The 69,214-nt window shown below is 51.3% G+C and overlaps 2 protein-coding genes and 1 long non-coding RNA gene across 3 annotated transcripts; all 3 read left to right on the top strand.

Moving 5' to 3' along the window:
• Nucleotides 1-14,869: 14,869 nt before the first annotated feature.
• Nucleotides 14,870-25,904, top strand: LOC137467634 (hydrocephalus-inducing protein homolog). Its single transcript, XM_068179096.1, has 8 exons — nt 14,870-15,518; nt 16,937-17,136; nt 17,244-17,362; nt 18,679-18,883; nt 21,745-21,937; nt 23,017-23,116; nt 24,290-24,408; nt 25,620-25,904. The coding sequence occupies exons 1-8, from the start codon at nt 15,369-15,371 to the stop codon at nt 25,845-25,847; spliced, it is 1,314 nt and encodes a 437-aa protein (XP_068035197.1). The 5' UTR covers nt 14,870-15,368; the 3' UTR covers nt 25,848-25,904.
• Nucleotides 25,905-27,474: 1,570 nt separating this feature from the next.
• Nucleotides 27,475-46,993, top strand: LOC137467639 (uncharacterized). Its single transcript, XM_068179100.1, has 19 exons — nt 27,475-27,482; nt 27,751-27,872; nt 29,274-29,487; nt 31,053-31,212; nt 32,364-32,687; nt 33,545-33,673; nt 37,640-37,817; nt 38,324-38,544; nt 39,264-39,397; nt 40,340-40,476; nt 41,118-41,239; nt 41,327-41,505; nt 43,311-43,470; nt 43,575-43,747; nt 43,904-44,099; nt 44,775-44,874; nt 45,416-45,515; nt 46,001-46,169; nt 46,456-46,993. The coding sequence occupies exons 1-19, from the start codon at nt 27,475-27,477 to the stop codon at nt 46,696-46,698; spliced, it is 3,069 nt and encodes a 1,022-aa protein (XP_068035201.1). The 3' UTR covers nt 46,699-46,993.
• A 10,343-nt stretch (nt 46,994-57,336) lies between these two features.
• LOC137467646 (uncharacterized) lies at nt 57,337-58,635 on the top strand. Its single transcript, XR_010995579.1, has 3 exons — nt 57,337-57,640; nt 57,791-57,911; nt 58,510-58,635. It is a non-coding gene; the product is annotated as an uncharacterized lncRNA (long non-coding RNA).
• Nucleotides 58,636-69,214: the final 10,579 nt, after the last annotated feature.

Genomic DNA, 69,214 nt, shown 5'->3' with positions numbered 1-69,214 from the left:
GTTTATGGGGAATTGTTGGGGTTTTTGGGGAGAATTATTGGGTTTGGAGGCAGTTGGGGGATTTTGGGGAGTTTGGATTTTGAGGGGTTTTCTTGGTGCTTTGAGGGGGAAGTTGTTTTCCTGGGGGTATTTGGGGGTTAATTGAAATTTTTTGTGTTTTCTTTAGAATTTTGGAAGGTTTTACTGGGATTTTGTGGGGATTTTGTGGGATCCTCTGGAATTATTTCTGGGTTTTATTGGGATTTTTAGGGGATTTGGAGGCAATTTATTGGAATTGTGGGGGCATTTAGTGGGATTCTTTGGGGATTTGGGTTTTTCAGTTATTTTAGTGGGGATTTGGGGGGGCTTGTGGGTTTTTTTGGGTGTTGCCAAGATTTCTTTGGGTCTCGTGAGGATTTTGTGGGGCTTGTTGTGGTTTTGGAGACATTTTTGGGGGGATTTGTGGGGTTTAATTGGGATTTTGTGAGCTTTTTTTGGGATTCGAGGGTATTCTAATGGGAATTTGTGAAATTTAATTGCGATTTCATGGGGTTTATTGGGACTTTCAGGGGTTTAAACCAGATGTTGGTGCCTCTCAGCCCTTCCCCACACCCTGGGACAACTCCAAAGCCCCCCAAAATTCCACTAAAACCCCCCAAAATCCCCCAAAAATCCCAATTAAAAACTCCTAAACACCAAAGAATCCCACAAAATCCCAGTGGAACCCACCAAAATTAAAAAAAAAAAAACACCTCCCAAAAATTTCAATAAACCCCCCAAAAAATAACCACCCCAAAACCCTAAAAAATCCCCAAAATCCAAAATCCTCAAATCCCACAAAACCCCCATAACCCCACAAACCCAGTAATTCTCTCCAAAATCCAATAATTCCCCCTAATCTCCCAACAAAATCCCCCAAAGCCCATAAATGCCGCCAAAATCCCCCCAAAATCCCCCCAGAGCGCCCCAGACTCACCGGGGGCAGTCCTGGATCAGGGGGCACCGGCCGGTGGAACAGGAGCCACTTCAGGAGGCCCGCGGTGCTTTTTGGGGAGGGGGCACCATGGGAGACCCCCCAAAAACGGGGGAGGGGAACCCCTGTGGTACCCCCTCCCCCGAATGCCCTCTCCCCCGGTTCAGGAATAGCCAAACTCAAGAAAATGTAAACCAGGCTTGACTTTCCAGAAATTATTTTTGGCCGGGTTTAGCTGCATCCTCCAGGCTCAGGATCACCGGTGTATTTGCAGGTTTTGCTCTGCATCATCAGCCTGCCCAGACTCTGCTCGGTGTTTCACAAATGGAGAAGACAATGGATAATGTGCCAAGCTTCCTTGCAAACAGCAACACCTGCATCAGCATGACAGAAAAGAAAAAAAAAAAAAAAAGAAAATATTCACCAGTTAGAACAGAGCCAGTGTCCCACCATCTTCCCCTCCACTGTTATTATAGAGGCAAACCTGGGCCTAAAGCTTCCACCTCTCAGTTCCTGATGCTGTTTGACTTCAGCCTTGACTCCCCCTGATCTACCTGACTGCCGTCCAAGTGGGGCTGGGGATGCTCAGCCTGGAAACAGGAGACACTGGGGAGGCCTCAGTGCAGCTCTGCAGGACTGGAAGGGTCCCACAGGAAAGACAGGGACAGTGTTCAGCCGGGCCCGTGGCAACAGGACAAGGGGGGATGGCTTTCAACTGCAGGAGGCTGATTGAAGTTGGATCTGAGGGAGCTGCTCTTTTACACGGAGGCTGCTGAGGCACTGGCCCAGGCTGTGGATGCCCCATCCTTGGCAACAGGGCTGTGAGCAGCATGGGCTGGGGAAGATTGCTCAGCTCGGAACAAGATGCTCTTTAGATCCACTGTGATGTCACAGATGTGATGTTCCAGCAGGAACTTCCAGCGTCCAGCAAAGAGCACAACACAACCACTGGCCCTTGTGTCAGCCCACCCTGTGCCAGCCCTCGTGCCAGCTCACCCTTCACCATGCTCCCTGTCACTCTTCTCGTCACCTGCGCCCTGATACTCCCATCAGTCCTGAAAGCTCTCTGTTGCCTGGATTTTGTCATCCGTCCCTGCAGGATGCTCACATTTGTCCTGAGGAAGGTACAGTGCCATTCCATGGAGGTGGACACCCCCCAGCTGCCCGGCTGGGCTGGAGTTCTGTGGGGATGGGGTGGGACAGGGACCCCACTCTGAGGTGTTGCTACCTCTGCAGGATGTCACCGAGAGAGAGGACGAGATGGAGGTGGACATGCAGGCTGAAAGAGAGGAGGACATGGAAGTGGATGGAGAAGAGAGTGGAGACAATGCGATGGAGGTGGACATGGAGATTGATACAGAGGAGGAGATGGAAGTGGATGGAGAAGAGAGTGGAGAGGAAGAGATGGAGGTGGACATGCAAATGGATACAGAGGAGGAGATGGAAGTGGATGGAGAAGAGACTGGAGAGGAAGAGATGGAGGTGGACATGCAGATTGATACAGAGGAGATGGAAGTGGATGGAGAAGAGACTGGAGAGGAAGAGATGGAGGTGGACATGCAGATGGATACAGAGGAGGAGATGGAAGTGGATGGAGAAGAGACTGGAGAGGAAGAGATGGAGGTGGACATGCAGATGGATACAGAGGAGGAGATGGAAGTGGATGGAGAAGAGACTGGTGAAGAAGAGATGGAGGTAGATGTGGAAGAGGAGATGGACGTGGAAATGGAAGAGTACCTTGAGGACATGGACATTGATGAGAAAGATGAGGAAGAGGCCATGATCTTGGGATGAAGAGCAATACCAGCAGCAGGACAGGCATGTGGTCCCCACAGGCAGAGCGGGTCCCCTGCTGCCAGGCTGGGACTGGGCTGGGTGGTCCCTGCTCAGGGATGTGGGACCCGGTGCATTGGGTTCTGGTGGCCATCCCCAGCCTGTGCTGCGCTTGCTGGGCCAGCCTGGGGGCACATGGAAGAGCCCTCTCTGCCTGATTGGAGTGACTGTGCCTCTTGCTTTTCCTCAAGGACCGATGGAGATCCCGGACAGAGATGCCACCCTTTTGTACATACGTTGTAGAGTTTGTTGTTGTCTTTAGGCTATAGGTTTTAGGGCTTCTTTTTGTCTTCTGTAAATACGTTTCATAGACTTTTGTTAGATATGTTCTTAGGTATATACGTTCCATAGATAGTTGTTGTTACAAATATTCTTACAATGTAAATGTGTTCTGTGTTTTCTTTGCTGTTTTTCTGAAAATAAACAAGCTTTATTTTTTACACCCCAGTTCTCTTTCCATTTGCTTCAGGCACAGGTAGCATTTTCAAAGGTTGTGGTTTCCGCTTGCTCCAGGTTCCCAGGGCTGGAGGTCGGTGGGGGAGCTGGCACAGCCACAACCATGTGCTGCTACCCAAACCAGGCTAAGCTGGACCACATGGTGTCGCTTAACGAGGTTTCTAGAGCAGCACACAAAAATTAGGTTCCTCCAGAACTGTTATTCCCTTTTCCTCTCGATGCCCTCGTGCTGCAGGTTGGGCACCAAAATCTGTCTTTGTTTCAAAAGACAGGTGTCTGCTAAGGAAGGCAGGAGCCTTCCTGGAAATGGAAAATGTAAACCCCACTCCCTCCAAATTATTATAATTTTGAAATTAAAAGGCTCTCAGGCAAAGATATGGGAATAGGAATAGCAGCTCTTTACTAGGAAAATTAAAAAGATAACTGCAATAATACAAACAAACAAAAAACCCAAACTACTGACAGAGTCAGAATAGAACCTGACACCCTGTGGGTCAGGGTGTTGGTAGCAGCACCCCCAAACCCAGCTGGGGGAGCGGAGGTTTGGGGGGAACAATGGGAAGGGGGTGGGAGAGGGGGCACAGGGGGAGGTGGGACCCCCTGAGGCTCCCCCAGGTCCCCCCAGGCCCCATCCCAACCCCCCCAGTTCCCTCCGCAGCCCCAGCTGAGGGGGGCTCAGCCCAGGAGCCGCCGTCGTTCGGGGCTCCCCACGGGAGAGCTCCCGGCTCAGAGAGGCCCCAGCAGAGGAGGGGATCTTGTCCCTCCTCGAGGGCCCTGAAGGGTCTTCAGGCCCCTCTGAAGAGGAGTTTTTCTCTTTTTAGGGATTTTTGGGGGGACCTCACCACTCCAAGGGTGTTTTTTCCTCCCCATTTTCGGGTGTTTGTGGGGCCACAGCCCCACAAGCCCCTTTTCAGGGGCGATCATGACGGCTTTAAGTGACATTTTTATGGGGGACTCACTCCAAGCCGCTGTAGGGGATGTTTTGCCCCCCAGGGTGGATTTTTGAGGTTTAAGGGCCCCCGCTCTGGTCGGGTCCCGCTCTAACTCCCCTTAAGAGGCCAACACCACTCCTGCTGATTCCGGCAGCAGAGCCCAGGGAGGGTTGGGAGTCCCGGGAGGATTTAGGGGTACCTGGGAGGGTTTGGGGGTCCCAGGAGGGTTTGGGAGTCCCGAGAGGATCTGGGGGTACCCAGGTGATGCCGATATGGCGATGGGGAGCCCGTGCTGGGTATAAATTTCATGATTAATTCCTGGGGGAGTTTTGTCTATCTCCAGGATTTTTGGGGTCCCGGTGGATTTTTAGGGGGTTCCCAGGGGGGTTTTCAGGATTCCCATAGGGGAGGATTGGGCGATCCCAGGGGGAACCCAAGGCTGGTTTGGGGTACCTGCCGGTGACAGAGATGGGGACCCCCTGCCAGGTATGAACCTTCTCAGGGGGATCTGGGGGGTGCTGGGAGGTCTTGTGGAAATTTTGATGTCCTGGGAGGGTTTGGGGGGTCTGTGTGGGGTTGTGCGGTCTTGGGGAGTTTTTGGAGGGCTCAGGGATGGTTTTGGGGTCTCGGGGAGGTCGGGGTGTCCCGGGGGGTTTGGGGGTTCCCGTGAGGGTTTGGGGGTTCCTGGGCGATGCCGGTGACAGAGCTGGGACCTCGTGCCGGGTATGAACCTTCTCACTGCGCACGGGCAGCGTCAGCGTGTTCAGGGAGATCCTGGGGGTCCCGGGGGTCACCCCAAAACCTAGGGGACCTCAAATGCTCAGGGACCCCCCAAACTCCCCTCACCGCTGGATCTGCTGCAGGCAGGGGGACACCAGCACCCGGCCCCCACCCCCCACCATCACAGGGGGCTGTGGAAGAAATCTGGGGGTGCACGGACAGGTCGAGGGGACCCCCAAAGTCCTGGGAAAGAGGGAACACAGGGGAACTCCCAGGAATTCCCACTGGGGGCTTAGGGGAGATCCAGGAGGAGTTTGGGCCAGCTTAATTGTGTCACTATCGTCAGCAAAGGGGACTCCAAGGGTCCCCGGTGTCCCCATTCCCAGCAAAAGGTGGGAAAACCCGGGCTGGCTGGGAATAGGGGTCCCGGGTGTCCTCGGTGTTGAGGAAAGGAGGGGCTGGGCGCTGGGAAAGGCAGGAATAGGGGTCCAGGGGGTTTCTGGGAGAAGGAAAAGGGGGCTCTGGGGGCTGGGAGAGGCGGGATGCCCGGGAAAGGGGTGCGGGGGTTGCCGGTGCCGGATAAGGGGGTGCGGGGTGGAACCCATGCCGGGAATGGGGGTGCGGGGGGATGGCGGCGCCCGGGAATGGGGGTTCAGGGGCCCCTCGGTGCTCCGGAATGGGCGACCAAAGAGTCCCGGTGCCGGGGGTCCCCCTCACCTCTCGCCGCCCCCCCGGGCCCCAGGAGCGCCCCCAGCCCCAGCGCCGGAGCCATCGCGCTGCTCCGCTGCGGCCCCGCCCCCAGAGCCGCCTCCGGCCCCGCCATTGGCGCCGCTCTTTGCTGCCCGCCAATGGCAGCCCGAGCCTCCAATGATGTCACCGGTCGCCGGGCAGATCCCGGCGGCGCAGGGCGGGAAAGGCCGGAGCGAAAGTGCCCGAGGGAGCGAGGGGACGGGGCAATTCCAGGGAATTCCCCGGGATCCCCTCCTGGCATCCCCCGGGAGCTCCTCGGCCACGCCCTGCGGGACCCCCGGGCCGGGCCGGGCTGGGCTCAGCTCCCGGGCCCTGCGCTCCAACCCTGCCTGGAACCCGCCGGCTTCGGCCAGAAGCGGGGCAAGGCCCGCGATCCGCGGATCCATTTTTGCCTGCGGCCGCGGCTCCCGCCCCGGCGGAGCAGGAGCGGGCGCTGGGACTGCGATCCCTGACTGGCCATCCCCTTCTCTCTCTCTCGCTCTTCTCTCCCTTTCCTTGGGGCGGTCACAGGTCCCAGAGCGGCTGCAGAGCCCCGTGCCCAGGCCGGGTTTCCCAGCAAAGGGAGGCCTGGGGGTGAGGTGCCCCGGGCTGGCCGGGAATGGGGGCCCGGGGGTCCCCGGAGTCAGGGAAACGGGGGATCCAGGGGCTGCCAGAGGAGGAGAGCCGGCAAAGGGGGTGCAGGGTGTGTCAAGGCAGGGTAAGGGGGTACAGGGGGTCCTGGAAATGGGGAAGGAGCTGCGGGGGGGATTCCAACGGGGTCCCAGGGGGGCTCTCCAAAGCCCCTCCCAGAGGGGAGCAGGAGCTGGGGCAGGACTCTGGGGAGAGAAAAGGAGGTGACCCCGGCATGGGGGGACATGGGGGAGTCACACGCACTCCCAGGGGGGACACGACCCCCGGACCCTCCTCCCCTTCTCCCGCAGGGGAGGCCGAGCCCCAGCCCAGCAGACGAAGCCCAACACGAAGCCCCCGAGCCCTGGCAGCACCTTGGGGGGCATCCGGCTGCAGCTCCGGGGGCGGGAGAGGCAGGATCTGGGAAGTGGCAGCAGCTGCCGGGAAGGGACAGGCATGGACTGGAACAGGCTGGGATGGACTGGGACACCGGGATACACCGGGACACACCGCACCCAGGACTGGGACCCACGGGTGTGGGAGGAGGTCTCAGAAGAGATCTACCGGGATTACCATGGGAAACTACTGTGGTGTAGGGGCATGGTAGTAAGATTCCCGCCGTTCCCTATGTCCATCATTTGGTGTACCCTCCCCAGTTAATGTCAGTTAAGCAATGGTACCATCCCAGGTTCTGGAAAGTTCTTTGTTCTAAGTTCTGTTATTGGTTCCCTCCTTGTAACCACTCCTTCCCTTATCTCCCATTGGTTCGTACTATCCCTATCCCTCCCACAAGATCTCACCCCATTGGAGGTATGTACCCCGACCCCACCTCCTCTCTCTCGGATATAATCCCTATCCCCTCCTTCGGCGGGGCTCCGAGGGCTCTGGTCACTCAGATTTTTTGTTGAGGCGCTCAGGGCAGCTCCCCTCTCAAGAGGTTGTCTCCCTTTGCTCCTTTTACCTTTTCCTGCCTTGACTAAACCTCTGAGAACTGCAGCGCTCCGTGTGCCGACCCGCCTATTTGGTGGATTCGAGCTTTAGTCATCTGGGGCTCCTGCGACCGGCGGGCTCCCCCGCGGGACTTAGGTCTGGGACGCCACACACGGGGAGCAGGATCAGAGCTCACTGGGACCCAGCAGGACCAGAACTGGGGCAACAGGGATCATAGTGGGACCAACTGGGAGTGACTGAGAGTGACTGGGATCATACTGGTGGAAACTGGAACCTCACTGGGCTGAGTGGATGTGACTGGGAGTACGCTGAGGTACTGTGAGTATGCTGAGGTCAACTGGGATCATACTTGGAGTGACTGGGTCTATGGTAGGGGCCACTGAGAGCAACTGGAATCATTCTGGGAGTGACCAGGATGATACTGGGATCATACTGAGGGTAACTGAAAGTGGCTGGGAATGACCTGGAGGGAACTGGGGGAACTGGTCGGTCTGGGGCTCAGGGTTGTTCTCCCCCAGGGCTGCCCTGGGTCCTGCTGCCACCCCCGGCCCACAGAGCCGAGGGACAGAGGACAGGGACAGGGCACAGCCGAGGGACAGGGGCGTCTCAGTGCCAGCCGGGCAAAGGGGTAAAAGGGCGTCTCGGTTCTCAGGAATGGGAGTGCAGGGGGGTCTCAGGGTCACAGAAATGGGGGGGGGGGCAGGGACGTGGAGAGGTAGAAGGGAGTTGTAGGGAGTTGCGGAAGAGGGGACAGGGGGAGCCACGCCACTCCGGCGCTTCCTGAACTCGCAGCAGCCTCCTGTCCCCTCCTGTCAGGAGTTGTGCAGAGCCAGAAGGTTCCCCCGAGCCTCCTTTTGTCCAGGCTGATCCCCTTTCCCAGCTCCCTCAGCCCCTCCTGGTGTTCCAGCCAGGGCAGAATACTAGTGCTACACCAAGAGCAATGTAGAGGCCTGACACGGGTGCCTTTATCACCTCATTTTAAGCTTTCATAAATACTTAACAGAAGAACTCTTCAGAAAGCACCAAAGTCAGCAGCTCAAGTGACAATCTCCTTGGAAAATCGCTGCGGCTCGGCCCCGCCCGGCCCGGCCCCGCCCAGCCCCGACAATCGGGTGCCGTGGGCGCCTGGTAACCGGGAACGCGGCAGCGGCGGCGGCGTCTGTGACGTGCGGGGCTGCTGCGCTGCTGCGCTGCTGCGCTGCGGCACAGCTCAGGCGCCGCAGACCGCGCTCCGCTCGGGTGTGCCAGCCTGGGCTCGTGCAGGCGGCTACACTCGCCATTCGCCAGGCGAATTGTTCGCAGAGCATTGCTCTCTGTGGAGGATTTCTGAACGCGCAGAGCATTGGTCTCTGCACAGGAGTCCTGAATTAGCAGAGCATTGGTCTCTGCAGGGATTCCTGAACACGCAGAGCATTAATCTCTGCTAGAGAGTCCTGAATTTCCTTTGAAGGTAAGGATTGACTAAAGTTGAATTTTTTTGTTTTGTCTCATCTGTGCTCTGAGAGGGAATGCCAAAGGGAAGTACAGGATGTGATAATGCCAGTCTTCTGCTGCAGCATTTCAATGGCATGCACAGCTGAGTGGATGAATGGCATATGGTCTACTGATTGTGCTTTTTTTCACTGAAGAAATGCAACATTTTCTAAATGTACTAATCTATACATTTTTTTTCCCTATAGTGATTGCTTAAACAGCTTAAAGGTGAATGAGTTCTGGTCAAGTTTCAGTGGGTTGTTATCATCTGGTTATTAAAATTATTAGGGAGATGCCTCTGAATTGAGGTGCAAACAAGACCATGTGCCAAAGTCAATAGTCTGGATTTTATGTAACAGTAAATGTGAGGAAGAGAGAGAGAAAGAAAGAGAAAAAGTGGGGGGGAGGGGGAGCGATGGGGGGTTGAGAAGAGGGAGGAGAAAGAGAGTGACAGAAACAGATTAAGTAAAAAATGTCACCATTCCACGGATCCCATCAGCATACCATAAAATCCTCTTCTGGTCTTCTCGGTGGTGAGGTCTTGCAAAAGGTAAGACTCCAATGGATTAATGCAGATTTGGGCAAGGTGGGACTGCCCAGGTACCTCCCTGGGGCAAGGCAAGTCTGACTCTGTCTATTGCTACTTTCAAATAATATCAAATCTTTAGCACCAGTATATCCTTGGAGTCTGCCATGAAGTGGGTTCTGGATTTTCAGATCTGTTGTGTTACTTTGCATGCCCTGCAGTCACCTGGTGCGAGGCCTCAGGAATGGGTCTGGGGGCACTTTGGAGGTCTTTGATGGGAGGTTTGTGTGCCAGCCTGGCCTCAGCAGACGAGTCTGTGGCTGTGAATTCCCCACCCTGAACCCAGACAGAGCTGATTTTCAGGACAGCTGCTGGGTTTGGCTTTGTGGTGGATAGGTTTTTCTCCTCAGCCTTGTTTACTTCTCCCCAGACCTGAGATAACCAGACAATAGTGTCACCTTTGTCTTGTTTCACGTTCCCTTAGGCAGCTTAACTCACAGTCCAAAGTTCCAGTCAGGAGGCGTTTTCAGGGAAGGCTGGGCTTGGGTGGTCGCAGCTTTTTTATGCAGTTTTGTCACAATGGGCAGAAAGTCCTTCATAACAACACTTAAGCCATTAGCCATAACATTCCAGTCTCTCACAAGTGCTGTGAGGAACAGCTGAGAGAGCAGGGGTGGTTTAGCCTAAAGAAGTGGAGACCCACTCCAGCTATTTTGAAGTATTTAATATTTAAGCTACAGCTTTGTCCGTTCTAACTATTAATGTTCAGATTTTTAGCTCCAGGTTTCAGTGTGATCCATCTCTGAATTGCACAACATAGCCATATAGTCCAAATAAAGTCCAACTAGAGGCCTAACAATACTAGCTACTTACACCAAGCAAGCATTTAGCTACTTTCAAATACTATAAAATTTTTAGCACCAGTATAATGCCTTGAATCTGCCATGAATTGGGTTCTGGATTTTCCGAGTTCCATTGTTGCTCCTTCCAGTTTTGTTGAGGCATTGTCGCTCATCTGGGATATCCTCCCTTCAAAATGGCTTCTGGATTCCCAAAAAAGATCCGGACACCTCGTCTTTGGTCCAGGGAAATGCTGAAGTCTTTTACTGTAAGTACCCACGGGGGCTGTGTTAAGGCTGGAAACTCCCCTCGTGTCCCTCCTCTCCCTGCCCCTGTTGTCAGCAGCGCTGTGAAGCTGCAGACCCCCTCCCCACCTCTTTGTGCCCTGCTCCTGTTGGTGGGGGCTGTCCTGGTGCAGCAGGGAACGCCGTGTGTTGCCTCAGGGTCTTGCCTGGCTGTGCCACCGGAGCCAAGAGAAACCAATGTGCAGCTGAAGCCCTGAGCGTGTGTTCTGTCCCTTTCCCTTTGCCACAGCAATTCCTCCTGTCAGGCTGGGCACTCACCTGTGCTGCTCTGACCAACCTGCCCTTGGGCACCTGGGCATGTTGAGGGGGGGGAAGCTCAAGCTCTGCCCAAAGCCTTGAGAGACACGGCTGGTCCCAGCTGGAAGAGCTTCCAAGCCAGCTGCTCTCTCTCATCGCCCGTGTGGGTGCAGATCCAGCCCTGCAGACAGCACTGGAGTCAGGGCCACAAAGGTCCCTTGGTGTCTGGAGCTCACTTGACTGAAGATGCCCCACTGCTGAGGCTCTGTCAAGGAGATCCCTCTGTTTTCTTCTGTGCAGGGGCCTGTGAGCCCAGACAGAGAAAACAAATGCTAATTAACAGAGAGAAGGAAATCTTGGGCACATTCCTGTGCACCTCACTCTTGGTACGACGTTCCTTTCTTGCTTCTCTTGGACTCGCCCAGCAGTGCTATCTCCTCACTGTGAGTTCTCAGTGTTGTGCAGGGATGGAGTTAGGGGAGTTCTGAGAGCTCCTCCCCACTCTCTGAAAAGGTCACTGCCTCAATCCAATGAACTGAAGAGGAAACCAATGCCCAAAGAGCAGAAATCCCCAAAGATGTCACTTTTAATCCCGGAGAAGCTAATGGGACAGAGCCTTGTGGTTGGAGTATGTGTATTCCACTCTGTATTATTAATTTATTGGTGCTAAGTATTTCAGCAAGTAACTTCCAGGGCTTCCAGGACTGTCCTAGACTATGTGATCACAAGTTGTTCACCAGTGCCACTCGTTCAAGAAAAGCCTTTCTGAACAAGCACATCTCTGAGGCTCCAGCTGGTTTATTTTTGCCTTTCAGCTGCTTCCAGCTAAGTCCCTGCGGGAGAAGTTTCTCAGCATGAAGAAGAAGGCCAGCACTGGGGGGAGTATTCTGCCCAGAACTGACAGCCCATTTCTGGACATGAGTGAGCCTGATCAAAAGGTAGCCTTTTCCTGCTCTTTTCCTTTCTGTTTGATGGGACCTTTGAAGAGGGTGTGTGCTTGTGACAGGCTTGCCTCCAGCAAAATACCTCCGTGTCCAGGTCCTGTTGTCAGTGCAAACTGCTGGGAGTGGTGGACTGGGAGTCCTGATCTGCACTAAGCCAGCACAAATAACCTCTGCTGAAGCTGCCGTTGCTAAAACAATGGGGGGAAGGCTGGGGACACAAAGGCACAAAGTTGCCATTTGCCATTCTCCTGCTGAAGTGGCCACCTCTTGCTTTGGTGTGGTCGCCATCAAATGCTCGGGGTCACAGGATTCCCTCCAGAGTGGCAGCGTTGGCCTCTGAAGGCCGAGGACCTGCAGTAATTACTTCAGATTTAACAAAACGAATTGCACGAGTGCTTTGGGTTGGAACAATGTGTTGGACCCTGACGGGGTGTTAGATTTTGCAGGCTGCCAGATGTACAGGGGACTCGCTCTGGGCAGAGGGGAATGGATGTGCTTTATCTGGATCAGTGCCTACATAGAGGTGTGTTTAAAGCTGCTTTTCTGGCAGGACTGGCTCAGTACAAAGCACAGTCCAAGGGGGTAGGTGACCGAGGTGGGCTGTTGAGCAGGAAATTGGCAGCAAGAGACATGTGACACACTGGTTAAGGATTGCCCTGGAGAGGGGCGTTGGGAACACCTCAGAGAAGGGCACAGCTAAGGGACAGGGGGCTGCAGCCACTCCCATCAGCAGACTGTCTCCTGTGGAGTCACACAGGAGACCTGCTTGTGTGTCTGGAGTGACAGCAGTGTGTCTGGAGAAGGCAGACAAAGCAGGGAGAGTTTTCTCAAAGCAATGCCTCTGCTCCAGAAGCATTTGCTGTTGTTGTGTCATTCCAGACATGCCTCTACAATGGTATCATGTAAGATAGCAATAATTACAAGAAAGCACCCATTTAAAGCACATGGAAAAAGGAGATACCAACTCTCCTTTCACCCATGTTGCTGAGAAAATAACTGAACGTTACCCTCATTCAGCATTCACCTCATTTGTCTTTTTCCTAACTTCTGTGTTACTTTATTTTTGCTTTACCTCTGTTTGAAACGCACTAACTTTTAAATACAATTAAAGGGGACAAAAATGATCGAAGCAAAAAAAAACTATCTATTAGTAAAGATTCAGCTGAGGAGACATGAACACACACACCCTCGGAGAAAAGGCAATCTTTCTATCCCCTTTATACCTGGCCAGGGAGGTCCCTGTCCCCTTTCCCCTTGGATGGGTACTTGGGAACTTCCATTCTGTCCAACTGCCAGCTCTTCTGTCCCCTCCCCTCTCATCCTGCTTCCTTTTGGTCAGGTCTCCATCCCTCCCACAGCAACACCCAGCAAACCAACCTGAACAAATCCAAACCACAAACAACACACAGAACCAACAAATTCCATTATTTCACTTAATAACCTTTTGGCTGCAGCAAAACATCACCTTATCTCTCACACCTCCTCTGGTACTGTTCTTTTCTTACTGATGTCTAAGTTCTAGATCAAAAAAGGTATTTGCAGTTGTGTGGGCCTTGGTTTCCCTGTCTCAGAGTAAAGGACATCCCAAAATCGTTTCCCATGGAGTCTGATGTAAATTTGTGGGTTTTACTTACTCCATGAGTGCTCACTCAGTGCCCCAGAGCTCTGTGACCACATGGGCACAGGGCTGTGCTTAAGGTAAGTGCTGCCTGGCATTCTGGAGAAGGAAACCTGGAGAAATACATGCCAAAAGAGCAGCTTGGCTTGAGCCTGCTCTGTGTGGCCCAGCAGCTCTTGGTCAGCTCAGAGCAGAGGTGGGTGAGCCACTGCTTGCCCAGTGTGGGCTGGGCAGACGTGCTCACCCAGGGCCTGTACTTCACTGGGGGTCAGTGTCAGGGATCCTTCATGAGCCTTCCTCCCAGCAGCTGAACCTCTCCCTGCTCTCTCTCGCCTCTCCAGGTGTCGTCAGTTCCCCTGAAGCAGAACTTGTTTCAGATTTCCCCACCAGAGGTGGTATTTCAGAACTTTGTCGCCCATGAGGTCTCTGAGATGGTGCTGTCTGTCACGAATAAGGACAAGGTAAGTGCTGGGGCGTGGAGCTTTAACACTGTGCTGGAAGAGGAGAGTGGTGTAATTCCCAGAGTGTGCAGCAAAGCAAGTTATCTGCTGCAGCACATCCACAAGAAAATGTCTCAGCACCTTTGTTCTGCAAGATGGTGGAAATCTTCCTGTGCTGGGAATTCTCCCCTGATCTTGGCCATGTGTTGATGGTATCTATCCCAAAGGAGCTGCCTTCTCTTGAAAGCTCTGGATTGATAGGAATGTTGAGGGCTGTACAGTTCTTACCTGCTCTCAAGCTTTGCCTTGAGTGTACACCACATCCTGTGTCTCCTTGGTTCATCTTGGCTCCTCTGCCTCTCTCAGCCTGTTTGGCTCCCTTTGTGCAGCTCACAGTCAAAGCTCAGGGGCTGAGTCTTCTCCACTTTGTGCTGGAATCACTTTTCATTAATGGCACTGGCACTGCAGGAAGTGTGTTCTGAAACAGCCCTGGAATCAGGCTGATGTAGCAGAAGCAGCAGGAGGCTTCAGGTGCCACTTCGGGCTCCTGCTAGGCTTCATCCAGCTCTGCTCAGGTTTTCCAAAAGCACCATGGTGCTCTGCTTTTCCTTTGGAGAACCTCAGCACATCCAAAGCCAAGTGCTCCTGGAGGTTTTTACCTTCACTTGAAGAAATTGTGATTGTTTTGCAGTTTCCCAAGAGAGTTGAGAGGGAAAAAGCTGAAAAATGTCAGCAGTTGTGTTCCACTGTAAAGAGGAAAACTGAGACCATTTGAATTTCAGTCAGGGCAGCATTTTCTCAAATGAGCCTTGTGCCAAAAGCAGGCTGATGGCAAGAGACGGGAGGGAGTCAAAATCATCTGGTTTAGACTTTTTGAGAGCATTTTGGTGCTCAGGGGTTGATATCTATGTGCTAGAAAATGCACATTTGCGGTGTCTGTGTTTCCCAGAGGGCAGAACCTGGCCTGCTGGCTGCAGGCAGGAATGCCCAGCAGCTCAGCTTGCCTGCACAGGCAGCAAGAACCCCTGGAGAGCCAAGATTGGCTTTTAATACTGGAACCACACTGTGAGTCAGTGCTGGTCGTGTTTCTCCAGGCAGAAAATGCCTTCGAAGTCCATAGTTGGTAGGCACAGCCTGTCTGTGTTTCTGTCACTTTTGGCAAGCTGATTGCTCTCATGGTTTCATGATTCTTCCTTGCTGCTTTACTGCTCATTTAAATTCCCTTTGCCATCTCCTTGTTTTAGGGGTTGTCTTGCTGTGTTCCTTTTGCTTTTCAGGTTTGCTTTTATTCCCGGTACGGCCACAGTGTTTGGTCTCCTCTCTTGCTGGTCTGCCTGCATGACTGTATCCCCAGAACTGCCCTACCCAAACCTCATCTGCTAGAAGGGAATTTCTTCCTTCCCCCAGGATAACGTGCTGTTTTGCTTTCAGGCAGCACATTCCCCCTCTGGAACACGACTACTGCATGGCTGTGTGCAGGCAGGAGCCAGCAGGTTTTTTGGCCTTGTTGAATATGCAGAGGACTTGGTTCAAGTGCTCTGTCTCCATCCTGCTGGTGCTGACCTGCTCGGCCCTTCCTTCCCACCAGGCACTGCCCTACTGCCCCAGTGCTGGCCAAAATGCTGGACCCAGACAGAAGGGATTCGAGTTCACCCTTGGGAATTATGTGCCTGTACCTCCACAGCTGAAAGTGCTTTGGAAAAGGGGTCAAGGAGGGATGTCACCAGGGCACGGACAGGTCTCCTTTCATCCTGTGTCCACAAGCAGCAAAACCATCGTTTCATGTTTTTCCTGCAGTTTCGTCGGGTGGTGAAGGTCTCCATGGAGAGCTCGCCTTACTTCCAGCTCACGTGCTCCAACAACGCATACCGCGTCGTGCTGCCGGGCGCGTCCGCCCCTGTGCGCATCCGCTTCACCCCCGACGAGAACAAGGTGAGACTGGAGGAGCCAAGCCACAGAATTCTCTCCGAAGCCACTGTTTTCCCTGCCCTCGGTGCACCCCCACATTCCATGCTGTGAGCCTGGCTCCAGGCCGTGGGCAGGCAGCCTGCAGCCACTCACAGCCTGGCACGCGCTGTCAGGCACTGCGCCCGGGCCTGACAGGCTCTGCTGCCCCTCCCTGCACATTCCTGAGCGTTCCCAAGGGAAGAGCACGGGGAACAGTGAAAATGACAGAGGGGCGTTGATAGATCTTCCGCCATCTCTAGGTACAGTGGAAGGGATTTCATTATTGTGGAAAACACTAGAGGAACAGAGAGGTCAGAGGGCTTTCCTCCTTCCTGGCTGGCAACAGCTTCCCTGCCTCACCCTGGGCTGGAGCAAAGACGGTGCTTTTTCACACCCTGTGTTCTCCAGCCTTGCAGCTGTGCTGTCCCAGAGCACAGCTGACCATGATACAGCTGCAGGGCCAGGGCAGAGGATGTGCTGTGCCCGTGAGCCCGGCCTGGCACAGGCACACGGGGCTCTAGGTGCCCTTAGCCAGCAGGAGGTTGGTGCGCTGCAGGGGCCTTGGTCACCTCCCTGAAAGAGCTCGTGTAGGGCAGGCACAACCTGCAGGCAGAGCTGTGACCCCAGAGCCTGTGGCAGTGACACTGCTGTGGCTCCGTCTTCACGCCTGTCACTGTGGTGGCTCTGTCACCTGGCACCCGTTCCCTGCCAAAGGTGCTTTTGTGGGGAGGTTTGAACACCAGTGCTGGGGCCCTGGCAAGTCTGATCTCAGTGCTGTGATCTGGAGGCTTGTTCATACAGAAGGGTTTAGGACGTGGCATGGAAGGGAGGAAGCCTTGCAGGGAAGCAAAGAGAGGCTCTTTCCAACAGCATGCTGCCACCTCCTTAGCACTGTTCTTCTCCTGACGTGGTTGGAGAGGCAAAGTTAGAGGGCAGTTCTGAGCCAACTGATGTTTCTACACCAGGCCAGAGGTGCAGGAGCTTTTTGGGTGCAGCTGTTTTCTCATCTTCTTTTTGCTGCTTAGAGTCACTATAACACTTTGTCCTATTCTCCAACAGTGGGAATATAGAAACCTAAAGAGGAATGTCCTGTGTTCCCTAGCTCCATGTTCCCTAGAAGGGGCTTAGGAATTATTTAACATCATTAAAATTTAGAGTAAAAATTAGGGTGTCCTAGGGCTGTTCTCTGGATGACCCAAGTGACAAAAGAACTTAATGCCACTGAGATAGGTTTTGCAAAGTGCACTGGTGCCTTTAAAATGTGACATATTAGTAGAACTCAGTGTTCATTTTAGGGTGGAATAGGTAAATTGATGCCCTTGAAGGGTTATAGGAAACGGTTTTTCTTCTGCCATGGGGATGGCACTAAATGTCCCGTGCTGAGCTAGTTTCTTTTCCTGCAGGATTATTCCCACGAGCTCGTCTGCATCACTCCAAGCGAAAGGATAGTTGTGCCAATTCGGGCCATTGGTGCCCGAGCTATCCTGGACTTCCCTGAGCAGCTGGACTTCTCGGGCTGTCCGGTCAAGTGCAGCACCCAGAAGACTCTGCTGGTTCGCAATGTCGGTAACCGGGCAGCTCGTTACCAGCTGAGCACCCAGAGGTGAGGATCTGTCCTTGTGCAAAACACCTTTGGGTGATAACAGGGCTGGGAAAGAGCAACAAAAGGAACCAGAGCATTGCAGCTGCTGCTCTCTCTCTGTGTTGCAGTCCTTTCTCCGTGGTTCCGGCCATGGGAACTCTGGGCGCTGGTGACAGCATGCAGGTGACAGTGGGATTTCACCCGCTGACGACCGGTGACCATTCCGGGTCCCTGTGCTGCAGCACAGGTGAGTGCTGGGCCCTGCACGGGGCACAGGACAGTTCTCCACCGGTGCTCCCTGTGTCCCATCCCCCTCCATTCCCTCTAGAGGTCCCTCCCCTGATCAGCTTTACCCCACAGAAAACAGAGAACTCCCTGGTGTTTAGGGGGTTGATAAAGTGGATCCCCTCTAACAGGGCTAAGATTTTTGGACTCCTGTTTTTCTGGGAGTTGCTGAGTGGAGGAAGGAGGAACCCTGACTCTCCACGACCCTGTGGCTGTGCCTGGGTGAAATTTTATTAATTTTATTTTATTCCTGGGCAGTGCTGTATGTGAGGTGTGAGGTTTCCATCAGACTCTCTCCAATGCAAATGTGTTTCTTGCACACCTCTATCCCATATGCTGCTTCTCCATTGGCTTGTCACAGACCCTTTTGCTATGTTGCCCTTACACATATATTTAGTTTCTGTCTAATAACATTTCCAGGCCCTCGAGTTCCTGTTTGGTGACAAATCAAGACAAATTTTTCCCTGTCCCCATTTCCCAGACTGTTCATGCTATTGCAAACCTCTCACATCTATCTCCCATTTGATTTCTAGACTGAGGAATCCCATTCAGCCTTCATACAGAAGCTGCTCTGTACTTATTAATCTTTCCTTTGTCCCTTTTTTATTTAATTTGAAATGCTCCAGCTTGGTTTTTGAGATCAGAACAATATAAAATCTTTCAAGACTGATGTGGCTGTGGGTTTGGACAGGGAGATGATGATGATTTTCACGGTGTTTGTTTTGTAGTGGTTTGGCATATTGCAGAGCCAGGCTGGTTGTGTTTCCTCACCTGTGTCCCCTTCTGCTGTGGGCTGTCACTTCACTTGTTCCTCTGGGCCTCCTTTTGCTGCCCACATGCCCCCAGGCGTATTTTTTTGTCAGCAACAAGGGATCCAAGGGATCAGAAGAGACAGGAGTCTGGTGGGGTGCCCAGGGAGACCCTGGGCAAGCCAGGACTGAACAGAGCTCCTCAGCGTCACCTGAAGGACTTTGATGCAGAAATCCCCGTGATCTGAGTGGGTCACCGGAGCACACTGACAAATCTCACTGCACATACTGTCACCTTGGGGCCAAATCTGCACAAACACTCTCAGAAATAAGGTGTTTAAGGAGGTGCCCAGGACATCCTCACGCCGTACACCCAGAGCTGTCAGGATGTGATAAATGTACTGATCCATGGAACTGCTCGTTCAGCTAAAAGCTGTGACACTTTCTTCTGTGACCCGTGGTTTGCTCTGTTCCTTGTGCTTCCATCAGCAACTGAGCTGAGCAAAGACTCCCCTTTGCTTTGTTCCAGGTGAAGAAAGCATCCACACAGAGCTCCATGGAGAAGCTGGAGCTGTCCGTGCTGGGTTGAGCACAAATTTTGTGGAGGTTGAGAAGACTTTCATCACCATGTCAAACCACACAACCGTGTTCATTGAAAACAGAAGTAACGTCACGGCCCACTTCCAGTGGAAGACTTTTCCTACTGAGGAAGAAGAGAATAAAGAGAAGAGGAGGTTAGTCTGACAGATGCATTTCACTGAGATACATGGCCCAAGGCTAAAACTGACGTGTGGCCTCGGGGGGGTGTTGGTGCTTTTGAATGGTTTGGGCCAAGTAAACCGTGCCTGGCACTAGGGTGTGTGTCCCTGCTGGCTTCAGGAGCTCAGCACTAGGCATTCCAGTTCCACTTAAACTCCAGCCAAGGATGGCATTTTGGGAAGGAAATGTTGGCTGCAATGACTGGATTTCCTCAAGTTCTCATTGGGCTTTTGCCTCTCTAATCTTCTTCCTACATGACCTGGCAACATCCTTAAACAGCTCGCCCGCTTTCCAAAGGTGATACACACTCTTTTTTTCCCTTAGTTCCTTCAGAAGCTCCTTGCCCATCCAGGCTGGTTGTCTTCCCTGCCAGCTCGCCTTTCAGCACACAGGGACAGTCTGTTCCTGTGCCTTCAAGACTTCTTTCTTGAAGTATGTCCATCCTTCCTGGACTCCTTTGTTTTTAAGGGCTGTTTCCCAGGGTTCTCCCTAAATCAGTCTCTTGAACAGGCCGAATCTGCCCTCCAGAAGTCCAGAGTAGAAGTTTCGTTGATGCCCCTCCTTGTTTCACTGAATATTGAGAACTCTTATTATTTCACGGTCACTGTACCCGAGACAGTGGTGAACAGATGAAGTTCATTTAGTTATTAGGGAATTTCCTGGTGATATCCCGTACCTGGACCCCAGGGAGGCAGCACACTGCCCTGTGGAATGGATCCAGTCAATGTACAGGGCCTTCAGCTCCCCTTAGAAGGGAGTCACCTACTACCACTGCCCTTCTTTTCTTCTTAACTCTTGAGGCTGTGATCTGTGTGACAGACCAAGTGCAGCTGGGAGACTCTCCAGACAGAATTTTTTCTTTAGTGTCATCTGCCTGCCCCGCTGGAGCCAGGCCTCATACCTATTCTGTCAGGGCACCTGGGTAGGTGATGGGGGTCAGGACGGAATTTTATTACCTCCCCAGCAGAGACCCACTTCCATTCCCCACTGTCTCCTAGGCCTCCTCCTTCTGCCTGATCCCAAGAAGGGCCGGGCTCCTCTGGCTCCTGCTGAGCTTCTCTCAGGGTTGGACGGGTGTAACTCCACCAGTTTATTTCTGTGTCGCTCTCCCTAATGCTCCTCAGCCTTTCCACTTCTTCCTTAAGCTCTGCCACTGGGCAGAGCAGATCATTCACCTGCCCACACCACACGCAGGTGTCTTTTGCACTTCCTCTGATATTAACACCAGGCTCAGACCCTCCCTGCAGCCAGGGGCCTGGAGAGCTGCGTCCTTCCTGGGAGCTTCTGTTTGAGTTAGTACACTCCTGCTGGCAGCAGCAGCAGCAATGGCTTGTCATCATTTGTAAAGCATAGCTGGGGGAAATATAAAAGAAGAAAGAAAAAAAAAAAAAAAAAAAAAAAGGCAAGCACCTCGCAACCAGCAAAAAGACACAAGCCACTACACAAGGAGGGTGGGTGGCTGCACCCTTTCTGCTCAGCCTGCTTGTGCAAAAACTGAAAAAACGCCGGGGCCAAAACTGCTGGGCCAAAACTGCCGTGGCAAGCCCCTGGTTGCTGCGGGCCAGGTCGCTTGCAGCCCCCAGAGCCATTTTAAATTGCCTGCAAAGGACCAGGAGATCGACCCTTGCCCACCTGAATGGCTGGTGAGAGGGTCCTTTAGTGCCCTGGGCTTCTTGGCTTTCCAGTGTTCTCTATCGCCTTACACAGTGTCTGACTTCCAGACAAACTCTGTGTGTTAACAAAAAACCCCATGACCCTCTCTGGCTACTTCCCTGGGCTGTTTATTTCCATTTTTTCCCACTTGCCTGCCTCAGCCTGGACCCCAGGTGATCCACTGTCCCCTCAGAACCAACTAGGTTTCCCCAAAGTAAACTTCAACCTGGTTTTGGTTTTGTAGGTTTTTTTTGTTTGTTTTGTTTTTGTTTTTGTTTTGTTTTTTTGTTTTTGATTGTTTTTGTTGTTGTTTTTTGGTTTTTTTTTCCCCAATTACATCTGTTTTCATGCCAGTTTGTGTCCTAGACTGCCACCAGGACATTTTATTCTTCCTTACTTCCAGTCTTAGGCATGGTTGTAGCTCCAAGGCCCCTGTCCTGCTGTCAGAGCAGCTCTTGAGATCTCAGAGCAGAGAGGACTTTTTTATGAGAGGAGACAGTGCAGGACCCTTTCCCTCTCAGGACACTCTTGCTACCATGCACTGGGATGGGGCCCAAAAAGCTCTGGATTGTGAAAAGGCCTCTCCAGGAGTTTGCTGTCTCCCTCCTGCACAACAAAGTCCCTTCCCCTCTCAGAGCCTCTGCTTTCATGCATAAAACCTTGAATGTCACTGAAGGGGTGCGGTGCCTGAATTCATCCCTTTCCATTGGGATGCTCCTGTGAAAGGCAGAGTAGGGAACAGGGCAGGTCCAAAATGGAAGAAACAAAGAGTGATGCTGGTAACATGTAGCTGCAACCCAGCTTCGTCTCCCCTTCCCAGGGAAGTCCTGCTCCGAGGTCTTTATCTGCCTCCCCCGAGCAGCTCAGTGGTAGGAAAAGCCACTTGAAGTGGCTGGTGGATTCTCCCTCAGTTTTGGCAGAACCTTTGAGCCAGGAGGTTGAGGGCTGCTGGCTTTGGAAACCTCTCCTGAGCTTGCAGGTGTGGAGTAAAACTACCTGCTGTGCCAGTGAGCAGCAAGTTATCCTCTGATCCGTGTGGGACCCCACGGCTTGGGGTCAGCCTTTGCTGGGGAGCTGCTGCTGCTCCTCCCCCAAGTGCTTTGCCCTCCTGCACTCACACTTCCCTCTGCAAATATGTGGCTTATTCAATTATCTGCTGGCCTTGTCTCTCCTGTGGCTGCAGGCAGTGTCGTTTTCTGGAGCCGTGGACAGAGACGTGGCTGGAAAACTTAACGGAGGAGGAAAAAACAGAGAAGGAGAAGGGCTCTTGTGAAGATTACACTGCCCTCCTGAGTGACACGGTCCAGGAGGAGATAGCAAAGGTGCAAGAAGACCCCATGCTGTTCTCCGATGACATTTTTTTCATTGAGCCAGTGGTAAGTGGTAGCTGCATATTCCTCCTCTTCCTCCTCCCCCTCCTCCTCCTCCTCCCCTTCCTCCTCCCACCCACCCGGATGCGGTCACTCGGCAGATGCTCAGCTGGCCCGATGTGCTGGGAGGAAGGATGTGGAGTTTTGGTGCAGCTGCAGAGCTCGCTGCTAAAAGCGTTTCTGCCCTGCAGGCTCAGGGCAGGGCTGGGAGCCTGACAAAGCCGAGCTCTGCTGCCAGGGCTCGAGCTCAAGGGCGCTCCGTGCGTGTCCTTGCAGTGCCCACAGGGAGCAGTTCTTGTAGGCAGGGGCTCCCCCGTGGTGCCTGGGGTTCAGCAGAGGGTGTTGGAGCTCTGCCAGTTCACATACTGACCTCAGGCTTGCCATGGTTGGCTGGGAAAAGGAAGCCAAATCCAGCCCAAGGTTGATCACAGAAATGCCAATCCCCTCCTGTAACCACGCCTTGCACTATTTCTGAGTGTCCCTTCCAGTGTCCTCTGAGAGCCTGGACACAAGGGTGGAAGGTTTAAATGGGCCTTTTGAGTTCTCCTGCACACACAGACAGAAAACCTTTTCCTTTTCTGCGTGTGCAAGCAAACCACCACATCCTCCCACCAACCAGAGCTCTGATTCTGAGTCCTGGCGTTGTGAGAGACAATAAATGCCTGGAGTCTGCACAGAGCAAAATCCCTTCTCATCTTGGTGTAAACCCCAGAATAATCCCCACCTCTGCTTCCTTTCAAAACAGGTTAAACGAATAGTTTTATTTCCAAGGAAGGGGATCATGGTCTCTTCCTGTGAAGAGCCACCAGTGCACAGTGGCAGTTACATCCCACTGTAGCTGACAGCAGCATGATGTGACCAAGGGCTTGTGTCAGAGCAGTAGCAATATTGTGGAGAGTGGGAGCTGATCAGCTGAGCATTGAGAGCTTCCAGCGGTGTGCTGAGCTGGGTTTGGAGTGTTTCCTTGGGCTCTTTGTGTTGTTCACTCATCACTGATGCTCTAAATAAAGGCTTGCAGGACTGTGGTTGAAAACAAGAAATGTGAAGTTTGAAGATAAATGTTTTGCTGTCCCTTTCTGTTTTAGGAGGGAGAAATTGGGCCGAATTGTTCGGCCGAAATCAAGGTGACCTTCAAACCCCTAGAGGCACTGGAGTACCAAAGTGTGGCTTACTGCAGCATCTCAGGTACAGCTCCTTTCCCCTGCCTCTCTCACCCTCAGTGCAGCCACGGTGCAAGCCTGAGCCCACTGGGCTCCCCTGTAACTGCTGGGAAGAGTCCCTGGTCAGCAGGGCAGTGCTGGCACATCCCCACTGGCCCTGCAGCTCCCAGGGAGTCTCCCGTGCAAGGCCAGGGCTCAGAACAGCCGTGTGTGGGTTACTGACCCCAGAACAACCCAGGCAGTGCAGGGAGAGGTTTTCATGCCATGGCTTTGCCAGCATTCCCTCAAAGGCCAAAGAGCTACAGAGCAGAACAGCTTTAGTGAACAAGCACTGAGCCCCTCTAGAGACCACTGACCTCCAGGATGGGTCCATTTGACATGGCTCCATCATCAGGTGGTAGGAGCTGAGTTAGAAATGTGCTCCCTGACCCTGGATCACTCCCACTGCCCAGACACCACCAGACCAGAGTGGCTGAGCCCTGCTGAGCCCTGGGTGTTTGCGGAAGGAGCACCCTTGGCCAGCACCTGCTTCTGTCCCTGGGTGGGAGTTGTCACCTTGCAGCTCCGTCTGTGGAAATAGAACACAATGCTGAGTGCCAGAAGTTGAGGACTTTGGCAACAAAGTCGTGTGCTTCTGGGCCAGGTAGTTTGGCAATTGCCAAACTCTTCATGAGCTTTGTGCCTGCACTGAATGGAATTCAGAGCTCCTCTAAGTGCATGGGAAGGAAACCTCAGCATCATAGTAAGTTCAGGATGGAATGGACCTCAAAGGCCTCTGGGCAGGGACACCTCCCACTAGGTCAGGGAGCTCCAAGCCCATCCAGCCTGGCTTTGAACACTTTCAGGGCTGGAACCTCCACAACGCCCCTGGGGAACCTGCTCCAGTGTCTCACCACCCTCTCAAAAATTTCTTTCCATTTCTACCCGTTACTCCTTGGCCTGTCACTAGAGGACATCAGAGATGTTTGAAACTCGGCAGACTGGTGGCTAGGATTGGAAACCAGCCCAAGGAATGGGTTAGAAATTGCAAGTCAGCCGCAAGGGCTATCTCCTGAGGGAACAGAAGGGTCCATATCTTCTCCTGCAGCATCAGGAGCCGGTTGCATCCAGCTCAGAGTCAGGGACTAGCATTGAGGCAGCCTGGAAAATGCAGTGTAACGGAGGGAATTACTGTACTGAAATGGACATCTCTCCCCAGGCTGTGAGAGCAGGCTGCCCCTGCGCCTCACAGGGGAAGGCCAAGGACCCTTGGTTGAACTCAGCTGTCGTACACTGAACTTTGGGAACATTTCTGTCAACACCCCCCACGTTTATGAGGTGAGCAGCAGGGCTTGGGATGGATCCTGATGGCTCCTGGTAGGGCTGTGGAATTCCTGCCAACCTGGGCAGTTGTGAGCAGGGAATATTTGATGTTCTGCTCAGATCTGGGGCCGTCTGGAAGGTGTGTCTGTTGTTCATGAAGCCCCAGTCCCTTCTCTGGGGATCAGCTGGGAGGCTTCCTGCAGAACAACCCTTGGCATGTGAAACCAACACTAGGTCAAAAAGCTGCATGTTCAGAGGCTTTTGTGGCAGTGGCAGACACAAGGCACCTTTGTACTGGGCTGCTCAGAAGCAGCTGGAACAACCTGGCTGTGTTTGAGCTTCAGTCCACTGCAAACAGCTTCCAGTCAAGTGTCTCCTGCTTATTCCTGGAAGCCACAGGAAAGCCATCCAGCTTCCTGGCTCAGTGCTGGCCCTTGCAAAGGGCTTGGGAGTTCTTTCCCTTGCTGGCCAGTCCCTCACCACACTTCACCTTGGTGCATCTCTGACTCCAGAAAGAGAAAAGTTCTCCTGGGAATAAAGCAAAGGATTTTTCTACCTATTTGCCTCCCCCACAATAGTGTCAAGTTTGCAAAAAAAAACCAAAACCAAAACAAAACAAACAAAAAAAAATACCAAACCAAAACAAAACAAACAAAAAAAAAACCAACAAAGAGAGAGCAACTGAAAGAGGTGGAAAATGAGGCACTGCATCATGCCAGACACTTTCAAAAGCTTGGCTGTGGAAGGGAAAGACGCTGAGTTTTCCTACCATAAGATGGTGCTGTCTATACATTTAGATGCTGATCCCTCATTATCAATGTATTGTTTTCATGACGTGGGAAAAGGTGAATGAGTAGATGGTACTGCTGGAGCTGTGCTGGCTGGGGCAGCAGCAACTCTGTGGTGATTCACCACGCAGCTGCAATCACCCCACGTTGCTCTCAGGGCCAGGTCTGAATGAGCTTGGTGATGCTGACCAGAGGTGGAGTGCTCTGTGTCCATGGGAAAACCCCAGGGTTATGGACTCCACTTATGTGGAGTTACCACGGCTTTGCATGAAAACCCAAAGGCAGAACTTGTCCTGTTGTGGTTTTTTTGTTGCTTCTGCCATTCAGCAGCACAAAGCATCCTCTGCCTTTTCTGGGTGTGAATTGCATCATTAGACAACAACTCACGAGAAGGGAAGATTCCACATGTATTTCCATTTTGCTCTCTTGCTGCTGCAGGTGAAGCTGATTAACCAAGGAGCTATTGATGCTCCCTTCACCTATATTCCTTCAACTGCAAACGTGGGCTTCTGCTTCAAGTTTGCGCCCGAGGAAGGCATCATTGCACCTGGTGGGACCCAGACGATTCAGGTCTCCTTCAGTGCCAGCGTGCTGGGGACGTTTGAGGAAGAATTCCAGTTCAGTGTGGCTGGATCTCCTATGTCTGCGATCCTGACTATCAAGTAAGGACTCTGGGAGCTTGGTGGGCACATCTGTGGCTGTCTCTGGGACATCCCCCACCTACCTCATTTTGGGGTTGAGCAGAGCAGGTTGTGCAGGTGTTTCCTGAGGTCTTAATCTCTGCTTTGATCCTGGAATTGCCTTAGTGTGAGGATGCCTCCTGCCCTGTGTGGGTAACCTGGGGCTGGAACGACTCCTCCCTGCAGGGATCTCCCTCTGCCTTGGGCCATGGCAGGCAGTGGGATGGATCAGCTTTGGGCAGTAGCTGCTCTGGGATGTCCCCCCTGAACACCCAGCAAGGTCCCCAGGGCTTTGGAGGTGGGCCAGCCTGGGTGATTCTGCACCAGCAGCAGTGTTTGTAAAAAATCTTGTTAATAATCCATCCCAGATGGGCAGCAGCAGCCCCACCTCACCTCTCACGGCCATGCTGTGGGGCACAAGCCGTGCTCCCAGCTCCTGTGCACAGAGTGCTCCGCTACCTCCTTTCCACAGCTGGGAAAGGGCTGATGTGGGAGACAGGGAGCTGTGCAGCAGGAGCTGTCCCAAGGACTTGGGCGTCATCCCGTGGGCTGGTGCCACGGCAAGAGATAATCCTGGCCCAGCAGAAGGGAGAAGGGCTGATGACAGGGGAGGCAGAGCTCAGTCCTCAGGACCACAGCACATGAGGGCTTGTCCCTGCTAGCCTGAGCCACGTGCTGCTAGGATAACGTAGGGTAAGCAGGAGAGCTGATGCTGGCTGCTCTGGAGCTTTGGAGCTAGGCTGCTGCTGCTGAGAGGCACTGAATCGAGGCAGCAAAGAAATCAAAGCAATCTGCAGTGGATTACACAATGAGATAAAGGACAGGGATTAAGAAAAAGAAAGTTATTACTTAGCAAGAGAAAAGTGGTGAGTAGGTCTGCCCACAGTAGAGAAACAAGTATGCTGGCTTTGGTTTTGGAGGAAAAGTGCTGCTTTTTTACTTTGGAAATCAAGAGGGAACCTTTCACCATCAAATAATTGATTCTCCTCTGTCCCTCCCCCAGATTGGTCATGGGGTTTTATTACATAAGCAGCTTTCTCCTTGAGCAAGGGCCTGTGCCTCTGTTGAGAGGTGCAGAGCAGAGCCAGTGGCAGTCCTGTGAATACAACAGAAGGCACAGTTCTTGATTTTTAACCAAAAGACACAGTGGGCATTGATTGGCATCAGCCATGAAATAAACTCGTGAGTGTTGTGCAGCTTCAAGTGCTGATTTCAGTGGATGTTGGTGACTTCTGGAGCCTGTCTGCTGAGCTCAAGGAGAGGTGAGGTGGTGTGCTAGATTCAGGACACCCTTGTTCGGCTGTTTAAGCTATTGCTCTTGGCTGTGCCAGCTGGTGCACTGGTGACAAGCTGGTCCTTTCCTCTAGGATTCATCTGTCCACTGTGTAGAACTGTTGCTGCTCTTTTCAGAGGGTGTTTGGGGCTCCCCTGGCTTCATGTCTCAAAACTCTGTCTGTAATGATTGTGTGGGTCAAAAGCTCCGGAGAAAGCTCCTCCATGGGAGCACCAGTTCCAGCTAGGAAGTAGCAAAGCAGGAAAGGCTGGTTACAGAGGTTTGTGGGGACACCTTTATGTCCATCACCTTACAGATGGGGAAACTGAGGCACGGAACCATGTCTGGGTGTGTGTTCAGGGTCCTTCATGGGACCACCAGCAACCCGGGGGCTTTTCCTGCCTGCCCTGTGCCCAAAGCCCCATCAGTGGCTGTTGGCTGCTGGCCGCTTGGCTTTAGCTGCCTCCTGTCCACACAGGCACTGTGCTGAGCACATGGCGGTGTGCTGATTTGAAACCTGCCCTGACACCAGGTTTTACACCCCCAAGCCACGACAGCCAAGACTTTGCTTTAATTCCCTTTAACCAAGCCATTTCCTCTGTGCTCGCCATGGCAGGGGGTGTGTCACCAGACGGAGTTCACACTTCAACAAGCACTTCAAGACTTCAAGACTTCAACACACTTCAACAAGCTCTTCAACACACTTCAAGAAGCTCTACTTCAAGGACACCTCCTCTGGTGAGTGCTCCCTGGGCTTGGACACAGCGTGTCCAAAATGTGCGTTCCAAAATGGAGCACTGGAACATAAAAGCATCCCTCACTCATGGTCTGCCACAGCAGCCTCTTCAGGGTGTGAACTCCAGGGCTGCTGGTGCCTCAGGTAGCCTTTTGCCATTGTGGGATCAGATAGAACCAAGGAGTAGAAAGTCAGTGTTTTCTGGTGTCCCTGTCCTGGTTTAAAAGACAGATGTCTGCCAAGGAAGGCGGGAAACTTCCTGGAATGGAAAGATGACCTCTTCCCTCCAAATTATTACACCTTTGAAATCACAGGGCTTCCAGGAAAAAATATGGGAAAAGGAATAACAGTTCTTTACTAGAATATATTGGCACAAACAACAGCACGATAACAGAAGCTTCCAACCCGCCAAGTACTGGTTTTCCCCTTTGGTGTAGTTATGATCACAGGCAGGAGGAGCTGTGGGCTCTGGCAGGGCAGGGAAGGCAGGAAGGAGACAAGGCAGGAAGGCAAGGCAAGGGGAAAGGGGAAAGTGGAAAGGGAAAGGGAAAGGAAGACAGGTTGGATCCCGGTGCTGAGCCGCAGCCAGGGCAGTCCCGGGGCCAAGCACACAACCTCCTGCAGCAGCACGCGGCCGACCTTCAATCCCCGAGCAGAAGGAAGGGAAGGTCTCCTCCCTGCCAAACCTCAAGTCTGACTTCACAACCGCCCACGGCATCACAGCACAGCTCCCAAAAAACCCTGAATGGAAAACCCCATCCCCACAGCCAAAACCCCCCAAAACCCCTATCCCCCTTCTCAGACCAAGGGGAAAATTCACTCAAACCCTAACCCCATAACAACGAAGTTAATGAACTTTTTAAGAAAACTAATTACCTTTTGTGAGCTGATTCTTCCCCACCCTGCATCACTGCTGAGGCACTTGTTACGTTGCCTTTTGAATAAATTAAACAAGAAAAGCAACAGTAATCACAGTGGCCAGCATGGATGTGAACTCATGTTGACTCACTGTTTATGTAGCTTGAAAACGGTGGGAGTGTTGGCAGCCTTAACAGGGAATTTTGCAGCTTGAATTCTCAGAGTAAATGCTCGGTCTGGGTGCACACTCATCACTGAGAGATAACTGGTGCTGGTTTGGGGCAGGTGAGGGAGCTCCTCCCCATCAGAGAGAGACAAGCTTGCAGTGTTCAGTAGGGCTAAGAGTGGGCATTTTCAAGGCTGCAGTCTGGAATCGGTGTCGAAGGGAGCTAAGTGATGATTAACTCCTCGTGCAGCTTCTCGGTGAGCTGTAGTTCAGATAATAAAGAGCTAAAGTCCAATCACACTTTCATCCTACCAGGATACTCACACCAGGAGTCATGCCATAATTGGTGCCTAAATGGACATTTGTGTCCTTTTCCTAGGCTCTCTCCACACCAAGACCTGTTGCCTCACTGACACCTCCTCGGTGTCCCACATCGCCCTTCGGGGAGAAGCCCACTTCCCGAATCTCCAAATCCAGCCCAGCACCCTGGCGTTTGCGGGTGGCACTGAAGAAGTGCGCTCTCTGGAGATGACCAGCTGCAGCTCTCTTCCCGTCAAGTACCGCTGGTCACTGCGTCCGGTGGACAAGCTGGGGTATGTGCACCTTTGCCCTCTCCCTGAAGCTCTTCTTCCTGGTGCCCTGTTTGTACTTGGCAAAGAACAAAGCTGTTTGCCTAGGAGCTGACAAGTCTGTCAGCTCCTGGCTTTTCCTTGCTCAAATAACACTGACCAGCCATGGTCAGGCTGGATGCTCAGGGAAGAGGTTTTCCACCAATTTGGTGCTGCCTAGCCCCCACAGTGGTTCCCCTGGGAAGGAAAGCTGGGGTGAAAGCTGCTTTCTCAGACCTCTGTGGCCTGAGGCAATGTCCACCTTGATGAAGGCTCCTAGTCCCAGCTCCCACAGTGCTGCTGGAGGCCCTTCTGGCCCCTCTGCTTTGGGATGGGTCCTCTCTGCAGGAGCTGCTCTCTGCTCCTTGCCTTCCTCCCTTGCATTGTGCTGGAGGATGCCCAGAAAGTCCCAACACCAGAGAAAGAGCTACCTGGTGCCTGAGCTGATGCTGAACATCTTGTTACCTTCCCTTTCCTTCTTTTCTGAGACAACTCCTTTACTGGCAGAACGATTTTTTTCCTAGGAGTCAGCTTTCATTCTTCACTCCCTTTTTTTGTGACACTTGTTGCTCATTTTGACTTTTCCCCTGCAACATGTCCCTTATGGGTTCTGAACTGCTTGACAGCAGGACTTGTTCATCACATCATCTCCTATCCCTGCCTCCCAAAGAGTTTCTGCTTTAGAGTGAAAAATGTCGTTGTCTGGGCACCATAGTCCTGGGAAGTTGCTTCAAACCATTCATTTAAACTAAAGACAGTGGAAGAGATAATTAGGGATCTCTTGGGGGTTATGGTGAGACTGCCCCTCATCCAGAAATGAAACCCAGCCTTAGGTAACAAGCCACAAAGCTAAAGGCAGTGATTCTTTGGGGAGCAGGTCATTACAGGCCCTGAATGCCTGTCTGGGAATGGAGCACCCAGGTCGTGTTTGGCTGTGTGGGGAGCACTTGCAGCTCAGCAGGGTGACAGGCAGGCACGGCTCGACTGTGTCCCTCACGTGCCATTAGAAACACAAGCAGAGTTGCCCCGAGCACCTGCTTCAATTTAAAATGGGGAATGTGACCTGAGTCACCTGGGAGTGTTGGAAAATGTCAACCAAGCCCCCCAACACTGTCAGGGAAACATTCCTGATAAATACCTGGTGGAGCTGCAGAGTTTCTGGCGTTGGGCCCTGGGGTTTGCTGGGCTGGCTCGTCACTGGCCGGGTCTGCCCCTCGGTGCCTCAAATCTCACCTTTCTGCTTTCCTTCTCTGTCTTTCCCTCTCCCACTGTGCTTTTTGCATCCCCACAAGGTGTTAATCCCTGTCCTCTCTAGTTGCTCAATGCAAGCAGTTGCAGCTGCTGCACCACTGTTCCCTCAGTGTCATCCCTGGGCTGCCTTTAGAACAGACCTGCTCCAGCCTGGAGTGGGAAGGGCTGGATCAAACCATTTCTCAGTTCAACGGGCCAGCACCCACCCAGGGGCTGCATCCTGACCAGGAGCTGCTCGTGCAGGTGTCCCTTCCTCCCTCCCACTGCAGGTCCCTGTTCACAGTTCTGTTGTTTTCCAGATATGAGCTTTACCCACCTAAATTCAAACCCCAGCCACCAAAGGAGCAGAGAACCTCTTTGGATTGCTCGGCATATAAAAGGAGATTCAAGATTAGAAAGGAGGAGGCAGGCAGAGCCATGAAAGAAGTGCAGGATTTTGCCCAGTCTTTAGGAGCAGAGGTAGATTTTCTTGTAAACCTACTGCTTGTGTTGCCTCCCCAGCTTCCCACCAACAAGTCACCCTCGTGCTGACCTCCCCTTTTGCTGCCCTGCTGTCCTGTGCCCTGACAGTGCCTGTGGCTGGGTATGGGGTGTGTGGGAGGGAGAAACAGGACAATTTTCCTTGGAGAAGCCTGCTCAGATCCTACAGACCTGTGTTGAGTGTGGGATTTTTTTTGGCCTGGTTTTCGTCACAATGTAAGATGAGGCTTTTATCTGCATCATGATGGTAAGACCTCCAGCTTCCTTCCCAGAGCAAGCAGTGCTGAGTCCTGATCTCCATGTACCCTCTTCCCAGCCAAGCCAGACTACCTGTTTCCAGGTCTCTGCTTTCACCCGAGAGCTGGTATTGCACTGGTGGCCCTGAAGCTGTCTTACAAACCGAGGCTTTGCCACGTGGCTGTCTCTTGCTCCTGGCGTAGAAAATGGCTTGCTTTTCAGGTGCTGCCACAAGCTCCTGAAGCCCCTCACCTCCCACTAGGGTTGGCAGGAATCGCGTCCTCCGTGGATGTACCGCACGCTCCCCTCGAAGCGGAGAAGAGGGAATCTGTCTCACTTGCCCATTGTCAGTGTGGCAAGCAGGGCTGTAGCTCCCACTCCCACTGGTGGCCCTCAGCACTGCCCACAGAGGGGCCTCACGTCCCTCCAGGCCCATCACCAAGTGCTGCTGAAGCCACTGGTTGTTGGAGAGGCCGTGCAGGACATGTAGGGCTGCCCAAGGATGCTGTGCAGCACCTGTGGAGGGCTTTGCTCCCCCTGGACCTCATCAGGTGGTCCATAGGAAATTTGTGCAGGAGCTTTTGCTGAGGCACCTGGAGAAAGCAGGCTATAAATCAGAGAGAGAGGGGAAAAGCCTCAGGAGCCAGATGAGCTGGGCTGGAGTCCTTTGCTCAGCTCCAAGAGCTCTCACTCTGAGTCTCCTCCTTTTCTAAAAGCAGTAAGAAATGCTTTTTAAAGGCAAGTTGTGCATCAGAGAGAATTTCTACTGCCAGGAGACATCCCGGTTCACTTTAATGTAGTGTATTAGTTATTGCATTGATCCGTGAGTATGGGAGAAGATTTTCCCCATGGTCCCTCCACTGGTCAGTGGCACAGAAGCAGGATGAGATCAGGGTGATTCCGGCTGTGTTTGGGGAATAGGCCCCTCTGGCTACAGCTGCACTTTGCTCCAAGATGCTCTTCTGCATCCATGTCCGTGCTCAACACCTCAGTCTCTGCTGTCCTCCATCCAGGCTTTCAGCATCCTGCCGCTGTCAGGTGTGCTGCAGCCAGGACAGAGCCAGAAGGTCTCCTTCAGCTTCTCCGGCCACCGCGACGCCCTCGGCAGTGTGAAGGCGCTGTGCCACGTGGAGGGAGGCCCCACCTACGAGGTGGGGCTGATCGCCTCACGCGTCAGCTACTCCCTGAGCCTCCAGGAGATCAACTGTGGCTCTCAGGTACCACACACGGCCCCTGGCACAGCTCCTTGCCCTAGAACCACGGCCAGCGGGTTCCTGCCCACCTCGGCCCAGGGCTCCCTCCCCTTCCCAGCCCCTTTGTTGGCTCTGGGGCTTGGAAGTTCAACCTTTGAGGGACACACCCGGCATCCAAGCTGGTTTAGAATGGCCATCTCCAAAAATGTTGGGAATGCCTCTTTTTCAGGGTACCTAACAGTGCCTCCTGGGCCAGGCAGGGTCCCAGTGGGGGTGCTCTGAGGGGTGTGTCCCTGAGACATCCCTCTGCTGATCCACGCTTCAAGCCTGACCCCCAAGGAGATGCTCTTGTCCAAAGCTCTTGCTTGATCCACAAATAATCCAGGGAAGAAGTTGGGCTTGCAGTCACTATAGCTGGAGAGACTGTCCCAGAATAATCCCCTCTTCACTCTTTTCCAGTTGAAAGCCCACAGATATTTCCAGCTGCTGGCCCTGTCTGTGTAGCCCTGTGTGACTCCCTTGTTGCATGGGTGTTGCTTGCCAATACTTGCATGCAGGTGCCTTTTCTCCTGGAATGCCTCGGTGCTGTCTCTGTTTCTCCTGGCTGTTGGTGACCCCTCAGAGTGCAGAGGGCCTGTGTCCCCTGGTTCATTCATTGCTGGCCCTCACATGGTTGTTACCACACCTCTGTGTGCTGCCAGAGCTCCCTGGTCCTGTGCAGGTGCCCTGTGCCTGGGGGTTCCCCAGGTTCCCAAGTGCCCCCATCTCCTCCCTGGTCCCTGCTCCCACGATGTGTCTGCTTCCAACCCCAGGAGAGAGGAAGGAGGTTCCCAGCAGCAGGCCTGGGTCTGTAACTTCCCGCTCCTGTGCCTTCTCTCCAGATGTTTAACGAAATTGGTCACAGCACGGTCACCCTGGAGAACACTGGCAGGATTGAATTCAAGTGGGTGCTAAACCCTAGCCCTGCAAGCCAGCATCTGCCTGGCGTGTTTCTGGTCAAGCCCACCACTGTAAGTAGCACAAGTGACCGACCCCAGCCCTGTGCCAGGTGGCCCAGGAGAGTGTTAAAGGGAGAAAAGAGGGGCGGGGAAAGGGGGAAAGAAGTCAGAGGGGAAAACACAAACCCAGCCATGAGAGAGAGAGGGCTGTAAGCAATTTCTGCTGGGGGCAGAGAAGGTCAAACAAGGGCTCTCCTGATAGACTCCCCCACGGCCGTGGCTGGTGGGTGGCTCTGCTGTCAGAGGCAGACACCGGCGGGAGGCACGAGTGTGTTGGTCACTGTCCTGTCCTGCTGTCAGGGGAGTAGAGGAGAATTCTTTTTGGCAGATTTCTCGGATGAAAATAAGGCACAAACGCAGCAAGTACTATATCTGAAAATTGTGTATTGATAAAGAGAGGGTATGGTCCTGACCAGAAAGGATAGAAGAGAGAGCAGAGAGAGAAAATGAAAAACGGAGAGAGTAACAGAGGACAGGGACAGAGCGTTACCGCTGGAACCCTGGGAGGCTCTGTCGGCGTCCTGCTGGGCAGATGGAGCAAGTGTGCTGCCAGCCGCGCTGTGAAAAACACGTTCACTCTCCTGTGAACATGTAAAAAGGTTAATAAAGGACAATGGGAGACAAGGACCTTAGAGCAAAGGTTATTACAGCCGGGTGCATCTTGGCACTCAGCCAAGAGCACCGTTACCTTCGGGGATCCCCCTTAAGCACCTTTTCCCTTACATCAGCCTGTTGCATATTCATAGACTCTAATGCATAGGAAACTTTTTCCCTAAACTAGTTTACATGTTCTAAGAGTTGCTTAGCATGGCTCCTCCTTGGATCTGCCCTTATTGGAGCGTGTGGATTCCTTGGCTGTGGTTTCAGTCCTTTTTTGTCATCGTCTTCAGTTTTGGCCCTGGCCCACGCTGTCTGCAAGACGGTGAGTGCTGATAGTTGGCAGATCTGTAGCAGGTGTCTTCACATGTTCATCGTATGCTATCCCATCCAAGCAGGCATTTTAACCCAAGCACACTTAAATCAGCTATTTCACCAAGCTTAATTAACAACAGATATAAAAATGATATCTTTACAACAAAGCTGCTTGAACATGACACATATAAAATCCATTTTCATGTTTTTCTTGGAGTCAGCGGAGCGCCAGCTTGCCGTGGCGAGCGGGGAAGCGGCGACAGCAGGGTAGACAGACAGGGAAGAAGTGGCTCTGCAGGGAGCCAGGCCCTCCAGGTGCTCCCAGCCCAACAAAAAATAACCAAAAATGGCAGGGGAAAACTGTCAGTGGTAGCTGCTTTTATGTACTAAGATTCCTCCTGTTACAGATACAAATTATAATATTGGCTTTTCGCAAATATTAATATTGAGCGCGACCCCCGCGTGCGGGGAGTAACGTGCTCTGACTCTGTGTTGTAGAAGGCTGAATAATTGCTCTATTCTATCATCTTATACTATATTGTACTAGAACTATATCATAGTAAAAAGATACTAAAGAAAACCCTGTGGCTGTCTCCAGACAGTCACGACACAGCTTTGGCCCAACTGGCCAATCAATCCAAACAACCATCACCGGTGTCTAATTAACAAATCCCTCCTTGCTAAACAATTTCCATAACACATTCCACACATGCCAAACAACAGGGGCAGCAAATAGAGAGAATTGTTTTCTTCTTTCTCTGAGCTTTCTCACTGCGTCTCACAACTTCCAGGAAAAATCCTGGGAGAGAGAATCATGTCTCTCTCTGTTCAGAGAATGTGAATACCACATATTTAAATGGATTTTATATGTGTGGTGTTAAAGTCACTCTCTTATAAAGATGTAGTTTGTATTTCTGCTGCTACTTAAGCTTAGACATAGTAGTGAAATAGCTATGCTTGTGTTAAAATGCCTGCTTGGATGGGATAACATCCACTGAACACAGGATGAGGACACCTGTACAGATCTGCCAACGATCAGCACTCATCGTCAGAAGGCAGTGAGGACCAAGGCCCGAACTGGAAGGGATAAAGAGAAGGAGCCAAACCCCAGCCAAGGAACACGCATGCCCTAAAAATGCAGACCCAAGGAGGGGCCATGTAAAATAGTTCCTGGAAAATGTAAACTACTTTATGGATATGCATAAGGGTTATGAATATGCAGCAGGCTGATGTAAGGGCAAAGGTATTTAAGGGGGATCCCCAAAGAGAACAGGCACCCGCCTGTAATAACCTTTGCTCTGGGGTCTTTATCTCTTATTGTCCTTTATTAAACTTTTTAAATCTTCACAGTAGAGTGAACGTGGTTTTCACACTCCCATAACTCAGCCCTTTTAGGAAGACTTGGTCGGGTGGGCAAAGTTCTCCTGGGCTCGGGGTCTGCCCGCTTCCAAGGGGGAGGTCGCTTGCAGCCCCCCAGACACGGAGCCTGCCTGCATTGTCTGCCAGCAGCCTCCTTTACACGTGGGATGTGTTAGGGCTCCCTGCACGTGGACAGCCCCTACAGTAATTTTTCACCCCATGTCAGAAAATGGATTTATAGCAGATGCTGAGGCATAACTAAAAATCTAATTGGTTCCTCACAGTCACTCTGGGGACCCCGACGGCTGAGGTCTCAGTCTGTGCTGGCACTGGAGCGTTTCTGAGGGTCACCTTAGCCAGGCTGTGTGAACACACAGGACATTGTCCTTGGCCCTGCCTCCCCACTGCCAGCTGAGCACCACTTACGTGTCCCTTGCTAGGCTTGCTGCTCCCTGCCTCCTCCAGCTTTGCTGCTGTGCAGCGGCTTTGTGGGGCAGTGAGGGGGCCAGGGAGCAGCGGGGCTGGAAGAGCAAGGAGAAAGATTAGCAGCATCCCACCACTGCCCAAGCTTCTCCGTCCTGCCTGGATGTCTTTGAGCCGAAGCAGCACTCCTGCCTTTGTCCCTCCTTGCAGTGGGAAGAGGAAGCCAATTGGCTTTGCCATTTCTGCATGCCTGTCTCCTACACGGGACGAGAGGAGCTGCTGGCCCTGCTGAGAGCAGGGACTTCTCTTCCCCAGCAGCAGCAGAAGAGCCTTTTTTTGATGAGGCAGGCTCTTGCTGGCAGAGGGCAAAGCCCATTAGCAGCAGAGCTGTGCTGGCATCAGGCTGTGCTGGGGCTGCAGCCTTGTGAGCCCTGGGGAGGACACACGGCACCCCGGGGTCGGAGGCTTGACCTTTTGGGCACAAGGAAGGTGGAAGCTGTGAGAAACAAAAGCCACTCCCCAGTTAAAATTTAAAGAAAATTTAATAAGGGACAATAGGGGACAAAGTCAATAAAGCAGAAGTAACAGCGCTGGGTTAGCTTAGCTAACAGCTTTAAGAGGGTTAACAGCTTAGCTGCAGCCAGAGGCACACCAGTGCACACAGCAGCACCCCTTATATCCCCTGGGTATTGCATCAGCCTAATACATATTTACAAATGGTTATATATATTCAAAAATTTTAACATAGTTCCTCCTCTGTCCCACCTTTATGGAGCATGTGCAGTTGTCTTAGTGGTGGTCATTTGTTACTTTTCAACATATTCAACAGGTTTCCATTCCTTCACTATTAAATGTTAAATTTAATATTATATATATATGTTATAAACTAATATGATATAATTTGTATCTATGTGTGTTATATACTTTTAATATATGTTATAAAATATTATATATATTATATCTATGTTATAATTTAACATTATATAAATGTTAAATGTTAATATTACAACAACTCTTCACCAACATTGGTATCACAACACAACATTCGCATTAAAAGAACTCTAAACTTTAGCAAAACTTCTTTTACAAAAGTCAGCATTATAAACCACGTAGTATTTACTCTAAGAGTTGTGAAAGCCAGCACTGTAATGCATTTATCACACAGGTGATGTGGTCTGATGGTTTCTTCTAGATGAGACTCTGTGTCCTCAGCCTGTCTGTCCCCTGAGCCATCTCCCATCAAACACTCCGATGCATTCCCTCCCTCTTCTCCTGTCCCTGCAGGGCTCCATTGCACCTGGCGAGAAGCAAGTGCTGAAATTCTCTTACATGCCGGGATTACCAGGAGCTTTCAGCAGGATTTATCAGCTTAAAGTGGGTGACCTGGACCCAAAAAATATCCTCCTGAAAGGAGAAGCGTCCTTTCCCATGATCACTGTGAACCTGCCCTGGAACGCCAAAGGTGGGCACTGCCTGTCTGCCCCCAGGAAGGGCCCCTCTGGTTTTGTTCCCTACCAAATGCCCATGGGGCAGCTCATGCCAACCTCCACCGAGCCTGGAGGGTTGCAGGACTCCCAGACCAAGTCAAGCCCCCTGGTTGCTTCATGAGTCTTGAGCAGAGGATCCCCTGTGGGCTTTGTCCCAGGAACCATCCTGCAGAGCTTGCCAGCACATCTGGCAGGGTCCTGAAGGATGACGGCTAGACTGAAGGGCTTGGGAAAGCTGTAAGAGGGGCTGGCAGGGCTTCAGGCAGGGTTGGATTTGTGTGACATTGCAGGGGACGAGATGCTCCTCTGTGGGGAGGGAGAGAACGTGAGGATTCAGAGAGCAGCAGCAGCATCCACTTCCCGTAGATGGCTTGAGGGCTTCTTTCTGGAAGAAACCAATGTTGGGAGGTGGGGACTTGCCAGCTTAAATGGGACTGGCACTTTGCTCACACTTCTCTTTGTGGATGTTTTCTTCCTTCAGAAAATGAAAAAGATGAGAAGCCACTGAAACAGCATGTAAAACACCTGCAACAGTACAGTCAGAGGAATAAATCAAAAGTTGTTCAGAAGATTCAGAGCCTGAAGACTGAGACCTTGAAATCTCAGACCCTGACAACTCAGACTCCAAAGACTCAGACCTCGGTGACTCGGGATCCAAAGACTCAGGACCTGAAGCTCCGTGTGCTTGGCTCTGGCACTGTAGTAAGAACGGCTGCAGCCCCGTTTGGCACACGCCACCCTCCCCGTGTCACCTGAGCCCCTTGCAGCCCACAGCACCTTCCCGGTGCCCTGATGGCACCTGGGACCTCCCTGCCCACCTACAACCTTGTGTCACCTCAGCATTGCCCCTAGGGCTGCCACTCTGGTCATGGTCTCTTCTGGGGCTGCACCAGCTTCCTGGCTACCCCAGGGAGAGGTCCTGAGGGCCATGCTCCAGGGATGGTGCCTTGAAGGAGATGCAGGTCATTGCTGGGGAGTTTGTTGGTCCCAACCCAAGCCCTGCCAGAGTTACAGACCTTAACAGCAGCTGCCTGATTGTGCCCTGGGGCTGTGCTGGCGGTGCTCATCTCCAGGAGGCACCAGCTTGGTCCTGGTTCCCTTTCAAGACAGTTTTTGTCCAAGCTGCCTTGGTACTGGCTGGGGGCAGGCCAGTGTCTGGAGCTCTGGAAGGTTCCTGGCTGGTCTGTCTGCCTGGCCAGAGCAGCTTTGCTAACAGTGTCTGGGCAGGCAAAGATGCTGGAGTTACTTCCCTGGAGATGAGGTCCTGCCTAAGAGAGCAGGAGGTGTCACAGACACTGAGCAGCCAGACAGGAGGACCCCACACCCCCTCTCAACTGGAGCAGGGTGGGATCCTCTCTCAGGTGCAAGCTGGGCCTTGGGAAGGACCTTTGCTAAGCAGCCACTGTCTTCCCTTTCCTCAGCCAAGCCCTCAGCTGCAGGTGAACACGGTGAGGATGCTGATAGAGAAGGCTGCTCTGGAGCTGCAGAAAAAGCTCACATGCCATCCCCCGAAGAGCAGGTTCCCTGACAAGCAGCTGTGCCAGAGTCTTGTCAAGTGAGTAGGGACTCCCATCCCCATCTCCAGGTACCCCGTGGGGAGCACCCAGCCGTGTCCCCTTCTCCTGAGAGCTCCTTGGGCCTGCAGAGCTGGGAATAGCCTGGACTCCAGAAAGGGTCTGGTCCCGGTGGCTGTGACACGCTACGTGGGAGCAGCAAAGTGTCCTCCCTTCCCCAGCACCATGCTGAGCTTTGGACTGCTCAGCTCCCCACAGGTGTGGGGTTCTGTCCCTGGAGCTGGGGGACCCAGTGCAGACCTTCACGCCCTTCCAGACAGCATAAATTCTGTCCCTGCTGGCTAGCTCTGAAACAGACAGCTCCCAGCTGATGTCTTGGTTCCAACTAACAGAGCACACTCAACAAAAGGAGAAGGGAACCACACATGTCAGCAAACCCTTTAAAACCCCAAAGTCAGATGGTTTGAATCCTGGTGGGATGGCAGGACTTATCTAGGTAACTTGGTGGGTCCCTTTGCACCATCATGATGCAGCACAAGCACCAGAGGCTTCAATTCAGGAAGCAGAAGCTCTGCAGAACAGATCATGCGATCTGGTTGCAGAACAATGGAGATTTCCTCTGCAGGCAAATCATATTCCTAGGCCCAAAACAATTTCAGGCTCAGGCTGTACACCAGGCTAAGCAGTTTCACTGAGACCAGTGGAGGACCAGTGGACTCACCAGTACTGGTTTTTCATGGCAGAGCAGCTATGGCCATTTTAAATAATTTTATTTTCAGGTACCATTAGTAGCTGATACAACCTAGCACCTGTATTCCTCCTGGCTTCCCAAACTCTTTGCCAGGTGGTCAGGCCATGGGTTTCATGGGCTTGAGCTGAGTTTTTACAGCAGTGAATAAAGAAATAGCCACTTTAAATATGGCTGTCCTCTTGGACATGCAGCCAGGCTGTGGTTTAAGGACTGTCCTTACTCCTCCTTGCAGAGTTGAGCTGCCCGAGTATGTTCTGGACATGGGCACTGTCCTAAAGGGTTTCACTGGGAGAAGCACTCTGGAGATCAGCAACCCTGGGCAGATGCCAGTGTCCTTCCAGGTCGATGAATCTGTCCTGCAGGACACAGGTAAGCAGTGCTGGAGACCCTTCCTGTGGCCTTGAAGGAGGTGTCTCAGACAGATTAGCTGAAGCCACTGAACCTGGGGAGGTTTTTGAGCTTTTTCTTCTCAGTGCCCCGGCTGGGAGCTCTAGAAGCAGAACTCTCCTGGCCAGCCATGCCCAGGGACCTCTCCTGGCCTGCCTGTGATTGCCCTAACGCTTCAGTGCAGGGGCCAGATGGGCTCATCACCCTGGTGACCTCTCAGCATCTTCTGCCCTTGGCTCCCACGAGCATCAAGCTTCTTTGGGCACTCTGTGGGCTTGTTTTGGCAACCAGTGGGGTCTGCTGTGTTTTGGAAATGCTTTGTTTGGAGTTCACAGTGTCACAGCACTTGTGGTCAGCCTTTATTGAGGAAACAGCCTGTGAGATCCTCTGGTGGATCAAAAGAGGCTTCCAGAAGAGGCCTTGAGGCAAGGCTGCGCTTCCATCACAGTGGCTCACTGTGTCTGAGGGGTGTTCAGGTGCACTCCAGGTTTTTATCCGGGTCACAGCACGGCGTGGGGCTTTCCCCAGACCTCTCAGCCAGGACACCTGTAAGGCCTTAATGTGCTCATGGCACATTTCGTGTTCCTCGTGTATCTCAGCTGCTTTGTTTTCATCTGTTCCAGGTTTCAGCGTGGACCTGGGCCTGATGAAGAGCCTGCCCCCCAGCCACACCACGACGTTTGACGTGTGCTTTGAAAGTGCCCGCTGGCCGCAGGGTGACGTGGATGTGCTGCTGCCCATAGAGGTGCCACAGCTCTTGGGGCAGGCAGCAGGCTGGGCACAGCAGCACATGTCACCTGCACCCTCCACTGAATTCTCTGTCCTTCTCCAGGTGACAAAAGGCCCCACGTCTCACATCCGCCTCCGCGCCACTGTGTTGGAAGTGCCCAGGGTGGTGTTTCCACAGTGGAGGAAAACCATGAAGGAAGATGAAGTCATCTTCAAGGAATATGTTGAGAGCACAAAGCGATTCCACTTTGGGCCGCTGCTGTGTGGGAAATCAAGAGAGTGGTATGTGCTCCCTGCTGGGCCTTGTACTTTTGTGGACACGCCTGGAGAGACAGGCTGTCCTGGTGGCACAACCCAGGGCAGTCCCCGGCAGAGTGCTGGGAGACACATGGGTTTGAAGGACCACAGATGTGTCAGCTTGAGCAGACAAGAGGCAAATGAGCCTTGGAGGAGCTGCTCTGCCTACCCAGTGGGTGCCTTGGTGGCCGCCTTGGTGGCCAGAGCCGCAAGCTGCTGCCAGTCCAAAGGTGACTTGGGGGGCAGCTTCTGTCCCCCTCCACGTCTCAGCTTCACCCCTTAGGAAATGAACTTTATGGTGGTTTTTCAAGTGCTTTGAGCTCTGCAGGTAGCCTGATTGAGCAATCATTCTGTAGATGGTTTTGTAAACCTTTCATTAATCTCTCATTATTAATAAGATTTTATTATTGACCTGCCAGTAGGTGTTGGGGGTAACGTACAGCAGGAATTACATTTTCCTGTAATGACCTTGCATCCTCACTGCTGGATAAAGTCTGCCTGAACACTTGTCATTGAAGCTATTGTGTATTTCTATTTTACTGTCACTTCTTTTTAATGACATTTAACATTAGTTCTTGTCTCCATGGGAGCTCTGGAGGGCTAGGGCTATTTTGACAACCCAAGTAAATGAAATCAAAATAGTTTAAAAAACAGACAATCTTTAGCCAGGCTGATGGATGGTCTGGGATTTCTCTTTGCCTCTTTAACCCTTTCACTCCAAAGTGGTTTCCACACCTGAGAGAAGGATCATTTGTTATCTTTTTGCCTCAATTCCTCTTGGGAATGGATGCTTTCTCAGACGTTGAGCTAACCCATAAAATCCACAGCAGTTTCATGACTTTTATGAAAGAAATTAGCTAAACTCTTTTTTCAAAAGCCTTTCTTTAGGGACCCTGCAGGGAAGGCCCCTCAAAAAAGAAGGGGAAAGAACCCACGTGCCTGGTGTAGTGTTATTTTTCTAGGCACCTTTGAATTTACATTGTAATAAAAACTCTTGCAGTGGCCTGAGCATCATCAGGCTTCTGGGCTGGAGGCACCAAGTCCAGGGGAAGGCATCAGAGTAGGGCAAGGATGAGCACACGCCCATGCCCCTGACTGGGATCCATTTCCCTCACTTGTTTGTTAGAGCAGGGTCTTGCAGCATCACTTCCTTGGGTGCACATGTGTAGGAATATTAAAAGGTAAAAGACTTTAGAAAGTGCAGAAAGGCCCCAGAAAGTAGACATAAAGCTGAGAAAAGCTAGGACATTTCTAAACCTTCTCATGAGAAAGCTAGGAAGTTAAGAACCGAGTAAATACATTTATATTTCTCATAAGGAACAAGAAAGAACAAGAACTTACTCTTAGCTCAAGATGTGAAAAGTCCTAGATATATGCTTTGCAAATATAGAAAAAGTTTCCATCTTAAATTATAAATTATTGTGTATTGTTTGAGGTTCATAGAAGTCCTTTTGTTAATGTTAAACCCACGTGGGTCCTTTTCTAATTGGTTAGAGTATAATGACTTTAGACCTTTTCTTTTATGCTGTTGGTTCAAAGAATATGTAGATAAAGGCTTTACATAAGCTGCCATCTTATCTGTGATCTGTGTTTACATGGATGTTGTTATTTTCCTGTGCCTCTTGCTTCTTGTTTGTATGATACAGACAGATAATAAATCCTAAGTCTGTGACCAGTCAGGGTCCCGTCCCGTTTGTGAGACACGGACCGATCCGGCACACATGGTGCTCTCCTTGCTGTGTGGCAAAGGCAACAGTCTGCTCTGCAGCCTTTTCCCCTTTTGTGGACAGGTACAAGGCCAAGAACTGTCCCGGCAACTCGGAGAATTTAACCATCCTCAACAACTCCCCCGCGGACATAGAGGTCCAGTTCTCCTTTGAGAATGCTGGGGGAGCAGAGACGTTCCTTTTGGACCCTCCCAGCATGGCACTGAAACCAAAGGAGAAGCAGGTAGGAGAAGGGCAGGCAGGGCAGGCACCGTAGAAGTGCCCAGGGGCTGCTTCTCCTGTTCTCACACAGAGCTCTTTGATTTCTTCCTGTGGGGCTGGCTCCAGGAGCTGACCATTTGGGCATACCCCACTTCCCCTGGCTTCCTGGAAGACAAACTCATCTGCAGCATTGGGGAGAACTCGGACCCAGTGGTCTTCAGCCTGTGCTGCCATGGGGTGCACGTGAAGCTGGAGGTCAGCCCCCTGGAGCTGTCTTTTGACAAGCTATTTCGGTACAGGTCAGTCATCCCACAGGCACTCCAAGACTTGTGACAAAGAGAAAACGTTTGACTCTGGTTTCCAGGGTGTGGATGGAGCTGCTCCAAGGTGCATTCAGTGGCGAGGCTGGTGTGGCCATCCAGCAGCTGATGCCAAGTGCCTTCCTGTCTCTGCAGGACTGACAGCAGGACCTTGCTCCTGAGAAACAACACCCTGCTGCCTGTGGCCTGGCAGCTCAGTGGGCTGGATGACGTTGAGGGCTTCTCCTTGTCCCAAGATAACGGCACCATCGATCCCCGCTCAGAGTTTGAAGTAACAGTGCATTTCGAGGCCGGGCAGATTGGCATCATTGAGAAGACCCTCCGACTAGAGGTGAGAGGGGCTGTGCCCTGCCTGGCAGAGCAGGGCACAGTGAGCAGCCGTGTGCTGCTGGGGGCAGGGTCAGGAAGAGCTGCACCTGACAGAAACAAGGGTGCTGTGACCCCAACTTCTGCCTCTACACAGCGTTTGCAGAACGTGCAGTGCATCCACGTCCCCCCAGATAACCAGACGCTGAACCCTGAGCCTGTTCCACAACCTTGCCCTGTGGGTGCTTGAAGGTTGTTGTTTGCTTGTGCAGCCTGCAGCGTGATCTCCACATTGGACTTTGTCTGAAGCTCCTGCATAGTGCAGCAAACTCTCCCCCTGGGATTTTGTTCTCCATGGTTTAGGGGCTGCATTTCAAAGAAGGTGCTAAGTGATTGGAGAGGGTTGTCAATGCCACCTGCTCTGAGACACGTCACACTTTTTGTGGTTGTTCTTACATCTCTGTGCCTCTCCAAGAGAGCATTCCCTGCTGTAGAGTGCAGAGTTAGGCTGATAGGGTTTTTTATTGCAGCAGAATCCTGCTGGGGCAGCCCATGAGATGAACAGGTTAGCAAAGCTTGGGAGTCCTCCAACGCTTGTGAAGCCAGGGAAGCCACAGGGGAAGCAGCCAGCAGAGACAAGGACTTACAGGCTGTCTAACAAAAAAATAATCTGAACAGTGTTTGTTTCTTGCTGCCTCAGGTTTCAGATACAGAAAACATCCTGGGGGTTGTTCAGGCTGAAAACATCAAAATCTCTGCAGAGGTCTATGATGTTTCTCTGAGCATTGAGATGCCTGAAGGTCAGTGGATGCCTCCCAAACAAAGCAGTCCAGGTGCACTGCATTACCTTTGGGTGACCAAAGCACTGGGATGGGTTGGGATGGGATGGGATGGGACAGCATGCAAGGATGGCATGGGTACATAAAGCACATACCCTGCAAGCTGTGTGGTATAAAGCATTGTCAGGACACTGACAGCCTTAAGTCTCTCCCCTCTGAACTTTGAAGTGTGCAGCTTCCTGTGCAGATTGGATCTGGGGGCTCTGAAACAACAGTGACGTGAACAGGCAGTCAGCAACCCCCTCAGGCTCAGCATAGCATCTAAAGTAATTGGATTTGTGCTCGGAAGCGAGGAAATGGGAGCTGAGCTCCTTAGCTACTGAGCCTGCAGATAGTTTGAGTGGGAAGAGAAAGGGCAGACAAGTAGCTGGAAAACACTTCCAAGAATGGAAACTTGCTGAAAAGGGTTTTGTGCCGAGACCTCCGTGTAGTTTGTGACCTGGTGTATTCTGCAGCAGCTCACAAATACCATGTTTGACCTCACTCTGTGGGTTTTCTGCAGCTCCAGATGGAAGCTTGGAATTTGGAACCATTAATGTCCGGGATAATGCGAAGAAAGTCGTGATTTTAACGAACGAAGGGGTATACAACGTTGGGTACAGGTGAGTCCAGCTGCCTGGTAGTGAGCATTTCCTCAGGTTCCCAGGCCTGAATTCTCCCTCTGTGAATGGCTAGAACCTGTTTCCATGCTGGCTGCCTCGTGGTAAATACAAACCCTGGGCTCTCTAATATCAATTATTTTACCAGAGAATCCAGCCCCAAACCAACAGTTCTGCACAGCTCAGCTGGAGCCCAAAGGAAAGCCCCAACATTTCAGCCACTGAAATGCTGAGATGCATTGCCTTTCTTTGACGGTCACCTCCTTTCTCTTTCTGAGACTTTGTAAAGGAGTGAAGGAAAACTTTCAGTGCCAAGATTTCTTGCAGTAACCTCGTGATTGTCTGCACTCTCTGTCAAGATCCAGGATTCCCTGAGCAGAGCTGGACTCTCCCTTTCTTTTTTTCTGGTCCTATGCAAAGTCCTGGCTGTGCTGGTGGCACCTATACTTTTAACTGCAGAGATCTCCATTCCTTCCCTTTCTCCCCAGTTTCACAGTGAAGGGTGCAGGTCCCAGGATGCAAAACTTGGCATCCTACTTCACTGTTGAGCCTCAGTCAGGCATGCTGACTGCCTCCCAGCCTAGTGTGAATATTGAGATGCTCTTCCACCCCAAAAGTGAAATCGTCCTCAAGAACAAGCCCATCCTGTACTGCCAGGTGAGCTGCCTGGGCCAGGCTGCGTTATCACACGGTGTTCTGGGAGCGTAAACAGGATAGGTGTCTAATGGAAGGAGGGCTTTAACTGGAGAATCCTCTCTCCTACATACACAAACAAAGGCTTTCAAAACCATTTGGGAGGCTTCCTAAGTGGAGCTGAGAATCTGACTCTGGAGGAGGTGCTTAAACAGGGAGGGGTAAAGGGATGGAGGCCTGGGGTGGAGGCTGGGGGCTGGGGTACAGGCTGGCCTCTTTGCTTTGGTTACCACCCTTCCTGTGGACGCAGGTGATAGATGCCAGCTCAGGTGGAAGAGGCCAGGCTCTCGCCGACGTCCCAGTGAGGGTGTCGGCGAAAGCTGTGTACAGCAAGTACAGCATTGAGCCTGCCTCACCCATCGACTTCGGAGCCGTGATCAAGGGCACCAAGAAGACCCAGACTGTCGTGCTGGAGAACAAAGGCATGCTCAGCTTCAAATTCCGCATCCGCCGAGCACCCAAGGAGGCATCCGCACTGGAAAGCAAAAGGTAGGAGAAGCCCTGCACCACCCTTCCTGTGTGAGGAGGCACCACCCCACGGCTGCAGTGTGGCAGGCAGCCAGGAGACCTGGGCTATCGTCCATTTGCATCCCTGGCCTGGGGAGAGGGAGCAAAAAACCACCTCGGTATCCCCATGTGTAGTATGAAGCTGGTGATAGAGCTGCTCTGTCCAGCACTGGGAGCTGCAGGCTGCTCTCTGGGAGCCATCAGGAGCACGAAGGCTTTCCTCTGTGAGGAAGAAGGCCAGCTTTGGCCTCAGAGGAAGGTAGGGGAGCTCAGCATGACAGATACCTGTCGCTGTTGAGGCAGGACGGGAATGAAAGAACTCCAGTTCAGAAGGCGAGAAGAAAACTGATTTATTTCAAATGCACTGCTCTGTTTAGAGAGAACATTGTGCGGACCAATTTCATTGGTCTTAAAGTAAAAACACCTCACACCATTGGTGCACAGTGAACGACACACGATGGCAGAACATATATATATAACAATGTGAACAACAAGAGAGATAGAGAATTATTTACGTTCTTTTCCAACTCTCTCCCAGGCCCAGCCTGGTAGAAATGTCTCCTTTTCTCTCTGACTGAACTGAGAATATCCACAGATACCTCTGCTTTCTCCCCTTAGTTCAAAGCAAGAGGAATCTGCAAGGCGCTCGGCGAGAAGGAAATCGAGCTGCACAACACAGGTGGGTGGCTCCTGCTCCCCAGCAGTGCTGCTGCAGGGGATGTGAGAAGATGCCGCTGTGCCCGGGCTGGGGGCTCATCGCCATAGGGTGGGACATGGTCTGCAGGATGGAGTCCAGTATCTGCTCGGTCCCCCTGGCAGTCCTGTACTCTGCCTCTGACCTGGAGTTGTGGGGTCAACAGAGGGGAGCAGGTCCTGTGTTTGGTAGCTGCAAGCCACCACTGAACTCCCAGTCCACAGAGCTCAGACAACATTGCTTTTTCTTCTTCCCAGTTCCCTCCCATCATTTCTCACAGCTATTTCTGCTCTCCTGTGTTACCTCTGGAGGTTGAAGGATCACAGCTACCACCTTCAATCTTCACACTCAAACTTCTTTCTCTCTGCCACTTGGGACAGGCTTGCAGCTCCTCTTGGCTTGTTGCTCTCAGCCTGGGGCTGCCTTTGGGCCGTGGAGTCATCCTTCCCTGCCCTGGGACTGGGTGCTTGGGCCCAGCTGGAGGCCAAGGCAGGACATACTCTTTGTGGGGTGCTCGAGGCACAGCTATTAGCCGTCAGCCTCTCCTGGAACTTTTTCTGCAGAGTCCCCTCAATGTTGGCATGTTCACGGTGTCCCCCTGCTCCGGCTCCATCGATCCCTGGGGCCAGCAGAAGATCACAGTGGAATGCCTCGCCGAGCAGGAGGGGACATGTGAGGAGCAGCTCTACATTGACATCACGGGCAGACACCCCAAGGACAATCCCCTCGGCATTCCCTTTACCCTGATTGCTGAGTCCTGCCTCCCAGTTAACTGTTAATAAACAATTGTTAATAAATTGTTAATTGTCAGCTTGTCTTGGTTTGAAAGACAGGTGTCTGCCGGACCTCTCTGGAATGGAGAATGGGACCCCCTTCCCTCCAAATTATTATAATATTGAAATTAAGGGGCTTTCGGACAAAGATATGGGGAAAAGGAGCAACAGTTCTTTACCAGTATGTACAACTAGGCAAACAAACAACAGCAACGACAAACAGAACCAGATACCCAACCACAGCCTTCCCTCGGCTGCAGGCACCTTCCCTTCGGTGTAGTTCCAGTCACAGCCGGGCAGGGAAAGGAGGCAAATAATGAATAAAGCTAGAGAAACTTTAATTATTATTGAGGGGCTCAGAGAGGGACACAGCCCTCGAGGTGTGGCCTCACCAGTGCCCAGCACAGAAGGACCATCACTGCCCTGGTCCTGATGGCTACACTATCGCTGAGACAGGCCTGGTGCTATTGGCCTTCTTGCCCACCTGGGCACACCTGGGCTCAGGTCCAGCCCTTGTCAATCAGCTTCCCAGCTGATTAGTGTGGCCAAAGCGTACGAGCCGGCTCTTGGTCCTGTTTAACCTCATGCCAGTGGTGTCAGCCCGTGGATCCAGCCTGTCCGGGGCCCTCTGCAGCCTTCCTGTCCTCCAGCAGGTCCGGCTTGGTGTCATCCACAGGAGGATATTGAGGTGCTGGAGCAGGTCCAGAGAAGAGAAAGGAAGTTGATTAAGGGTCTAGAGAATAAGCCTGATGAGAAATGGCTGAGAGAACGAAGGGAGCTGGGGAGGGCTCAGTCTTGAGCAAAGGAGGCCCAGGGGGAACTGTTGCTATTGGACATGAAATGAGTACACAGAAGCTTGGTAAGTTCAAAAGAGAAAAAGAAACAATTTTATTTCTGACTTTGCAATATATAGAATTCTAAAAGTGACAGTGGATTGGAGGGTGAAATTGCTACCTTTCTAGCCACACTGGTCAAACTAACAGTCCATCAATTCTCTCCTCCAACAAGGAAGAGTGCAAAACAATCATTATTTACATGAACAGTGTATGAGAACTCCAGTAGAAATATGCAAACATCAGAAGGCGTAGAAAACTGTTAAAAGAACATTAAAACTTTCAAAAGAACTATAAAGGAAAACTTAACACTTTTAAAAATCAGGGCAACAGGGAACGTTGTCACTCTCTACACCAGCTTGGCAGGAGGTTGTAGTAAGATGGGGATCGAGCTCTCCTCACGGACGAACAGTGACAGGACAAGAGGACACAGTAGACATAAATCCCTAGAATTGTTAACAGTTCTCTGGTCTTTTCATCCACAAAGCACACAGTATTCTACAGTTTTAGAGCTATAATGAATCTCTGAAAGTATATTAAGCTGGAATCAAATAATAATTTAATTGCCAATAGCAAGAATCCTGTTCAATTATTTGAGCAGGAAGAGCAACTCCACCTGCCTTTGAAAATTTGTAATAAAATTAATGGTGTAAGTTCTTCAGCAGCAATTGTTTGGGTCATCTCTGGATATAACATATAGGCAATTTAACCATGATTTTCTTGAATGGTTCCTAAATTGCACTGTGTTTTCCTAATGGTTGTGCATGTTTTCCTTAATTTTCTAGCTAGTGTGGGCAAGGACAAAATACACAAGATACAAATTCATGAAGTCAGGAGGTTCTGGATTGTTCATGCATAATCTGTGACCAAAGCCTCATGTCAGTCACACAGTGCAGTCTCAAGCTCAGCAAAAAGATTTTCCGCTTAGAAAAGCACAGTTTTTATAAATAAATCTGTTAACCTTTATGTATTTAGTGGCTATTTCTATGATTCCTGCCTTTGACTTGCTCTTGCATGGTTTAAATGCAAGACACTCAAAATACACGCCAAAAGAACTCGGTCAGGTGACTCCAGCCCGAAGCAGGTTCAAACCAGTGCTCTGGCCAGAATCTGCTTCTTGGTTCTCATGTGACATTCCCACGTGTTACGAGTTGAAAGTGAAGCCTTGTCTTGAATTAGTCTAATAAAACATTGTCCATCTGGAATAGAAAAGACCATAATTCCAGTCTTTTATGAAAACCTCACAAATTAACTTGGGAAGAATAAATAAAATCTTTTTACGTATGTAATTTGAAGATAATTTTGTGTTCTCATGATTTATCCTAATGGTGGCAAATTTATTGAGATGAGAGAGGAGCAAGGAATCTGCCTGCCTATATGTTTCCCCTTGTTGTCTAACAGCAGCTGCATCACTGGAAAAATGTGTTCTAATGACAATATTTACTTTTTCAATAGGAGACAAAACTGCTTTATAGAGTTCTGGGATGAGCCAAATGACTTTTAAAGCCCAGAAATTAAAATCTGAAATGTGTCAGCTTAGATTCTAGCTTTGTTTTCAGCTGCTGCTGATGCAGGTTTTCCCTTTTGGTGTCTAAGTGACACACTGTTAAAAACGGGAACACACTCCCGGTTCTAAAGTGATTTCAGCATTTATGATAAGGCCTAAAGCAGAGGGGGCCCGTGGGTAGAGCAGGAGCGTTCCTGAGCAAGGATGCTGCAGAGCTGGTGCTGGATCTTCCTTTCTTGAGCAGCGATGTTCCCGATGGTCCAGGTGGAGCGGCACAGTCCCACCGACGCGGATGCCCCCTTTTTATACTGTTTTTTGTTCCTTTGGCTTGGTTTCTGTTGGGATCCTTCATTTGCACGAAGGTTAAGGCGCTGATTGGCCCTTACAGTTCTGTCCAGGCTGGCTCGTTTTCGCTTGGTGGGATGCACTTTACTTTAGGTGTAATACAGTAAGTTGAGCACCATATTTCTTACAACTCCCCTTTTAACCCCATTTACACTATAATAACCAAACCAACAGTACATGCTTAACAATTATCAACTGTTTTACAACAGTTTCTAACCCGTTTTTGACAGTAATCTTCTTCAGTAAATTGTAACTCCAACCTGCAATCTCTCTTGAGGCAGCGGAGTGGGATTCATTTCTCCCACCGGTTTACTTTTAAATGGTGGCAGACATCAGTAACCCAAAAATCTGGGCAAAATCCCTGGAGAGACCTCTGATTTTATGGGGAAAAGTAGGAATCCTGTCCCTTGCACCGACCTGCCACATCCAGGTCCACCTCAACCTCAGCGCTTGAAGAAGACTCTGCAGGTGTGATTTGCCTTTGTCCAAGGGACAGATGTTCTTCAGGAATAGGGACAAATTTCCCTGGTGAAATTCCGATGGGAGTCCAAAATTGCATTTTGAGGGTTTTGTTGGTTGTAAGTGAATATTTTGGTTCTTGTGGAGTTTCTGCTGTAGAACTGTTGCATTCTGGGTTTGGGTTCAAATTATGGGTTTTTTCTTTGTTAGTTTTCCAGTTCTCTGTACCCTCGTGCATCCCCCGGGTTTTCCCCTAGTGCGGTTTCCGTGCCCGTCTCCCCGTTCTCGCGGTCCCACTCACCCCAAAGCCCCGTGTTTGCCCCTGCCGTGTTCCCATTGGTCGCTGCAGTACACGTCATCACCGTGATGTCTGTACCCATTGGGCGGGAGGGCTTCCTGTGCGCCCTGTCCCTCCCCTAGTTCATCACACTCCTCGGCATGCTCGAGGCCATTTGCGTCCGTGCGAAGCGGGCAGCGGCTGCAGCTTTTCCACCGCAGCTCTCGCAGCCAATAAAGCATCGAACCGCCACATGGATGCATTTAGACGAATTCCCTGCCTCTTTGTTTCTTCCCTCGCGCTGACGGCGAAGCGCGGCCAACAGCCCACCCCGGAGCGCGGCAGCAAAAGCGCCTGGGAACTGCGGCGAGCCCCGGCCCCGACGAAAAGCTGAGACACCCAAGCCGGGCGTTCGAGAGCGGACCGGGGCTGAGAAAAGTAATGAGCAGCCGCGCAGGGGTTCCCCTCCCCCATTTTTGGGGGGTCTCCCATGGTGCCCCCTCCGCAAAAAGCTCCGAGGGCCCCCTGAAGTGGCTCCTGTTCCACCAGCAGGTGCCCCCTGATCCAGGACGGCCCCCAGTGAGTCTGGGGGGCTCTGGGGGGATTTGGGAGGATTTTGGTGGCATTTTTGGGTTTTGGCAGATTTTGTTGTGAGTTTAGGGGGAATTATTGGATTTTGGAGAGGATTACTGGGTTTTGGGGGTTACGGGACTTTGCAGGGTTTTGTGGATTTGAGGATTTTGGATTTTGGGGAATTTTTCTAGGGTTTTGGGGGGTTATTTTTTGGGGGGTTTATTGAAATTTTTGGGAGTTTTTTTTTTTAATTTTGGTGGGTTTCACTGGGATTTTCTGGGATTCTTTGGGGTTTTGGAGGGTTTTATTGGGATTTTTGGGGGATTTTGGAGGGTTTTAGTGGAATTTTCGGGGGCTTTGGAGTTGTCCCAGGGTGTAGGGAAGGGTTGAGAGGCACCAAAATCTCCTTTAAACCCCTGAAAGTAACAATAAACCCCACAAAATCGCAATTAAATCTCACAAAATCCCATTAGAACACCCCCAAATCCCAATAAAAGCCCACAAAATCCCAATTAAGCCCCAGAAATCCCACCCCAAAATGTCTCCAAAGCCACAAGAAGCCCCACAACCCCCCCCCAAATCCCCACTAAAATTCCTAAAAAACCCAAATCCCCAAAGAATCCCACTAAATGCCCCCACAATTCCAATAAAATGCTTCCAAATCCCCTAAAAATCCCAACAAAACCCAAAAATTATTCCAGAGAATCCCACAAAATCCCAGTAAAACCTCCCCCCAAACCCAATAATTCTCCTCAGAAACCCCAACAATTCCCCGTAAACTCCCAACACAATTCCCAAAAGCCCAAAAAAGCCCCAGATGCCCAAACCCCTCCCGAGCCCTCCCTGGTCCCTCCCGGTCCCGCCCAGGCCCGTCCGGGGCCGCGGCCAAAACTGCCCGGAGCGAACGCGGAGGTCCCGGAGCGGCCCCGGAGCCGATCCCGGGCTCGGCCTCGGGCTCGGCCCCTTTGGGGGATTTTGGGCCGAACCGGGCAGGTTCAGGGTGGGCTTCAGATCCCTTGCGGGGATCCCGAGCCTTTTCGGGTGGATTTTCGGCCCTGTGGCTGATTTGAGGCCGACTCTGGTGGGGTTAGGGGGGATTTCAGATCCCTTTGGGTGATTTTAGGTCCATATAGGTGACTCTTAATCCTGTATGGGGGATTTTAGGTACATTTTTTTTGTGATTTTGGGCCCATTTGAGTAGGTTTTTTGCTTCTTTGGGCAATTTTAGATCAAACCAAGCCATTTAGGGTGATTTTAGGCCGAACCAGGTGCATTCAGGGTGGATTTTAGGTGCATTTGAGAGATTTAAGGGTGATTTGAAGCTATTTCATGCTTCTTTTAAAACATCTGAGGCAATTTTAGTCCCCATTGTTTGGATTTTAGGAGGGTGTCCTCCTTCCTCCCCTCTCCTGCAGGGTGTGACATCGGCAACAGAGAGCAGCTCCAGATCCTCAGCCCTCCCCAACGTGCTGCAGCAGCCAAATATGGCCACAGAGACAGATGGCAACTGTGCCATCTGCCAGGACACCTGGGATGAGGTGGCTTCTACTCTGCCCTGTGGCCACCAGTTCTGCCGGGGCTGCATCCTGCGGTTGGCACAGACAAATCCATCATGCCCACTGTGCGGAGGAGCAATAGAGACTGTCAGGTTTTCTGATGATGCCGGTGACTCTCTAGAGATTGTCATCACAGCCCCTGAGCGGCTGCCAGCAGCCACGAGCTCATCAGAGCGAGCTCCCGGCGGCCAGGACGAGATCAGCCCCCATGGCCCTGTGCCAGCCCATCCCGCTTCTCCTCAGGAGACACCAGCCAGAGCTGTCGGCGGTGTCCTGCCAAGGTCTGGGCAGGACTTTTCCGTCGACGACGGGAACTTCTGGACCCTGTGCGGACTTGGCTGAACCAGAGGATGGAGGCCATCCAAAGGGAGCAGTGGTGGATGGCAAGGAGCACAGAGTGCCATCCTGTATGTTCTCTGTGTGTGTGGGCCAGACCAGGAGGACATGATCCAGAGTCTGCAGGGCTTCCTGGAGGAACACACAGTGCCACTGGTCCAGGGCACCATTGACATCAATGTGAGACACTGCAGCTCAGGGGCCCAGAGTCTGCTGCACTCCCACACTGCCGCAGATGAGGATGACAGCCCAGCAGCCAGCAGCTGCTCCAGCAGCTCCAGTTCCATCTTCTCCAGCCCCCCCAGCCTCTCCAGACCCAACAGCCACAGTTCCCCCAGCTTCTCCAGCCCAAACCCCAACTCCTCCAGCCCTAAAAGCCCCAGACCCAGCTCTTGGACTCTACCCAGCAGCCCTCAAGTCCCCACAGAGGAAGAAGAGGAAGCTGCCACAACGGAGGCCACCCCCAGCAGGGGTCAAAGCCATCCCCCAGTTGTGCCGGTGTCCCCAGAGCAGGACCAGCCCCAGGATGAGGCAGATCACTCTGATCCATCTGTCCAGAGCACCAGCCTCAGACCCTCTGGTCCCACCCAAAGCAAGCACTGCTTGCCTGGGTGGCCCCGGCGGTCCCTAAAGAGAAAGGCATCCAACTCTCCCCACCCCTGCAGTAGAACTAGCAAGGCTCTTCAACTCCTTCTTTTTAGAAAAATAAATAAATTGTTGTTATTCCCCCACAGAGTCTCTGGGCTCTGCTTCCTCAGCCTTCCCCTTGTGCCCCACCGTGGGTGGCACCCATGTCCTGTGGGGCACCAGCCTTGCGTCCAGAGCCATATGGGCAGCTTAATTGTCTTCAAGGCCAATCTTGCCTAAGAAGAAGTTGCCTGGACTTTCATTCACCTCAATGTCAATTCCACTCTTGGAGTTTTTCCCAGCTTTGTCCTTCCCAAGGCCGTTTGTGCTAAAATATCTCAATACTCCATCCTGGATCTCATGAACATCTGCAAACAGCTGTTTTGTGATGCTAATTACATATCACTTTCCCCTATTACTTTTTAACAAATATTTTCTAAAATATCGATATAGTTACAATTATTGGCACAAATCATATTCATTTATCACATCTCTATCTGGCTTTGTTTGAAGGTGTAGGCTCAAAGCAAACTTCCTTAGTTCCTCCCTGAGCCCTGGCCAAGAGGAGGATGAAACCAGATCTTCCCGCACTAGAAGTTATGGTAGCTTGTTTATTCAACAGTATAAAATCTGGGCCCTCTCACAGCAAAGTTGGCGGCCTCACCTGAGGGTGGGCGAACCACATAGGAATTCCCAGGTACTGGGAGTGCTTCTCCAATCCCTTGGTGTGACAGAGCATCCCCAGCTGACGTGTGTGTCAGGACAATGGTCAAGTGTGAGGGTAACTGGTGATGTATCTTTCTGAATCCCTACAGGCAATCTTTTCTAGTAATAATCAGGTGCATTGCTTAGCTTATCCTTTTGTACTTCTGTGCTGCTTTGCCCTACAGTCAATGACACTTCTTCCTTAAGCTGGGGTGGGTGTCTTTGGTGCTGACCCTGCCAGCAAGCCATTCCCTTCAGAATTGGACTTGGTGGATCCCTTCCAACACAGAACATTCTGTGATTCTGTGATCACTTCTACAAAGTTTGCTCAGAATGAGTTTCAGCTGAAACACTTGGAATTCTTTGCTGAAATTAGAGTTGGTAGATGGAACTCTTGTTGGTAAACAATGGAGGGAGAGAACAGCTTCATGTGGGTTTTTGGGGCATTGCCCCAATTTTGTGGGTTCCTCCCTCCATTTTGGGATTTCACACCTCCGTTTTGGGGGTCTCCACCCAGCGATTTTGGCTTCCACTCCTTCCACTTTGGGGTCCCCCTTTAATTTTGTGCACCCCATCCCCATGTTCCACACATGCCCAGCGGCCCCAGTGTGCACTGAACGGCCAGCAAGGGACTGGGGAATGCTGGGACCCACAGTGATGTCAGTCATCCCTCCTGGTTACACATAGGAGTCCTCGGCCCTTTTTGGGGTGCCCTGGAGTGCCAAGGCCACGGGGAGGAAATGTCTTTGCTGCCATGCTGAGCAGGATCTTGCCTGGCCCATTATGGCCTCCTGTCCCCTGTCTCTCATTGTCCTCTGACAGCCCCTGTGTCCCTGCACCCCTCTCAAGAGCAGGACTTTGGTGCCAGCACCCCCAGGCTCCAAATCCCCGCGTTGGCTCTGTCCCTATGGTATCCCCACGCGGCCGTTGCGCCGGGGCCGTTGTGGCGACAGCCGGCGAGCGGCGCCATGGCGGAGCTGCCGCTGCCCGCCGGGCTCAGAGCCAGCGCCTTCCCCGCCAAGCTGTGGCGCCTGGTGAACAGCCCCCGCGTCCGCTCCATGCGCTGGGACAGCCGGGCCCAGGGGCTGCTCATCGACCGCTCCCTCTTCGAGCGGGAGCTGCTCAGCCCGGGCGACGCCCGGGGCCCGGCCCCGCACACCTTCAGGGCCACGCAGTTCCGCAGCTTCGTGCGCCAGCTCTACCGCTACGGCTTCCACAGGGTGCCGGGCCGGGTTGGCTCGGTTGTGCCGGGCGATGCCGACAGCTGGCTCCACTACAGCAACCCCTGCTTTCGCCGCGACGGCCCCGACCTCCTGCTCCGCATCAGGCACCGGAGCGCGGCCAACAGGCAGCGGCCGGCGGCGGGGCGGGAGGGCCGCGGCTCCCAGCAGCTCCCCGGGGCGCGGCCCCTGCCGCACGGGCGGAACGGGTGCAGCCGCTTCAAGCCGCTCTCCAGGGAGCGGCCGCCGCTGCCGCCCGGGCGCCCGCCCAGCGGCTTCCACCTGCTGCACAGGGACCGGCCGGTGCCGGCCCGGCGGGAGGGGCCGAGCCGCTTCCAGGAGCTCTATGGGGAGCAGCCGCCGCCTGCCGAGCGGGAGCTGCTGCGGATCCCGCCCTGCGGCTTCTTCGGTTTCTACGGGGAGCCGCTGCTGCCGCTCGGGCGGGAGGGGCCTCGCAGCCGCTTCCAGCAGCTCTACGGGGGGCAGCTGCCTCCGATCGACCGGGAGGTGCTCAGGATCCAGCCCTGCGGCTCCCAGCAGCTCCACAGGGAGCAGCAGCCCCCAGCACACGACCCGCGAGGTAGGAAAAGAGTTGTAGCCTTGCTTTTCCCCAAAAGGTCCTGAAAAGTGACTGTTTGAAGTATTTTTCCACAAGGCTCTGTCATTCTTGGCCCAAAATTCTCCAGCTTATTTAGAAGGGGCACCTAGAAAGGCAAAAGATTCTCTGCCTGGTTTTCCTGCCTGCTTCCTGTGATGGTTGATCCAAGGCAGCAACAGAGATCTGTGTCCCAGAGCCACATTGTGGAGTGTGACCAATGTCTTTGGATTCTTGCAGCCACCTCGGGCACTTCAGCCCCCAGTGCTCCACCTGGCAGTGCAGGTTGTGCAGCATCGACGGCCTCCGGCTCAGCCTGGAATGCACCTGGTGAAGAGCAATTGCCACCAGGGGATCTTGGCATTGCCGTCGAGCAAATGATCCAGGAGATCAGGAGATCCCTGCCTGAAAGGTCTCCCTCTGCTCAGGTAACCCATTGGAGGGGAATGGAAGAGGCTGGGCTGAAAGCTTTTGAACGCTGTTACATGGAGAAGGAGAGTAACCATATCCTTGAAGTGATTCCAGCAAAATACTGAATGATCTTTAGTTTTCTTTTTTTTTTCTATTGTTCTTTCAAGGGCAATATGAATGTTGCCCCTGAGTCTTCAGGAGGGGAGCCTGTGAACCGGGCTGCAGCAGAGGAAACTTCATCTGGCACCGAGAGCTGCGAGAACAGTTCCCCAGAGCCCGAGGAGCCTGGTAAGGACAGAGCCCCTGTTGGTTTAGAGAGGTGTGAGACGGCTGCTCTGAGCCTGCCTCTGGCATGAAGGGAGACGAGAAGAGTTGAGTTCTTGTCTGCAGGGTTGGTGCTTCCTGGTGCCTTTAGTTCAAAGGCACATGCACAACCTGCCCGAGCTCTGCCCTCCACGCTTCGCCAGAGGCTTGGGCACTGAGTCCTCTGCTGTGGCAAGAGAGCAGGGAATAAACCTGACCTTGTGGGAGTTGTGCCACCAAGCTGGGTGTCCCAGTCTGGTTCATACCTCAGCCCCCAGCAGCCTTCAGCCATTTCAGTGAGGACTGAGGTCTCTCTGTCACTGGGACTGTCTGTGTTTCAAGCTCTCGTGGGTGCCATTTGCACTGTGGGTGCTGAGACTTTATTAGAATACTTAAATACTTTACACCGTTCCGTTTTGAAAACTTGGAAGGATCCCTGTTCTTAATAGAGCAGGCTTCAAATTGCCAAGTGAGAGTCTGCCTTTCAGGCCGTCTTTTAATGTCCCTGATAGAAGGACAATTGGTGCTCAAGGGGCGCTTGCACAAGGGCCAGTATTGTCTCAGTGTTCCCTTTGCTTCCCAGATCCCGTGTGATCAACGTGTCCAGGAGGGCTGCCCTGTGTGCCAGGAAGAGACAGAGGGAGAGCCTGTGACCATTGGGCAGGTAGAATTCCTCTGTCTCTACTTATATTTATAGATGTGTATAGTTCTATTTATTGATATATGTAGTTGTATTTATAGGTTTATGTAGTTATATTTATCTATCTACATAGACAGAGATTTGTCCAGTTATTTTATTTTTAGTTTTAGGTGTATATATTTATATTTTTAGATGTGCAGTTATAGGTGTAGATGTCCGTAGTTGCATTTATACGTGTACAGTTATATTTACATATAAATAGTTATATTTGTAGATAGGCATATTTGTATTGATATATGGGGGTTTAGTTACATAGATTGATATCTGTACAGGTATAGGCCTCTTTTTAACCTCTTCCCCTGCTCTGCTTCCTCCCTCACCTCTTGCTTTTCCCCCGTGCCCCCTGTGTCCCCTCTCCCTGTGCTGGGTCCGAGCTGGCGGCCGGGCCGGGCGGAGCAGCAGTTCCAGCCCCGGGTGTCCCTGGAGCGGTGGGAGCTGCCGGTGGCCCCAGGCAGTGTCCCCTGAGGAGCTGCTGAAGGACGGTGAGACTGAGGGGGCTGAGGGGGCGGTGACGCTGAAGGGACGGTGACCCTGAGGTGCTGCTGGGGCTGAGGGCTGTGGGGCAGCCGAGGGCGATGGTGGCACTGAGGTGACAGGGAAGTGGCACAGGCCGAGGGGTGGCGGGGCTAGGGGGACGGGATGGGTCAGAAGGGACTGAGGGGCTGAGAGGACTGTGAGGGGCTGAAGAAACTGAAGGGGGCTGGGGCTTTGCCGAGAGCGTGGCGGGGCTGAGGCAGGGAGCACAGAGGGCTCCGGGACCACAATTGCTTGAAAAGGAGACTTACCGTCACTGTCACGAGCATGTGCAGGAGGTGCTCTGGCTACTTGGTGTCCAATTCGACCCCAAAAAGATTCTATCCCAAGAAAGTAATTTTCAACCTCAAAAATGTTTTCATTTTAAGAAACAAGGAACGGCTCAACACTGAAATGGTTGTAGTTGCAAGGAAACGCTGTTACAAATGTTGGTTTATAATATAAAGGAAGGAAAAATCTTTGGTTAAAAAAAAAAACTAACAAAGAAAGATATATGAAATAGTAAAATAAAAACAAAACCAAAAAACAACCATAAACCAAACATGCACCCATCCACCACCATCAGTCCCCAAAACAAAAAGAATTCAACCAACCAAGGTACCAAACCCAAACTAAAACCAAATATATCCAAGGAAATAGGTACAAATAGAAAAAAAAAAAACAAAAAAAACAAACATTACTGTAGTAATTTTTAGCCCTGTGCTAGCTTTCACCATCCCCTTTCTCTTCTGAAAAAAGTCTCAGAAAACGTTTCTCTTAGCACTAGTTTTAATGTTCCCTTATTAGTGCTTTTCTCTTCAAGCCAGGTCTCCTAAGCTCTCAGAGATAAGCATTATACCCTTGGTAGCTCAGCTACCTCAGGTGGCATAAAGAAGCAGGATGGCTCCTGTGACAGTGTTGGAAACAAAAAGTTTTAATAAAAGGCAAAATAAAAAAGCTCTTTACTGAGAAAACCCGAGCCAGGGCAAGAGGTTCTTGCTCCTGCTAAAACACTTCACAAAAGCGATGAAGTTTTTTGTTCTCTTCTTTTTCTAGGGAATTGCTTAGGTGGGACTTTTTGGCTCCTGTCCAATTAGCTATCCTTAAGTTTGAGGTGAAGTCCCCAAGGTCCTATGAGGTGTCTTTTAACCAAACTGAGGAGAGAACCTTCTGGGCTTTTTTCCTTTTTTAAGGAGACAAAGGGTAACTTGTTTATTCCGTCAACCGGGGGCACATTCCTACGCCTGATGTTTATATTTAAGTATTGTTTGCCTACAGAAGCCGTGCAGCATGAAGGGAGATGCTGGCTGGGGACCCACATCCCAGTGACTGCAATTGCTTGAAAAGCAGACTTACCCTCAGCAGCAGGAACAGGAGCTGGAGCAGGAGGTGTACCACCAGTTTTGGGTTCAAAGTGAGCTTGCAAAGATTCTGCTTGGAGAAAGTAACTTTTGAAAAGTAAGGAAATGCAGAATACTGGAATGGTTATGGTTGCAAGGAAAGGCTATTACAAAATGTTAATGGTTTCTAATAGAAAGAATGGGAAAAGACTTTGTTTAAAAAAAGAAAAGGAAAAGAAAGAAAAGAACAAACCCCTTCCATTTCCCCCTGCCACGTGGCAGGTGACGGCCAGTTACCCCAAGGTCCTGGCCGTGCTCCTCCTGGCTGCTGCAAAAATTACCCCTGTCCTGGCTGGATCCAGGACACAGGATCTGCCCTGCGGGTCCTGGCTCTTTCTCTGGCTGAGAGACCCCCATGGCATCTGCCCCGGCAAAAGGGACTTCAGGACAACCGATCACTTATTGACATTCCCCCCTCTGCCCCTGCACATACTGAACTGGCAGGAAGGTGACCCACATGTCACTCTAGGCACACTCTAGGCAGCAAGGACAAAGAAAGTTTTTGAGGGGCCTGGGTCTCAAGGTCTTTTGTTCCAGGAGCACCACCTGTTACTTTCAGATTCTGCTCAGGGATAACCAGTGACCTCCTTTTTGCTCTACACCAGACAAACCATGTGTGGCACATAAACTGTCACTTTTTTTCCCCATTTATTTTCAAGTACATTCTCTCAATCAGGACCATGGTGGCTCCTGCTCTGAGGTGCATTGGCCATCCCTCTAGTACATAGTTTAGATGTTTTTTGAGAAATAGGCTCAAAATGCCACAGGGTTACTTCCTTCATTCCTTCATGCTTGGAGCTAAATATGGAGTTACTGTGCAAGGCAAAGGCACTCACGTGTGAGCAGTGCAAAGGGGTCAGTCAAATCTGGTAACTGCAGAGCAGGGGTTGTCACCAATAACCTTTAAAAGATATAGAAAGGCTGTTGGACACTCTGGAATCCAGTGTAACACCTCCATGGATTCCTTTAATGATTCATACACAGGCTTTTCCAATAGTGCCTAACTGGGGATCCATAATCAACACCATCCAGTCATTCCCAAAAAGGGACACAGGTGTGGGCTCTGGTGTTTGACAAATTGCTTCCTCCCTTTCTTTCCCCAAACTGCACTGTCCTTGTGAGTGGGACAGCCAGGAAATCAGACATGGGTAGGTATAGAGATGGTCTTGAAAACAAATGCAGGATGTCATTGAAAATGTTCTTTGGATGGTAATAGTCAACACATTCTCAACTGCATGCTCTTATTCCCTCTCCCTGTAATGACTGGACAACACTTATTTTTGGTGCCAGCTGACTTAAATCAGGAATAATCTTGGGTAGGGGGAAAATGACAATGAAACCATCATAAACTGAGTATAAAATGTTTATCTACATGTGTCAGTAACTCCAACGGCCAGCTGCAGTCAGCACAATTATCAGCCTGTAATTGTGCTCAGGGCCAGCGTGGGCCTTTCCACGTCAGCTCCTCCTGCACAGCACATGGGGGTCTGGGCTTGCTGCTGGCTTGTTTCCTTTTAGGAGACTGGGATGAGGAAAGGCTGGGGGGTTTTGTCAAAGAGATAATATTTGAGTGACCGTGTATGTGCTGGAAGCCTCACAGACTGACTGGCCCACGACAGGATCACCCAGTGCTGGGGGAGGAGGGGGCTGCACCTTGCTGCCCTGGTTAGGGGTGTTAAGCTGCTCCTTTGCCTCAGAGAGGGCCAAGTGCAGCACTTGTGTGCAGAAACACTTCATTAGCCCTGGTCTGCAAAGCTACTGCAGCAACTGGTGTGGCCAGAGCACCCCTTTCTGCACTTGGAAATGAGCTGAGTCAGTCATGGGACAAGGCAGGGCATTCCCCACGTGTGCCCATTGTGAATTCCTTGTGCCCCAACTGTGTCGCGTCCCGCTCCTCAGTGACATCCCGCCCAGCCTGGAACATGGAACTCCCCATTTCCAAGGACACGTGGCCATTGTCACCAGCACACAGCAGGACCGGTCAGACCCTTCGGCGGCTGCGTCGAGAGCGGAGGTGTCGGAGCGATAGCGAGTGTTGTTCCAGCTTGGTTGGTTCTAGCACACACTGTTCAAGAGGCTGATCCACACACTGAGTGGAGGTAATTATTTTCAGTTCTGTGCAGAAAGGGGGGGGCTCAGGGACAAATTCACAAAGCCAGCACACAAAGAACCAGAGTATCTTTGTATTTTTACATTTTAGCAAAGAAAGGAATTAGTGTTCACTGACTGCAAGTTCCCTAGTTCTCTTCATAATTAGTATTCTGTCTGCTGTTGGGTAATGATCCTCTCACTTCTCATGCTCAATAGTCTGCATGCTCAGACTCTCCCTTCTTCTTAGTGAGAGGCTTCTTGAGTGGATAGCCGTGGTCTGCCCCTGCTGAAATGGCCTTTTACCTTGCAGGAGGTGATTCAGCACAGTTTCTGCATTGGCTTTATCAGTTTGTTCCTTTCCTTGGGGATTCTGCCAAATGTCCTTGTGCCCATAAATTCTCCATTCTTTGTGTCCACCATCAGTGGTACATCCTTCTTCCCAAGCCTTGCTAACCTCCCCTGTGCCTGAGGAAACTGAAGCCTGTCAAGCCTGCACCTCCACAAGGCCATTCAGCCCAGAAGCAACCTGCCTTTCAAAGGCCTGGCCATCACTTAGAGCTTGTTGGCTACTTCTTGTTTCATGGGAATAATCTCCCTCCTTGTTGATAAGCCTTGAAAGCCACAAAGGAGAAACATCAAAGAACACATTTTCCTAACAAATATTTTGCATTTTGCAGATTTTTCAGCAGGATCAGTGGCGGTGTGGGAGCCAGAGCACCCGAGGCAGAGCGGGATGGCGGAGCTGTGGGCCTGGGCACGATCCAGAGGGTTCCGCAGGGCCCCAACCCGCACTGCGTCCCGCAGGGCCCCCAACAGCACTGCGATGCCCGTCTGGGTGACCCAGGGGTCCCAGGACCAACAGGTGAGGGGCAGCTGTCGGGCTCTGCGGGTTGCCAGCGGGTGGGGGCTTGGCCGTGGTGTTGGTGTCAGGTGCTGCTGAGCCCGCGGGACCTGTCGGGCAGGGCTGGGGCCCCACTGGTGCTCCAAGGGCCCCTTTGAGGCAGCTGCCCCGGTGGAAACGACTCACAGGGATGACACGGAGGAGGTGCCAGTGGAAGTGGGAAGTTCTCTGATGGAAGGGGTTCCCAGGGATGCCACTGAGGAGGTGCCAGTGAAAGTCAGATGTTCTCCATGCTGGGACACTCAGGAAATTCATGCTCTGGGCATGGCCCTTGGTCAAAATGCATAGATTTCTCATTGGTCTGTCTTTGCCCTGCACTCACCGAACATTTCAGGAGAAAGGAAACGCTCTAACAGTATTTTTTACTATTAGGAGTAGCCATTTCTTTATTCTCAGCTGTGATGCATAGTGGAGAGCTCCAGCTACATGCACACCATTTTCAAAGCTTTTCCAAACAAAGAAATTTTAGCATTTTTAGCAGCCAAAGACATAAATCTTCATTGCTTCTAAATTACATCATTTCTTCAATTAAGTAATATTCTATCTTCGGTATTGATGTCTCCCTTCACATGGTAATTAGTGCACATCTTTCAGTCCATTTATCATAGCTTTTCAGATTTTTTCTCAGGCAATTTTGCCTATGGAATGAAGCAGTTGGATGGCAGTAGTTGTTTTCATTAAAAAATGTACTTAGGCTGATGAACATTTTAACCTCCAGCGGAATGCAATGCACTCTGTACTAAATGATGAGATCAGCCAAGCAACCCAAATTTTGTAATATCTGATTAACCTAGGATAAACTGCTTCCATTTCACACCTGCAAAGAATTGCATCTAGAGCTGAGGACAAGAGAAAGGGTTCTCATGCCTGTTGCGAGTCAAAATTCACCTTATGCAGGTGAAATTCTTCTTGGAGCTGACTCCAGGATGTGCTTCCTTAGTACCAAATCAATCCCAGCATCAGGTCGTGTCCAAAATTCTTGTATTTTTGTCAACCACTCTCAGCTGGATTGTTAGCAAACACTGGCCACTTCAGTTGTACTCAGGCACTTGATTCCAAGGGAAGCCTGTGCCTATAAATTCCAGCAATTGGGAAAGGATCACTTGCTACTTGAACGCTTGGCTGCATTAGAGGCTAAGGGAGGGTTGCTCTCTCAGGGCAGTTTTGTAGCCGGCTGCTTGCAGAGGGAGAACTGTGTCAAAGCAGCCCTTTTTAGTGATGTGCAGCAAGCCTTCGCAAATACAGCTCTTGTTTAAAGTGAAGGGCCTAGTTAATCAGCAGTGATGGAGAGTAGGCTGAAGTTTTTACAGAAAATATCTTTTTCCTTTTAGCCAAATGCCAGCGAGGCATTGCGCAATGGAAGTGCGCAGAATGTCCAATTGAATAACCCACTTGGAGGTATGGTTGCCTTTCACATTTTGCTCAATATCTGTAAGACTTTCAACTTGGTAATTCATTTTTGCAGCATATTCTCGGGACAGGGGATCTCTTGTGTTCAGAGATCTCAACTGGAGGTGGTATGCCCTCAGGTCGAGCTTGCAGTCTCTTGTCACTGCATGTAGCCACTGGTTTGTTTTCCCCTGAGAAAGCCTGCCAGTCCTTCCTTGTTCCCATACTGCTTGATGGGATGCAATTTGGAGCATTGAGGTCAAGGTTTGGACCACTCCATGCACCTAAATTCACTGCCTTGGTAGCTAAGCCTTTGATTTTGGAGTATCTAGGCACTGTCATTATCCTTTAAATTTAATTGGGAAATTGAAAGAAAATGACCTTGAGGAAGTTGCGTAGAGAATTTCACAAGGTCAGCATGGGAAACTTTGCTTGATTTAATTTTTTGTCTTGGTCGTTGATAAGCGAGTGTTGCCACAACACTGTGCTGGGTTCTTTTCAAGGAAATGGAAAGGAAGATACTGATGTCATCTTCCCCACGGATTCCATCATTTCCCACAAAGCACAACGTGCTTGGGTGATGTCATTTGTTATTGATCTGCTCTCAGTGCTGTTTCCCCAAGGAGCCTGGCTCCAGGCAGACTCGAGGTGCACATTCCCCGTACAGGCACTCAGTGGTGCTGCCTGCAGCAGTGAGCTGAGCCAGGTACAGCCAGCTGCCCTGAGAAAAGCAGGCTCTCACCTGGCTGTGGCTGCAGTCACCTGCCTGCAGGGACTTCCCTGCCACTGCAAGTGCAGCTCTTGCTCTGCCTTAGCCTAGCACAGAGCATTTTAAACTAGCATCATGGTGGCTTTCCGGAGAGACAAAGCTAAACTTCAGATTTCTCCCTGGGGACGTTCTGTTTCACATGTGGATGATGATTTGTGTGATTCTTGGTGGTGGTCTACACAGATCCTAAGGGAATATTTAACATTCAGTAACTGGGGTGTGAGGACTGGCAGTAGTGAGACAATTGTGGAACTTGGTGTCGCTTTGGCTTTAGGCTGGCACAGAGAAACTCAGGTGAGACAGGTCTGGTTGCTGGTAGGGTACAGGGTGCCTTTGCAACATGCTCCATGCAGTACCAGTTAGGGACTGGGCTTTGTCACAGAATCAGAGAATCAGAATCAGAGTTGGAAGGGATCCACAAGGACATGCAAGCGCAGCTCTGTCCCCAAGAATCCCACCAGGTGCCTGTGGAACTTGTCCAAATGTTTTCTGAGCTCTGGTGGACTTGGTACCATGAGCAGCCTTGTGGGGAGCCTGTCCCAATGCCTGATCACCCTCTGGGTGAAGAGCTCTTACCTAATTTTCATCTTAATGCTTGGTTATGGTTTCAGGTAATTTTCTTTAGAAGTCATTCAGGGGTATGGTTTTAGGAGGTGTTTTGTTTGAATGCTGTGGGATGTTTCTCTATCCACATTGGATTGAACTTCTCAAACATTAGTAGTGTCTTCACTCGACAACTGGCATGTTTACAGTGTTCTCAATAATTGAAGTGTGTGATGTTTGTGCAATTAGGTTTGCAGACAAATACCAGAGAGGCATGGTCCAAGGAACAGGAAGTGGAGAAAGGCATTAAAAATTTGACCTACATTGAAAGACTGAAGGAGCGTGTAAAGAAAGGCCAGTCTCCGTGTGTGTGATGGCAGGGACAAAGCTCCCGGATTTCTCACCAATACGCATGAAGTCTCCATCAGCCACTAAGCAGGAGTTCCTGGTTTCAAAACAGCGCCTGCTGCGTCATATCCCCTCCCTTGACCTGCTGGCCACGCTTCACCTGATGCAGCCCAGGACACGGTTGCCTTTCTGGGCTGCCAGCACACGTTGCCAGCTCATGCCCAGCCTCTCATCCACCAGCACCCCCAAGTCCTCCCCACCTTCATCCCAGCCACCCCATCCCATCGCAGCATCCCTGCCCAGCAGGGACAGGCCATGTCCCAACCCCAAAGATGCAGCACATTGCACTTGGCCTTGTTGAATCTGATGAGGTTCCCAGGGCCCTACTTGCCAAGGTTCTCCATGTCCCTCTGGATGGCATCCCAGGCCTCTGGTGTTGTCAAACTTGCCAAAGGTGCATTTAATCCCACTGTCCATATCATTCTTATGGACATCATATGAAATCATATGAAAACCACCATGCATATAAAGAGTTTTTCATAAATACCTCCTCTCCAGTATCACTCCTTTACATGGTATTTTTAATGACTCTTCCTTCCTAATGCTATACTTTCTGGATTCGTACTGGTCTATAAATTCTGAACAAATAGAGTTTCAACAGTCTTGGTACATTCTTTTAAGTCAACTACCTTGCTTCCTCCCACTCCCCATTTGACAATTTGTTTTCTGTTTTTTCTTTACTGAAGTGAAAATACCAGAGCTCAGGAGGGCCCCACACAGCTCTCCAGATTTTGTGCCTGAGAGAAAGAGAACGATGCCCACGAACCCTGCAAAATTCTTCCGGAGACCTTTCAGTACTGTTTCTCAACGACCCATCAGAGACAGGGTGATTCATTTACTGGCTCTGAAGAATTACAAGAAGTCAGAGCTACTTGCCTGCTTAGAGAGAGAGGGAGTTGTGGAAAAGGACAAGGAATCCCTTGGAAAGATCCTTCAGGAGGTGAGATCCTGGAGCTGCTGCCTGCAATGCTAACTCTTAGCAGCCTTACTTCAGGTTTCAATTAGAATCTAATGAGAGGCTTAGGAAATGCTCCTTGTTTACATTTTCCCATCAATTTTACCCAGTTTCCACCCAACTTCAAGTCCATGTGACAAAAAGAAAGAAATCCTCAAAACTTGTTGTTGTTTTTCTAGAATAGCTGGCAGTGATGAATTCTTTGTAATGTTGCTTCTCATGCCTTATTTGAACCCTCCCTCTTTTCCTTGCACTGTTGAACTGCTTGATGAAGTAACTTCACAGGGTGAAACTCTCAACTGGGTGAAACACTTAGCTGAGGTCCTTAAAATACCCTGGGACAAGTTTCAGAGGAGAGAATTTTGGTAGCTGCACAGGGCAGTATTTCCTTTGAACGGACGTGGTGGCCTCTCAATGGTATTTGCTTCTACTGGGGTCTGTGGGGGTTGCCTTCCAGGGAAGGGCGTTCCAGGCAAATCCTACATGAGAAAGGTGGTGGCCCAACTTTGAGCACAGAGTTTCTTTGCTCTTGTGTGGATTGAGTCTTCAACTTCCTTGGCACCTATTATTTCTCATAATTTACCAGTTGTCCTTTGAGTGCCACTGGTATTTCTTTATTACAGCCATTCATACGATTCACATTGACTGAAGGATGCAGTGGCTGTTTCCTTCCTTGTTCAATAGTCCCCGTCAGTGTAGGCTGTTGCTGAATTATGCAAGCATTAACGTATCAAGTAGCAATATTTCCTTTTTAGCTAGGAAAAAAGCGATGGTAAGATTTCAAAGCTCAGCTCCTTAGAGGGTAAGAGATGAAAGAAAAATTCTCCTTTCTGTTGCTTCTTGTTAATGTTTAAGGAGATTTTGAAGGAGTAGTTTCTTGTTTGCAGTGTGAGCTTCGTCAAGATACTGGTTTGCATTCTGAAAGGGCTTTGTGAACAGCACTACATCCTGAAAACGGTTATTCACATTTTTCTTAACTTCATAGGGAGGTTGTGTTATTTTTCCTATACATGAAAAACCAGTAGGGAGAACTTGCTGAGCTCTTACACTCACAGCCCTCCTTCTCTTCCAACACAGCCTTAGTTCTGCTTTTAAGAAGTGAATTCCTGATTCTGGGTATCTTTGTTACTTTTAAGCTGTTGAAGTGTAGCTCTAGGTAGGTTATCTCCTGTAAGAGTTCCATAGGAAGCTGTAGTTTCCTCTGAGCAGACACTTGAGAAAGAAAAGCAGTTCTGTTTGCAGAGACAAATGCCAGCATCCTGTGGTGCTTCATGGGATGATGAAAACATGCCCCGTTACAGGTCCAGGCTGTGCTCTGCCATGGCAATGTAGCTGGGTGAAACAAGAGGGCAGCAGGAGTCCTCCTGAGGGTGGAAAAATATGGACTTGCTCATGGAGATGATGTTCTCCAGGTCCTACTCAAAAGAAAAGGAAAACAGAACGGAAAAACCTAGCCTCTCCATGTATTTCAAATGGTGAAGACTGAGAGTTCTGGCATAGTGTCCCTTGATTCTCAAAGCTGCGTTAAAGACCAAAAAACCTGGATCCCTGGTGCAGGGAGAGGTTTTCAGAGCATCCCTTTTCTTCCATGCTTGCAGCACTTTGGCATTTACTTACAT

Source organism: Anomalospiza imberbis, unplaced genomic scaffold (assembly GCF_031753505.1).
Source record: "Anomalospiza imberbis isolate Cuckoo-Finch-1a 21T00152 unplaced genomic scaffold, ASM3175350v1 scaffold_72, whole genome shotgun sequence".
In the NCBI taxonomy this organism is placed as follows: domain Eukaryota; kingdom Metazoa; phylum Chordata; class Aves; order Passeriformes; family Viduidae; genus Anomalospiza; species Anomalospiza imberbis.
The sequence above is the reverse complement of the archived record's forward strand: the minus strand, read 5'-3'. Positions and strand labels throughout refer to the sequence as shown.

Bases quoted from the DNA above. Each gene is read 5' to 3' on its own strand.
- LOC137467634 (XM_068179096.1), top strand. From the start codon at position 15,369: ATGTTTTTCCTGCAGTTTCGTCGGGTGGTGAAGGTCTCCATGGAGAGC. The intron at 17,137-17,243 runs GTGAGGATCTGT...TCTGTGTTGCAG, and splicing joins TACCAGCTGAGCACCCAGAG to TCCTTTCTCCGTGGTTCCGG. The intron at 24,409-25,619 runs GTGAGCAGCAGG...TTGCTGCTGCAG, and splicing joins ACACCCCCCACGTTTATGAG to GTGAAGCTGATTAACCAAGG.
- LOC137467639 (XM_068179100.1), top strand. The intron at 31,213-32,363 runs GTAGATTTTCTT...GGATGAGATCAG, and splicing joins CCCAGTCTTTAGGAGCAGAG to GGTGATTCCGGCTGTGTTTG. The intron at 37,818-38,323 runs GTGGGCACTGCC...TTCTTCCTTCAG, and splicing joins CCTGCCCTGGAACGCCAAAG to AAAATGAAAAAGATGAGAAG.